Raw genomic sequence first — 57157 nt, forward strand, 5'->3', positions numbered from 1 at the left:
ACATGAATTATTGCTTGGAGTCCAATAGAAAATTTCCAGCAGACTCGACAACCACAAACATTTGATAGTCTGATGTCCGAGCCTTTCATCTTTTGCCTTCCACCTTCTCTTGTCGTTGGGAAGGTCGAGATCTGATCCAGGTTTTTTTATCGTTTTCTTGACTGATTGCTCTTCTGTCATCACCATCATCAATCCCTGATGAAATCAGTCCTCCTTTTTTCCAGAGCCTTTTCCACAAGCATTTGTCCCTTTTTGTGATCTCTTCTTCCACTCATGCTTCTCAGTTCTCATGCGTTTTCCTTTTCACGAACTCTTGTATAGAGAGGACTGCAGTGGTGGGTACTGTCTCCCGCTTCATAAACCTACATAAGATATGGAGATAGGAGAACTTTTCCATCCTTTATGTGGGACGGGAACATGCATCTCCCTGTGAATCCTGCAAAGTTAGTGGGCTTCTGAAGACGCTCCTTAGGACATCAACAAGAAAGCAACTTTTAGTAATTTTTTTGGGCTCCCAATCATAAACCACCACAAGGCTAGAATCCCAGATAGGAGCAGATGAGATTTTTGGTCCCTGTCATGTTCGATCCAATATCAATCTCATGTATGTTCTTTATTGTTGGAGCTTCCACGCAAATAAAAAATATAAAATGAAAGTGTCACAATCTAGGGTTTCACCAAAAAAGGCTAGCCGTAAAGTATTATTTGAATTTTTTTGGTCCTACCCAAGATCTACCCAGCGAATAAATGATATGTGACTAAATATATGCTCATACGGATCCTCACATACTTCCTCTGTTTAAACCCTGACGTCTTCGCTAGACTAAGGATCTAAATCCATTCAAATCCAATCACAGATACCATGATTAGCTTATGATCAGCTCAGTATTTTTCTAGTCCACATAAGTTATGGGTCGTATCTATTCTGATACCATTTATTCTATCACAATTCAGAACCTCATCCAAAGAGGCTAGCGAGAAGGTATTATGTGAGTTACTTGGTAGATCTATCCAGCAAATAACCGATATAAAACTAAACACACGCTCGCATGAATCTTTGCAGAAATGCAGCACACACACGCTCGTATGAATCCATACAGTGACACCCAACAGGAAGAGGACAAGGGGCCCAAGGTTCATTTTCAAGGTGGAAGCAACATCAATGTTTTCCTCCTCTCTGCTTGGGTTCTTTTGTTCTCTTCCCCTGCGTGAGATAAATACCCCGCGGCAACTGGCTTCTCTATTGATGATTCCGCCACCCTATTTCTCCAAGTTGATTGCTCGGTCGTCTCGAGGTGGACCAGCCAAGACCAATCTTTTTTGGAATCACGGCTTGGTTTCTGGACAAAGGAGACCCACATGGAGCATTTGCCAGGACTGGCTGAGGTTTGGTGTAGGCTTAAATGATTGGTGATGCAGGTATTTGCTCCTTTTGCTTCTATGGATAAACGGGAATCAAGTGGATCTGAACTGTGGGTAGGTATCCAAACCATGGTTGAACTAACTTCCTCCTATAGTTTGGCATAACTTTGTTTATACTTGTCTACTATATATCCTCTAATGTACATTTAGTTTATATTTTGTTGATGCCATTCCTACTCCCAAAAGATGACATAAAGATTATATATGCCGGCTAAGGGAATAAAAAAATACAAACACAATGATACTAAGACACTTAGAACAGTCTCCAGCTAGTTGAAAACTAGAAACTATAAACAATTCATGGTCCGTACCAGTAATGGTAGGTATATAGAGCTGATAAGATAACACTTAACCCCTCCCTTCCCTTAACAATTCAGACACCTGAAAATGCTTTTGGTTGAGTTTGTCTAAGTTCTGGTTTATTTGCAGTCTTTTTAATGGAAAGACATCTTTGGTTTGACTCCAGTCGACTTCTTTGAGAAAAAAATTGGTAGGTTCCTAGTTGATAGTTTTTGCATGCCAGCTGCTGATTCTTTGTGGAAATATAAAGTTGCAGTAATTTATAGTTATTATCTGTTAGTTTTTAATATGCATCAATCTTCTAGACCCTTTTTTAATATATAGCATGCACTGCCCAAAATTAGCACTTGGGTGTGTGTCCATCTTCTAGTTATCGTTCTGAAAAGTCATGATTCATATTTGTTGCCGTCAATCCTGAAACACTGATATGGATCGCCTCCATGAACCTATGAGACAACAAATGAATGATGAAAGCTTGCCGGATTGGCTCTGGCTAGAAGCTTAAGTTAGTGAAAGTTTCTTTAGTGGAAAACAAAAGGAGAAAAAAAAGAGATGGAAAGAAAAACGGAGGAATTCAGATTCTTACCCATCCACCCCCCTTCCTTTTTTTTTTTTTTTTTTTTGAGGGGGTTTAGATCTATTTATAGGTGGAGCCCGAAAACAAATTAACTCGTGGTTGTGTCGCAACAAACTATCGACACCAACTTTAAGAACATGCTCTAACAACCTAGCATGTGACGGAGTTGTGCGCGCCTTTAAGGCAGTGGAGGCCTAGCTGCTTTCCCTTCAGAGGAGCTCTATTCGCCATAGATCAATGGCCGAGGTCGCAGAGTTGAGCTAGGAAGTGCCGATCTCGAAGGTCAGATGCTTCTATTTAGCTCAACCTACTTTCCATGCCTATATACCCGAGAAGGCCAAGCTATGATGCTTCGGAAGAAATCCAAATACGCCATTTGGGTTGTGAGCTAAAAATATCCTCATACACCACATCATAACAATTATTAAATATCCACCAAGAATAGCTTGTCACAAAACCAACTTGTAGAGATATTTCTGGGCACAGTTATTTTGTAACCTCTCTTTCCTTTTCTTCCCAGGGGTTCGATCTTATTAATCTTCTTCCTCTCCTCTCTACTATAGCATGGAATTCTTATGGATCCTTCACAAGGATGAGGTCTTCATCAACGTGCCAAGGTACTCCAGCTGGCACTTAATTCAATGGGCTATGGAAAAGGTGGCTCAAATGGAAACTGAGCTAGGGTCCCTTCGAGCAAAGGAATTGTTGATGGTCTGATAGCAAGTCGTTGAGGCCGAGAGAAAGGCCCTCTGAGTGATTGAGGAACAGAAGTTCTTACCGACTCCTTCCAGCAGGGCTTCTAGGAATTTCAGAAAGGAACATGTAAACTTAATTTAGCCAAACCTCATTGCTTTGCTCCTAGCGGGAGTTGTTCCAATTAGAAAAGGTAAGATTCATCGGACGAGCACCTTTCATCAAGGCACAATGAGTAGGCTCTTGGACGGATCTCCCCTTTGGGCTTGGGACAAGGTGCCAAGGCTTGATCAACTTGTCTCTCATTCTTCTTCTTTTCTCCTCTCTTTTTTTATAGCAGCCTGGCTTGGTCTTAGACCTATCATGTAGTCAAATATTACACATGAAGTGAAGGAAGGGTTCTTATATATACCTCCGTTGTCTGGATTAATTGCTCATATCAAGTTGTCTATAGGATGTCAGGATGGTCAAATTGGGCCAGATAGTTGGGATAGAGTCATAGTAACAGAATATAATCATCTAGGATCATTTAAGTGCCTTGCAATAAGGTCTCAATGCCATAATGCTCTTAAAGATTAGCCGAGAAAGAAAGATAAACTCAAAGACCATAATAGGACAAGACCATGATAAGATGAGTTGAGTCAATGAGGAGGCTGGTCAAAAAAAAAAAAAAAGATAGCTATAAATGTTTTAGAAATAATATTTCCCAAAGATATGCTAAGTCATGAAGAAAATTCCATGGCGGCCGAGGTCAGTAGTTGCACCACTGACCAAAAGATGTATCAAAGTTGTCGTCTTGTTGGAGCATAATGCAGCCTCTTTCGGGCTTTCGATTTGGCATTCGGTTGGGTCCTTCTGGTCAGTGATCTTTGGGTGATCGAGTTGAGCGTGCTTCTTCCTATCTGAACCTTGTCATTACTAGGACTTAAGATCGGTCGGATTTTTCCGGTCAGTGATGCTCCGGCGATCCAGCCAAGTACGCTTCCTCCCATCCAATTCTATTTGCTACTAGGACTTTTTGAAAGTCCCAATCAATTTCGGAATGTCTCCACGGGAGTACTTGAAGTTCAATTTTCTGGATTTAGCTCCCTAGCTATATAGTTTCATAGAACGGAAGTTCCAATTAATCACAAGGTATCTCTATGGTAGAACTGGAGTTTGTTTGATACTTCGAGTTTAGCTCCCTAGCTGTGTAGGCTAATAGAATAGCGGTTTCAGTTAATTCTGGAATGTCTCCAAAGGGTCGGTTATGCTGATGTCAGACATTGCATCGTAGAAAACTGAAGCACAATTTCATTAATAGTAGAAGTACAAAAGTTGATTCTACAAAAGTTTAAATAGATACAAGGTCATATTTTACCAACTGTTCGGATACCTCTCATTTTCATGTAGATATTCTTGCTTGACATCCATTATTATTACTATATTTAAGTTGTCAAATCCTTTCTTGTATTATTCAAATTCTTTGCGCGAGTACACGCTCTCGTCAGCGACGCACCAGGAAAATAGCACTCGCATTATATTTTCAGTCACCATATCTGATCTGGTCGAGAAGAAAAAAAGACTTATGTCTACCTCTTAATAACTTCGAATTTCACATCACCAGTTCTGCGATCAGATTTTACATTAAGACAGCTAAACCAAATACATCAATGCATCTATTTTTCACCAATGCTTTGCAGCCACCAGACCAATTTAATAATCACTTGTATTGATTTATGTGATTCAATTTGTTGCAAAAATTCTTCTCTAGTAATCTTAAAATAAGTTAATTGAGTGTCATTTTATTTTGATGGAAACACTCCTCTTAGTTTTTTCATCAAGATTGTCTTGGAGAAATAAAAGGACAAGCTCCATAGCTACTAACTCCATAGCTACTAACGTAAAGGAGAAGTGTATTTATCAATTTTCGAAGAGAAAGATCATTTGACAATGAGGGACGCAAGCCACCGAGCCAGTGGGCGAGATGGTGGGCTCATGCTATGACGCAAGGGAAACAAAAGAAAAATCTATCAACATTAGCCGAAGTCCAAAGGCTGGCGTTGGCCGAATGCCTAAGCAATGCCCTTCTTTGAATAGGGGTTTCTTTGTGTGATCACAACATCATCTTATCAATAACACTTACATCAATTAGAGTGGTTGAAGATATTAGATATTCCTAAGTCATGGATTTGTATTATTAGACTCAGCTTTATCCTTTTCGTTGTTTGGGTCCATGTCCATGTCCCACCCACAAGTCTCTAAACAAATGACTTGTTTACTTTTGCTCATGGTTTTGGTCTCGGGGCAAAGCAAATATAGGTCTGCTTCTCATTTGTTTATTTCTAAGCATCGATATTATGAATGAGATGGAGAGAGGGAAAGATTCCAATCTTTCTTTATATTTACAAAGCAAGCTTAGATCAGTAGGACTTTCTTAAAGGTTCCAACCTATCCCAACCTACCGCTCGAAGATTTATAAGAAGATTTATAAAGTGGAATCTGTTAAGTATGACTTAGTACAACATCCCTAGATGAAGAATGAGGCTTAATTTGGGATGGAGTGCATTGAAATTTGCAAATGAGTGCAAGATATGCCTACTGCGTTTCCCTATAAAGTATTATACAAATAATAGATCATAGATTAGCTTACCTCGTAAATTTTTTACACGGCATTTTAGAAACCAAATTTTTTTTTTTTTTTTTTGTAACATGCTACTAATTAGATCGTTGGTCAAAAAAAAAAAGAGAGAGAAAATCTCTCTCTATTTCTTACTTATTGAATTGGTTTATTGTTTTCAAGAAGCTTTATTTTATTTCTTAATTATGGTGCTTTTCTTAAAAAATAGTATTTATTCATAAATATTTAATAAATATTTTCATAAATTAGTAGTGTAAATGTCTGTGTTCAGAAACTTAGGAAACTGCTTGGCTCATATCATTCCTTCTTATAACCATTGTAGATATAATTCATGTCTCTAATGTAACCAATTCGTTACAATCTTATATCCTGTGCTATTGTAATAGTTGATTCTATTGGCTAACAAACCCAAAGGTTAGTGATAGTTTATATCTATATATCTATGTGTATTTACACATTTTTGTTTATTTATCTGTGTGCATTCATGCATGCATCTGAAATTTGCTCCAATGACAACCAAGTTTAGAAGACTAAAGAGAACCAAGTTTTGATCCCTGCCAACATAAAAGACTGTTTTGCCATTAGCATCATTTAGACAATTTTGGACCAGTTGACCACCTTAAGAAGGTTTAGACTGATTTGAAAGTAAAATTTGGCTCACTCAACACTCAACGAGAATTCCATTTTTAAGTGTTTCAGGTGTTAAAATAATTAAGTTGACTAACCTCCAATGGATCAACTAGGCAAAGCTCTGTATATGTTAGTTTCTTTGTGATGTGAGCCCATTTGTTTTCCTAATGCCAAATAAAACTCAACTTAAGAATATTTAGAAAAAAATAGACATAAATGTAATTATTATCTGAGAAAGAATGTGAGGAATCTCTGATCGGAAAAGAAAATGATAAAAATCTCATCATGGTAATTAGCTAAATTAGCCCACATTATACTTTTCACTGTATATCTTAGCTAATCATCTTATTATTTTTTAATAAGATAGGAGAGTCAAACCTTATCTCTTGATGGAAGAGGGTCAAACCTTATCAATATAAAGAAAGAGATGCTGCAATCTTTAAAAGGCAAGCGAGCATTTTAGTTGTGGTTTCCCACCTAAAAGTTTGTTGACCTTGTAGTTAATTGTTGAAAGTGATAATATAAGAAAGACTCTTCCACTAAATAGAATAGTTGGAATGGTAGGTTGGAAAAGAATTTTGCATGATATTATTGTCACCCAAAAAAGTAATGGAACAGTGATTAATTATCTTGATTTATCAAAGTTACATTTGGCTGCAAGAAAATCTAGAGAAAAAAAAAATTCCGTACTAATGAAAAAAAGTTTTCTATAAAACTAATTATATTTCTTTCAAATTTATTAATTTTCTAATACAACAAACAAACTGAAAACCAGTTCTTTCAAATTTATACTCATTAGCATTACTTTGGAAAACTTGCATTATTATATCACACAAAATGCTGAAGTAACAAACGAAAAATAGTATCACAACACAAAGTATGCATGGTTGATGTGTACCTATCTCAGTGGTCTTTCTTAGTAGCAGCTTATACCATGTCAAGTACTGTTTATTAGTTAAAGGTCCTCCCAAGAGAGTTAATTACCCAACGATCATGTTAACTTTTTTATGCGAGATTTATATGTAACCATAATGTACTACCCTAAATCATTAAATGTTACTTCTCATACAAGAGAAGATAAGAATGTTACATCGACGTGCTCATCTAGGAGAACGCCATCCACCTGTTGTGCGAGCCAACTCGCATTATCAAAACAATTCTAATGTGATTAACGTATGTATGGAGCATCGTTTAAATGAAATTAAAAATCTCTTTCTATAATAATTTTGTAGCATGATTGCATTTGTCGGAAACCATATTATGACCATCTTCATCCAAACCGCATACAGAACCAGCCTTGAGCTTGCTTCCTTTTTACAATTAATGCCTCTAGTAAGCTCATTCATCGGAGGTTTTATAAGAACGAGCGATTGTAATTTACAATCTGTTGGGGGGGAATAAGATTTTTTCCCAAATGACATAAATGCCCCTAAGAAGCCGTACAACTTCCGACCCCGGACGGCCGAAGTCGGCGTCCGACTTCGGAACGACCGACCTCGAGACCTCCGACCTAAGAAAAACCCCGATGTTCGAGGTCTACTCTTGTCAGCCACCTACTACGGCCGTGCGCCTCAGAGGTCTGGCCGAGGACCATACCCTGACGCCCCTCTGGCATTTTTTGCGCATGGTCGCTGTAACCCTCCAGCTTACTCCACAATAAATGCGGATCTCCGGCTTACTCCACAATAAATGCGGATCTCCGGCTTACTCCACCATAAATGCGCATGGCTCCTGTCATCTACGGACTCTCAGCTCTCCACGGCAAATCAGCCCAGCAGAGTCTAGTCAACTATGATAAGTCTCCGATCTCGGCCATACCTCCGACACCAATGCAATAATTCGTCTGACAGCGTGCTAGTTCGGGTTATACGACGCCCTCACCGCCGACATCAGAGCAATGATTCGCCTGACCATGCGCCGACCTGAACAACATGCCGAGCCGTACTACGGCCTCGCCCTGTTACATCGCAGGTAAACCGACCCCCGCCTATAAAAGGGAGCCTTAGCCTCTCAGGAGGGGGTTGGAAGATTGATACACTCTACAGACATTATTTATCTCCCTTTCTACACTATTTGCCCCCTCCCTGACTTGAGCGTCGGAGGGCCGGCGCCGGAAAACCCGGCCACCGGTTCGTGTGCAGGCACCCGGACGGAGGACGCCGCCAACTGACGGATCGCCGCTTCGCCACGAGGACCTGCCGCCCCTTCTCTCCGACCGCCCCAGACGGAGGACGCCGCTCGCCGACGGACCGCCGCCCCGCCGTGAGAACTCATCGCCGCTCCCTCTCCTCGACCGAAGACTGCCCCCGGGTCCAATTTCCAGCAACAGTTGGCGCTAGAGGAAGGGCCCGAGTAGCAGTCATGAAGTTGAGAAGTAAGGGAGCCTCTAACGTCTCCCGACGTCCCCCGCAAAGCCCTGGACACTCTGTCCAGAATTCTCCAACTCCGGCTGACCCAGTTCCTCTGGTCCAGCCGGAACAGTTCGACGCCTTGGTGCAGCAAGTCCAGGCCCTGGCCGCCGCCGTTCAGAGTTTGCGGCGCGAGGAAGCCTTACCTACGCTCCCCCCACGGGCTCAGGCCCCGCCGGAGTGTCTCCCCAACGGCCCGGTTTTCCCAAGCCAAAACTTGCATGGCTCTTCTAGAGCCAACAACGGAGAACGAGCTTCTCCCCGGAGGGAGTTACCGGGAGAGGGTTTCGATCGGAGACCCCAACTTTCTGAGGCAGAGTCAGCCCCAGATCACCGTGAGCCGGCGCAAACCACAGCGACAATCCCACGGGCGGGGGAGCTCGACCGGAAAGTTGAGCATCTGGAGCGTCAGATTGCGGCGCTCCACAGCAAGAAGGCAAGACAAGAGGGAGACTTTGAGTTCACCACCAAGTCCCCCTTCTCCCGCCAGATCGAGGATGGGCCGGTTCCCGCGAGGTTCAAAATGCCTCAGGTGGAACCCTACAACAGGACGACCGACCCTCTCGACCACCTGGAGAGCTATCGGGCCCTCATGGTCCTACAAGGGTCCTTGGAGGCCATACTCTGCAAGGTCTTCCCAGCGACCCTCCGAGGGACCGCTCGGCTTTGGTTTTCTGGACTGAAGCCGAATACAGTGTCCTTTTTTGAGCAGCTCGGCAGGCAGCCCCGACTTTCACCTTGGTGAAAGGAGGCAAAGGAAGGCTTCGCCGTTTGAGAACCCCGACTTTCACCTTGGTGAAAGGAGGCACTAGTTTTATAGTCAATTCGAGATAGGAAAGGGAAGAGATAGGAACTGGTTTGGCAAAAGATGCAAAATACAATACGGTTTTTTCGCCACCAACTTCGCTGCCAGCCGGCGCCAGCGACAGACGTCAGACTCCCTCCTCGACATCAAACAGAAAGAGGGGGAGCCCCTCAAGGAGTACCTGGACCGCTTCACCGCCGCCACATGGGAGGTTCGCGAGCTAGACCAGTCGATGGCTATGTCGGCTCTGAAGGCTGGGGTTCGCTCCTACCGATTCCTCTTCTCCATCGAGAAGAGCTTCCCGGCCGACTTCACTGAAATGTTGGCCCGAGCCCGGAAGTATGCCAAGGCCGAGGAGGCAGTTGCATCCAGGCGGGGGGCAATTGAGCCCGCCTCCAAGAAGCAGAAGAAATGCCGCGAGGAGCGCGGCCGACAAAGGAACCGATCCCCCCGCCGAGAGAAGAACCTCCCCAGACTGAGAAGTCCGCCCCGACAGCAGAGGCGATCTCAGCAAAGGACCCCTCCTCGGCCGAGGTCCCCACCACGGCCTCGGACGTACCCGGAAAAGTACGAGAACTACACACCCGTCAACGCTCCCCGGGCCGAAATCCTGATGGAAATCGAGGGTCGGGACTTCTTCCGACCCCCGCCTCCTATGCGAGACACGGAATTCCCCCGGAATCCCAGGAAGTATTGCCGCTTCCACCGAGATCGTGGGCACGACACGGAGGACTGCTACCAACTCCGGGATGAAATAGAAGCGCTCATCCGACGGGGAGTACTCAACCGGTTCGTGAGGAACCGACCTGAGGGAAGGAGGCCGGCGGAGAATGTCGCACCAACCGAAAATCCGAACGAGGACTTAGAAGGGGTCGAAACCCCCCATGATGACGCTGTGGTCATCTCTATGATTGTAAATAGGTTTGATGTAAAGCGTGTCCTAGTTGACAATGGAAGCTCAGCCAACATTTTGTATTATCATGCCTACCAAAAAATGGGATTGACAGAAGGGCACCTCCGGAGAGTCAATGCCCCGTTGGTTGGGTTTACCGGAGATGCAGTCCCGGTTGAAGGTGAGGCTAGCTTCCTTGTCACAGTCGGCCTCACCCCCCGGGAGAGCACAGTGAGGATGGACCTCCTGGTGGTCCGTCTGCCCTCGGTCTACAACGCCATCCTTGGGCGCCCAGGGCTAAATGCCCTTCGAGCCGTGGTTTCAACTCGCCATTTGCTCATGCGGTTCCCCACCGACCAAGGAGTAGGCGAGGTCCGCGGAGACCAGCTGGTCGCCAAGCAATGCTACATGGCGGCCCACACAGTAAAGCAACCAGCCGAGGCGCCGGACCACCCGATAGGCCCTTCGCTGCCCATAGAAACCCTCGATGCGAGGGACACCCTCTGGAAGAAGCAAGTAGAGCCCGGTGAGCTCCTTATTCAAATCCCACTACAAGAAAATTTTCCCGAGCTAACTGTGCAGGTCGGCTCCGGCCTCGGCGCCCGCGAGAGGGATTGCCTCGTCAGCTTCCTGTGGGACAACGCTGACGTCTTCGCCTGGTCGCCCGCGGACGTGCCAGGAATTGACCCTGAGGTCATGGTCCACCGACTCCAGGTGAGACCGACCAGCAGGCCTGTAAAGCAGAAGAAAAGAGGCTCCGCCCCGGAACGACAACGAGCTGCGGCTGAGGAGGTGGACAAACTCCTCAGGGCCGGCTTCATCCGGGAGGTCTCCTACCCGGACTGGCTCGCCAACGTAGTCCTCGTAAAGAAGGCCAACGGAAAGTGGCGTATGTGCGTGGACTATACCGACCTGAACAAGGCCTGCCCGAAAGACAGTTTCCCCCTCCCGAGCATCGACCAACTCGTCGACTCCACTTCAGGACACCAGCTGCTAACCTTTATGGATGCCTTTTCAGGGTACAATCAAATCCGAATGGCGCCAGAAGACGAGGAGAAGACGGCCTTCATCACCGACAAGGGCACCTACTGCTACAAGGTGATGCCCTTTGGCCTGAAAAACGCTGGGGCCACATATCAGAGACTGGTCAGCCAAATTTTTAAAGACCAGATCGGCCGGAACATGGAAGTCTATGTGGACGACATGCTGGTAAAGAGCCGAGCGGCGGAGCACCACATAGCCGATCTCAACGAGACATTCGCCAAACTCAGAAGGTACCAAATGAAACTCAATCCGGCGAAGTGCGCGTTCGGGGTCACCTCGGGCAAGTTCCTGGGTTTCATAGTGACCCAGCGCGGAATTGAAGCCAACCCGGAGAAAATTCGGGCACTGCAAGAGATGTCGCCTCCAAAGACAGTTAAGGAGGTGCAACGGCTCGCGGGGCGGGTTGCCGCCCTGGGAAGGTTCGTCTCTCGGTCAGCCGAGCGATGCCTCCCCTTCTTCAAGAGCCTTAAACGGCCGAAAGACTTCCGGTGGACAGAAGAATGCCAGCAGGCCTTTGAAGAGCTTCGGAGCCTTCTGGCCTCTCCCCCGCTGCTCACCAAGCCCCAGAAAGGCGAGGTCCTTTACTTATATCTGGCTGTCTCCCCAGCTGCAGTAAGCTCAGTCCTCGTCCGGGAAGAGGACAAGCTCCAAAAGCCGGTCTATTACACCAGCCGGGTTCTCAGGGATCCTGAGACCCGATATTCTAAACTTGAGAAGACCATCTTCGCTCTCATCATCTCGGCTCGGAGACTCAGGCCTTACTTCCAAGCCCACACGATAGCTGTATTGACCGACCAGCCTATGAAGCAAATACGGCAGATGTCGGATCGTGCGGGGAGGATCGCCAAATGGGCGGTCGAGCTCGGGGAATTCGACCTCGAATATCGGCCCAGGCCGGCTATCAAAGCTCAGATAATCGCCGACTTCATCGTGGAGTGCACCCTTCCGGACGACCCCGAGAGGCCACCCGAATCCTTAGAGGAGGCCCCGAGGCAGCCATGGGTCCTGCACTCGGACGGGTCTTCGACCTTGGGGGGTAGCGGGGCCGGACTCATCCTCACCAGTCCAGACGGAGTGGTGGCAGAGCAAGCTTTGCGCCTCGAATTCCCGGCCTCGAACAATGAGGCCGAGTATGAGGCTCTCATCGCCGGGCTCAAGCTGGCGAAAGAACTAAGAGTGGAAGACCTGACGGCCTTCAGCGACTCCCAGCTGGTAGTGAACCAGATCCAAGGAGACTTCGAAGCTAAAGAGCCATCCATGCAAAAGTATCTCCAAAAGGTGCGGGAACTCATATCTGCCCTGAATTCTTTCAATATTCAATACATCCCCAGAGCGGAAAACCTCAGGGCAGACCAGCTATCCAAATTGGCAACCTCCCGCATGAGCGAGCTTCCCAAGGGAACAGCGCTCGAGTATCTTCGGATCCCCAGCACGGAGGAACCCGAGCCCACCATGTGCATCGACTCCGAGCCAAGCTGGATCGATGGGCTCGTCTGCTACCTTCAGGACAGAACCCTACCTCACGACGAGATGGAAGCTCGCCGAATCAAGCGCCAGGCCCCCCGGTATGTCTTATACGAGAATAGACTCTACCGGCGATCATTTACTTCTCCCCTTCTCAGATGCCTCCGCCCCTCCGAGGCGGACTATGCTCTCCGAGAGGTCCATGAAGGGATCTGCGGAAATCACCTGGAGGGTCGGGCATTAGCCCATAAGGTCCTGCGACAAGAATATTATTGGCCCACACTCCAGAAGGATGCAACGGATTTCGTCCGGAAGTGCGATCGGTGCCAGCAAAACGCCAATGTCCAGCGCCGACCTTCAGCTCTGCTGACCTCCATCATCGCCCCCTGGTCGTTTGCCCAATGGGGGATCGACATCCTGGGGCCCTTTTCCCTGGCCACCGGACAGAGAAAGTTCCTGGTCGTCTCCATCGACTACTTCACCAAATGGGTGGAGGCCGAACCCGTCGCCCGGATCACCGAGCAAAAGATGCGAGACTTCGTGTGGAAGTCCATAATCTGCAGATTCGGACTACCCCGTATCCTTATATCTGACAATGGTCGACAATTTGACAATGTTCGTTTCAGGAAATTTTGCTCTGAGCTCCGCATTGATCACCGTTTCACCTCAGTCGCTCACCCCTAGACAAACGGAGAAACTGAGGTAACTAACCGCACTATTTTGCAGGGGCTCAAGGCTAGGCTTGATCGGTCCAAAGGACAGTGGGTCGAGGACTTGTACAATGTCCTTTGGGCGTACCGGACCACGTTTCGACTGCCCACGGGAGAGACCCCCTTCAACCTAGCATACGGCACTGAGGCCGTCATCCCGTTGGAGATCGGCCTGCCTTCTCCAAGGGTGGAGCATTACGACCCCGACACCAATTCTTCCCAGCTCATGAGCAACTTGGACCTCGTCGAAGAGACAAGAGAGGTTGCCCGGGTCCGCAAGGCGAGATACCAACAACGAACGGCCCAATACTACAACTCTAGAGTCAAGCCCAAGCTCTTCAAAGTGGGGAACCTCGTCCTCAGGAGAGCCGAGGCTTCTCAACCGACTGAGCAAGGAAAGCTCGCCCCAAATTGGGAGGGGCCGTATCAGATCGCCCGGGTACAACGACCAGGGGTGTATAAATTAAAGTCCCTAGAGGGGACCCTGATCCCGCGAAGCTGGAACTCCGAGAATCTACGAATGTACTACCAGTAAAACCCCTAGGGGTTCAAGACAATCAGGACAATGGACTCAGCTTCCTTTTCGCAAACAATTCTCTTATCTTGATGGCTGTAATTCTCTTCTAATATTGGGTCGACTGTGATCCTCAGATTCTCCGGCCAAAATCGGGATGCCTCGAGGCTCGACCGTAGAGTCCCAAACTCCCTCGACCTCGGGCAGAATCGCAGGACGACGAAATATCGACTTGGTGCGAAATTCCCTCGACTAAGGTCAGAATGCCCCGGTTCGTCGGGATGCCCCGGCTATAGGGATGCTCGAGACGTCAAGATATGAGTACGGTCCTCTCTGACCAGACGAGCTCGGCTCGTTCTCCATCAACTTCCATCTATGAGCACGGTCCTCTCTGACCAGACGAGCTCGGCTCGTTCTCCATCAACTTCCCCCTATGAGCACGGTCCTCTCTGACCAGACGAGCTCGGCTCGTTCTCCTACCTCGACTAAGGTCGGGATACCCCGAGGGTCGACCGTAGAGAACCAGACTCCCTCGACCTCGGGAAGGCGCCGTGAGGGGTGGAAAGGGTGGCTCCACCCGGGGCGCCACGAAGTGGACCCCCGGGAGCGGTCGACGATCCCCGATCCCCGAAGCGAGCGATCCCTCGACTAAGGTCGAGATGCCCCGAGGGTCGACCGTAGAGAACCAGACTCCCTCGACCTCGGAAAGCGTCGCAGGTTGGTAGAGCGTGCCCAGACCCGCCGACTTGACGAACGATCCCTCGACTAAGGTCGAGATGCCCGAGGGTCGACCGTAGAGAACCAGACTCCCTCGACCTCGGGAAGAAGCCGTGAGGGGTGGAAAGGGTGGCTCCACCCGGGGCGCCACGAAGTGGACCCCCGGGAGCGGTCGACGATCCCCGATCCCCGAAGCGAGCGATCCCTCGACTAAGGTCGAGATGCCCCGAGGGTCGACCGTAGAGAACCAGACTCCCTCGACCTTGGGAAGCGTCGCAGGTCGGTAGAGCGTGCCCAGACCCGCCGACTTGACGAACGATCCCTCGACTAAGGTCGGGATGCCCCGAGGGTCGACCGTAGAGAACCAGACTCCCTCGACCTCGGGAAGAAGCCGTAAGGGGTGGAAAGGGTGGCTCCACCCGGGGCGCCACGAAGTGGACCCCCGGGAGCGGTCGACGATCCCCGATCCCCGAAGCGAGCGATCCCTCGACTAAGGTCGAGATGCCTCGAGGGTCGACCGTAGAGAACCAGACTCCCTCGACCTCGGAAAGCGTCGCAGGTCGGTAGAGCGTGCCCAGACCCGCCGACTTGACGAACGATCCCTCGACTAAGGTCGGGATGCCCCGAGGGTCGACCGTAGAGAACCAGACTCCCTCGACCTCGGGAAGAAGCCGTGAGGGGTGGAAAGGGTGGCTCCACCCGGGGCGCCACGAAGTGGACCCCCGGGAGCGGTCGACGATCCCCGATCCCCGAAGCGAGCGATCCCTCGACTAAGGTCGAGATGCCCCGAGGGTCGACCGTAGAGAACCAGACTCCCTCGACCTCGGGAAGCGTCGCAGGTCGGTAGAGCGTGCCCAGACCCGCCGACTTGACGAACGATCCCTCGACTAAGGTCGGGATGCCCCGAGGGTCGACCGTAGAGAACCAGACTCCCTCGACCTCGGGAAGAAGCCGTAAGGGGTGGAAAGGGTGGCTCCACCCGGGGCGCCACGAAATGGACCCCCGGGAGCGGTCGACGATCCCCGATCCCCGAAGCGAGCTATTCTCCTACTAAGGTCGGGATGCCCCGAGGGTCGACCGTAGAGAACCAGACTCCCTCGACCTCGGGAAGCGTCGCAGGTCGGTAGAGCGTGCCCAGACCCGCCGACCTGACGAACGATCCCCGACTAAGGTCGGGATGCCCCGAGGGTCGACCGTAGAGAACCAGACTCCCTCGACCTCGGGAAGCGTCGCAGGTCAGTAGAGGGTGCCTAGACCCGCCGACCTGACGAACGATCCCCGACTAAGGTCGGGATGCCCCGAGGGTCGACCGTAGAGAACCAGACTCCCTTGACCTCGGGAAGCGTCGCAGGTCGGTAGAGCGTGCCCAGACCCGCCGACCTGACGAACGATCCCTCGACTAAGGTCGGGATGCCCCGAGGGTCGACCGTAGAGTTCCAAACTCCCTCGGCCACGGGAGGCACCACAGGTCAGCAAAGCGTCCACGGACTCGCCGACCTGACGCAAGATCCCTCGACCAAGGTTGAGGCGCCCGAGGTCCTACCATGGGGTCTGAAACTCCCTCGACCTCGCAGAGAGCTACAATTCAATAAAGCCTCGCCAAATCCTCTCAACCTCGGTGGGCGCTGTTGGGTCCGTGAGAAACCCGAGCCCCCCTTTAAGTCAAAATGACTCCGGAGGTCAACGAGGAAAGGAGGCAACCTACTCCACCATGCGAAGCGTGACTCGGAGAATGCAAGAGGTACATCCAGCTAGACGCCCTCCTTGTTAAATTTTATCTACATATTGCTGAGCGGAATCCCAACGTTGGAGTCTTATCTCGCCCCAAAGTCGGGCCTCTCCAATGGGTCGGCTTAAGATCGACCCCCTAACTACATTATGCAGGCTCCGTTCGTCAAGTCTCCGCAATCTGTACGAAGGCTTCATAAATTAGGGCCCAACTCGGCTCTTCTACGTAAACTCCGACATCTAGCTGAGAAAGTGGTCCCGACCACGAGTGTATCAGCCAAACATGGATACCAAGGCAATTTTTGGAAATCCCAGCCTTGCTCACCGAGATCTCGGCAGAGTCCGAGAACGATAACTACGAAAACCTTCGACGATGACTTACTTATTAGCCCGCGCTCCCTACGAGGGGTTCGGAGTTAAGTTCGAAAACCCGACTAAAATCTCCGAATAGCAGCAGGCATAGACCTAGTCCGGTCTTACTGGAAGGGCTAAGGCCCGACCTCGATGCCTTGGGATTTCCCTAAAGGCTAAACGTGATGACTTCCACGATTCTTAGATCCGAGCTATGGGACTTAGAGAAATTTTCTAAAAAACCTAAGACTCGGAGCTCCTTTTGGTCGGAATGGCTGGAACCCGAGAAGGGTAAGACATAGCCCGGGAAAAGGGGACAACTTCGTTAAGCAAACCGAAAACTAAGATGTGAAGTTAGAGGTCGTCGAGGCAGTTAGCTAAGGCTCTAGCCTCGTTCGCAACAAAAAAGAAAGGCAAACACATAATGATGAAAGTGTTTTTCATTAACAGAAGGCCGAAGGCCGATTACAAAATTGGAGGTCGACCATTTAAGAGCCGACCTCGGATACAATGAAAAAGAAAGGAAAAATACGCTAAGTCCTAAGCGGCGGGAGCAACGTCCGGGGGGTCGTCCGGCACATTGATGATCTCGAGGTTTTCAGCCGGCACGGGCTCGGGGTCGGGGGCAGGGGCCTCGGGTACCGCCTCCGGGACGGCGTCCGTCTCGGCCGCCGGAGCCGCCTCTATGGTGCCAACCGCCTCGGCCGCCCCCGTCGAAGGCTCGGCGGGGTCTTCTTCGTATATCCCCGCCTCGGATGTCAAAATGGCGGGGAGGGCTTCCACGTCGGACCCCAGGCCCAGGTCCTCCCTCGGACGGACCGTCGAGAGGTCGTACTGAGGGCAGTACCGGCGCATCTGAGCCCGGAAGTTCTCGAAACCTCGGAGGAACCCGTCCACTGTCTCCTCCGCCAACATGTCGCGGAACTCTTGCGACTCCTTGAAGAGCTCCACGGCATGTTCGGCTCGCTCGAGTGCCCTCCTCTCCCGGGCCTCAAGTTGCTCGATTCGGAGGCGGGAGACCCCGTCCTCATGCCTGAGGGCCGCGACCTCGGCCTGGACCTCCCCTAAGCGCGCCTCCGTGCCGCGCAAGGCCGACCTGGTTAGAGCGTGGGCGGCCTTCTCCTCCCCGAGCCCCTCCGCCATAGCGAGGCGCTCAGCCTCGGTGGCCGCCCACCGAGCCTCGGCCGCGGCCAACGCCGCCTCCAGCTCGGCGACTCTTTTCTTGGCCGGCTCTAGCTGTCGGCCGAGCTGTCGGACTTCTTCCCGACACCCGTGGGCGATGAACGCCAAGGTGTCGAGCTCGAGAATATGCTGAAAAGAAAGAAACGAGGGTATTGTGAGTTGAAAAGCACACAAGTACGCTAGTAACTCAAGGAAATTAAGAAGGAAGCTTACCCGGGCGGTGTTGCAGTAAGCGCTGCCAACGACCTCCTCCAGCGAAACATTCCGGAATACGGCCCGGTCCGCTGGAAGTACCGCACGCCGCAACATGGAGCGCGCGACCTCGGCATCCTGAAAGGTCGAGCTCCCCTCGGGAATAGGGGAGTCCGGCTCGACCGACTCTTCTCGGAAAGCCCGGGAAGAGCTCGGCACGACCGGGCCCGAGGTCCCGGAGCCGCTCGCTTCGGGGCCTCGAGCAAGCCCGGGTTCTGGCTGCTGCGGGGCCATGGACGACTCCCCCCGCTGGGCAAGGGGGGCAGGGCAAGGAGGGGCCGACGGGCCCGCATCACTAACGACCCGCTCCCGCCTCGGGTCGGCTGCAGGGGCCCCCGCCTCGGGGCCACTCGTGCCGGCTGAACTGGAGGCGCCGTCCGACCTCGCCCTCTTCCGGGACTGGGGCCTAGCTCCCCCGGCCTCGGCCTCTCGCCTCCTCAGGCGAGAGAAAAGTGATGTGTTGCTGGTCGGCAGGCGGGGAATATCTGAAATCAAAATTTCGTTAAGTGTCAGACCAGTGACAGTAAAAGCAAAGAACGAAGAAAAAATAAAATAATGTAACCACCCTTACCCTCGGGGCGCGCCGAGCTCAGACCTACGCTCGCCAGGGCGTCCTCCCGCAGGAGCTCGGTCAGGTCGTTGCCCCTCCCGAGGGCTCGCACGGAGTCCAGGGTCCTCAGCTCCCTCCTCGAGGGCTCAGAGAGCTTATTGAGGGTCTTCAACCGAGGGTTCCCCCACCTCGGGTCGAACCCCCAAGGCGCCTCGGACGCCAGGAAGAAAAACTTCCCCTTCCACTCATGAATCGAGGAAGGGGCACCCTGGAAGAGTGACATATCGCCCCGAAAGGCGAAGTATAGCCACCCTGCATCCGCCGGGTTCTTCTTTAACAGAAAACACCGGCGGAAGAGGCCTACCGAGATCGGGATCCCGTGCCCGAGGCACAGGGACAAGAACCCGATTATGGTCCTCCACGAGTTCGGAGCCAACTGCGCCGGGACGAGCTGGTACTCGGCCAGCAGCTGGCTCACGAACTCGTGGGCGGGAAAATGCAGGCCAGCCCAAAGTGTCTCGCGGTAGACCGCGATCCGACCTGGGGGCGGCTGCGTCACCCTGTCCTCCGGCCCCGCAGTTTCAAGACGAAACCCGGGCTGGAAGAAGAACCGGGAGCGGATCAGCTCCAACTCCTCCCCCGACAGGCTCGATCCCACTTCCTCAGGACCCAAACCCATTCCCACAGAAGAACGAAATAAAAGTTAAAAAAAGCGGAAAATGGAAGCTGGGGAGGAGAAGAAAAGAGGAAACCCTAGTGAAAACAGGGTGAAACCTACTGGACATCGCCGGAAATCGCTCCGGGCACCGACGGCAAGGTTCGGTTGAGAAAGGAAGCAAGGGAGAAAGGAAGCAAGGGAGAAAGGCAATGAAAATAAGAAGCAGCCAAACAAGATCTTTAGGGCAACCTCGAGGGGTTTATATAGACCCCCCTGACGGCCCAGATCGATGGGGTCGGTTCCCATCCCCCGATCGGGTTGCGCCACGTGTTGACCTCGGAAGCCGAGGCACCGTATTCACTCTGGATTAATAAATCGGGTACGAAATCGAAGCGTTGTCCCGTCGGATCTCGAGGCCTCATCATGGGTCTGCAAAATCAAATCGTCTTGAGGAACGAGCGGACGCCGCCCCGCTCCCCTCATTTAATAAGATCTGGGACACGTGGAGCCTCGATGTGGCCTCCACCTCTCCGGAATTGTGATCCAGTAACACGAAATCGGAAGCGTCCGACCTTGGGTCACGCCGCGTGTCCGTTTTAAACCCCGTAACGACACACTCATTAATGAGCGAGAAGCCTCGATTACGGGATTGAGGCACCGCCTCGACGAGCTCGAGGACCCCCATCATTAATCCGCCGTAAGGCGATCCTGGCGATTCAAGAGACGCCACCTCCGCTTCAAGAAGCGTAATGATACGAGCTTCATCATAAGCTCACTGAATAAAGCAGCCTCGAGACGCCAAAGGGCGCAGGTTTCACCATGAAAGCTCCGAGAAGTACAAGGGGGCGGACGAGACTCGCCCCCCAACCTCAGTGACAGACTTTACTTCCCACGTCCGAGCCCACAAGTCGCTCGAACTCGGAAGTCGGGGGGTAGTGTTGGGGGGAATAAGATTTTTTTCCCAAATGACATAAATGCCCCTAAAAAGCCGTACAACTTCCGACCCCGGACGGCCGAAGTCGGCGTCCGACTTCGGAATGACCGACCTCGAGACCTCCGACCTAAGAAAAACCCCGATGTTCGAGGTCTACTCTTGTCAGCCACCTACTACGGCCGTGCGCCTCAGAGGTCTGGCCGAGGACCATACCCTGACGCCCCTCTGGCATTTTTTGCGCATGGTCGCTGTAACCCTCCAGCTTACTCCACAATAAATGCGGATCTCCGGCTTACTCCACAATAAATGCGGATCTCCGGCTTACTCCACAATAAATGCGGATCTCCGGCTTACTCCACCATAAATGCGCATGGCTCCTGTCATCTACGGACTCTCAGCTCTCCACGGCAAAGCAGCCCAGCAGAGTCTAGTCAACTATGATAAGTCTCCGATCTCGGCCATACCTCCGACACCAATGCAATAATTCGTCTGACAGCGTGCTAGTTCGGGTTATACGACGCCCTCACCGCCGACATCAGAGCAATGATTCGCCTGACCATGCGCCGACCTGAACAACATGCCGAGCCGTACTACGGCCTCGCCCTGTTACATTGCAGGTAAACCGACCCCCGCCTATAAAAGGGAGCCTTAGCCTCTCAGGAGAGGGTTGGAAGATTGATACACTCTACAGACATTATTTATCTCCCTTTCTACACTATTTGCCCCCTCCCTGACTTGAGCGTCGGAGGGCCGGCGCCGGAAAACCCGGCCACCGGTTCGTGTGCAGGCACCCGGACGGAGGACGTCGCCAACTGACGGATCGCCGCTTCGCCACGAGGACCTGCCGCCCCTTCTCTCCGACCGCCCCAGACGGAGGACGCCGCTCGCCGACGGACCGCCGCCCCGCCGTGAGAACTCATCGCCGCTCCCTCTCCTCGACCGAAGACTGCCCCCGGGTCCAATTTCCAGCAACACAATCCAATGCTCAAAATTTTGATTCACATGCGGTCCTATGTATCGGTGAGAGGGTTGGTCTTCGAGTGTTTAGAACATGTATACTAACTACGTGCATCATATGGTAATATATATTGCTAATCACAACTGCTCGTTTCTTTAAGATGGATCCATCGAACGGACAACTATGATTTAGGGTATATACAAGGTATAGGGTATAATTTCTGGGCCGAAGAATTTGACTCGCTTATGGTCCCCCACGCAACGGTGAGAGGGTTCCGGGTGTTTAGAATAAGGCGTACCACCTACTGCTTTTCGTTGTAATAGTCTCAGGTACAAAATTAGTTAGGTCAGATTGGCTGACGTGGACCATCATTAGCCGTACACCTCGTGCGACCTCGGAGCTCCGTCGGAGGAGTGGCATCATCCATCGCCGCCCATGTCGGATTGGCTCGAATCATGAGGCAGCCCCGAATCCCACTCCCTTCTTTTCGATCGTTGGAATACGACGGGGAGGCGTCGTCTACACAAAGCGTCACGGTGCGCGAGCCAAACACCCAGATCGAGTCAAAACCTCGCGCAAAAGGATACAGCTGCCCTGGAGGTTTTCTTTTCTTTTTATTGTTTTTTGAGTGACTTTTGCCACGTTTACTTTGACGCGTCGTGTGATGGTGGCAGTGCGATTTGTGAGTAATTAGCTGCTACAGTAGTTATGCACAACAGACCACGATGTGGTGGATGCTCACTGAAGGGAATACAAGCTCTGCTACAGGCTAGAGCAGTTTTGCTTAAGGATGATTTGACTACGGTTATCGGCGGGATCCAGAGAGGCACCGATAACGTGAAAGGGTGCCACTCATCGCTTTGAAACATCCGGATAATAGTTAGTGATGGCGTGATATTTTAGGCCAAGTATGTTTAGAAAGAGGCCAATGCAGCCACGGACTAGATAGCTTCGTATGTGGTCAATCACTCCAGAAGTGTCCTATGAGTTGGAGAAAGGGAGCTGCTTAGAGCGCTCCAGATGTTGCTTTTTTTTTATTTATTTATAGATATGTATGTATTAGAACGATATAAATCATCCGTTTTAGCGCGAAAAAAAAAAAAACTCAAAAGCATGTTATTCGGATGCAGACACCTGCAGCGAGCTCAGCTCCCAGCTTAGTGCAGCTAGCCTGTGTGGAATTAGGCCATAAGCAAATTCGGAAGTCCAGACTTTTAGTAACAAAAAATATAGATTCTTTATAATATAATAGTTTTATGAAGAGGCATTGGTTCAAAAAATATGAAGTTCCAATTCTCTTTTAAACACAACCTTCTTGTGATAACTAAAATATAAAAATTTCAAAAATAAATAATATTTACTTCAATAAATATGACTGATGAAAAATATAGTTATTGATCAAATACATGATGACCATGATTTTTTTTTTTTGGTACAAACCATTGTGACCCTTTAAGCCCATATATTCGGTTGCATACGGAAGCAGCAGGAAGCGGTGAAAGACCGCCTAAGCTTAAGGACGGTGAACACACTCCTACTGACCCCCCCATTTGTTTTTAGTTCGAGGACCATCTCGTCTACCTTTCCTCCCGGATTCGACCACATCGACGCTTCTCTCTCGCCATCTCGGATTTCCTCTTCTCTCTCTCTCTCTCTCTCTCTCTCTCTCTCTCTCTCTCTCTATCTCTATCTTTATCTCTATATATCCGGCTCGGAAGAAGGCTTCCAGATTTCCAAGGTACGCCCAACAAAGATTTATCGGTACCTTTTGATCTTTTCTCGAAATGGATTCTCGTTATTTTCGAAGATTGTCAAGAATTTCGCATCAAAATCCGTTCTTTATTGCTCCCTCTTCTCTTTTCTCCTTCTTTGTTTCTTTGTTTCCTTTTCTTTAGGGATTGTTATTGATGGAAATACCGATACTTTAGATACGTCCTTTCAGAGTTTCTCCAAGTGGGTTTTCGTGTTTCTCGAAGATTATGAAGAATCTTGTATCAAAATTGGATCTTTATCGCTCCATCATTTTTTTGTTCTCTTTCTTCCTGGATTGATGTTGCCAAATACAAATATTTTTAGATCCTTCCCTTCCAATTTTTCCCCCCAAATGGATTGTCGTTTTTCTTCAACGTTATGAAGAATTTTCTATCGAAATTTGATCTTTGTTTCTCTCTCCTCTGTTTTCAGTTGTTGGTAGAATAGTATTCTTTTTGTCTTCCGTTTTTTTTTTTTGTGTGTGTGTGTGTGTGCTTGGGGGGTTGTTTATGTTCTTATTTCAGAAATTCGTCTGCAAGATTTCTTTGTACGGATGAGCATTTGGGCAACCAATTCTGTCCTCTTGTTTCTGCTCCTCACCGGAATGAAAAGGTCCCTTTGCTGTCTTCTATTTTTTTTTCTCTAAAATTAGACATTTTTTTTATCCTTTTGCTCATCCTCTGTGAAATATTTTCGCTGCCATCTCATTTTCAGTACATTGGCTGTATTCTTTCTTTTTTGTTTTTAAATCTTTTCTCTTTATTTTGTGCTGTAGTTCTCACTTCTCAGTTGAATGTGAGGTTTCTGAAATGGCTTCTTTTTGAAAGAAAAGAAAAAAAGGCTCTGGAAAGCTATCCTTCTTATGAAATTGGATCAGCTTTTCTATACTATGATATAGAAAGCCCTGTTTGCCAACTGATCCCTTTGGGAAAAGTAGACTCTGGGGCCATGATTTCTCTTCAGTAAGGTGTCTCTCAAGCCTGCTAAGGCCTGATACCACTTCACTAGATTCCTCTCCCTCTACCCCCACCCACCTCTTTGTTTCCTCATGAGCTTCTCTACTGGATTTTTTCCTTTGGTTTCATCAAACTTGTCTCTCCCTGTGGTTCCCTCACTAGTTTTTCTTGCTTTTTAATATGCTATATCTGTTTTGGTGCCATTAAAAGATCCAACTTTTCTTTTTCTTTTGACCCTCTGAGACTCCTCTCTCTTTTCCCTTCAAAATCTTGCTTTGATTTCTAACTGCAGGAGTGGTTTTGAGCCCACCCGAGGAGAAGAGTAGGAGTGGGAATGATGGAGGGGGACACCTTCTCAGGCCTCGGCAACGGAACCCAAGTGGACAACAAAACTCTCCAAACCTTCCAGAAGAGCTTTGTCCAGGTCCAGAGCATCCTGGATCACAACAGGCTATTGATCAATGAGATCAACCAGAACCATGAGTCGAAGATCCCCGACAACCTCACCCGGAATGTTGGCCTAATCCGAGAGCTCAACAACAACATCCGGCGAGTCGTCGACCTCTACGCCGACCTCTCCTTCTCCTTTACCAAATCCATGGAGGCGTCCTCCGAGGGGGACTCGGATGGCAAGCCCGGTCACAAGCGAAATAGGCCCGGCTAGAGCGGTACAACAAGGCAAAAAGTTTCAGCTTTTGAATTCTTTCGCAGCAGCAAGGAACTCCATAGATTCATAGAGAGAAAGAGAGAAGCCTGCTCTTCATAATAACAGCTGATCGCTTGCCATGTTGCAAGCCAATGTACCTCTCCTTTTCTTCTATCCCATTGATGTGAAGCTCTCTGCCTACCTTCCAGCTTCTGTTGTTGTTTAGCGTACTCTTGATTCTGTTCTTATGGGCATACTTTTTGTCATGGAATCGAAGTCCTTTTAGCTTAACTAAGAAAACCTTTTCGTTATTTGTATGAGATGAACGCCTGCCAGGCTTAGTGCGCTGTAATGCTTCAAGTCATCAGCAAGAAAGCAACTCTGTGATACCCCCTTTTTCTTTTTCTTTTTGTTGGTGGCTTCTAATGATATGCCACATGGGCAAAATGCCATTTTATCTCAAATGGGAGGGGATGAGCTTTCTGACTGCTGTTTTGTTCAGGGCCTTGAATGCTTCTGGTTGGAGGTATACAAACGTAAAGAATATGGGATAAGGGAGAGGGAGCATGGGAAGCTAGAACAAAGCACTGGAATGTTACAGCCAGACAAAGTATCCACAAACAGTGATGTCCAAGAACAGGACAAGGGGCTCAGAGGATTCTCTGGAGGGTGGACGCCACACCAATGCTTATCTCCTCAAGTTCTTTGTTCTTTTTTTGCTAAAACTCAAGTTCTTTGTTCTCTCTCATATGTGCAGTAAATGCAACAAGCGAACCGGCTTGTCTCTGGGGGGCCCTGGCTTGACCCAGACCTAGCTTTTGATGCACAGTTTGGTGCAGTGGGCAAGTGAAGGGAGACTTGCATGGATTCGGTCAGGGTGGGCCAAGGGCCTCACGTTGATCGGGTAGCATCCGGTGCCTTGACAAGAGAGTGTCTACGTTGAGAGTTGATAGCCTTTTGTTATGTTATGAGATCTACACTTGAAGAACTTTCATATCATAGCCGTCCATTAGCTGTATCTCCTTATGGCGATTAAGGACCATTATATAAATCGAATAACAACTGTAATCTTACAGGAATACATGTCTCCCATCAACTTCGCCGGTGCCCTGATTATATAAATGAGAAATTATTTTCTAGATCCTATCTACCAGCTCGACCAGTAGCAAGCTGGGAACTCATCCATTTTCTTGTAGGGGCATGGAAACAGAGAGGATGGGAAAGCTCGGCCTAGTGTTCCTGCCGATCTAGGTGGAGACTGCCTTCGGCTCTAACAAGAGAAGAAGCACTTCTCTCTCACCACCCTCCTCGTCATCCTCCTACATCGATCATGAACACTAGATCAGTTAACTAGATATGGGAGATCGAGCATGCGGCTGTAGTTTAAATTATTTTTATTATTTATGTAATACATAAATTTAGTTTCACTTTTTAACTAATGCTTTTCTTATTTTTTGCCTCTTAGATAAATAGCAACAGAATTACTGAGGACTATATATATATATACACCCACGTACGTTTGTATATATGTGTATATATGTGCAATAGGGTTTTGTATGTGTGAGTACTTATATGAACTTTAATGTAATCCCGCTATGCCGTGTGCCGGGACTGGTTCTACCAAGCAACCTGTTGAAAGTAGTTAAAAGTAGGATTAGATTACTTGTTTAATAAATATATCGGATTCAAATTTAAAATTTTGATGGTCGGATTGGGGTTGATAAATTATTGACCCAACCCATATTGACCAATTTGACATATAAGCTCGTACCGAAATATATTTTACATATAAGCTCATACCGAAATATATTTTACATTGAAGTCCGTAGGATAAACTTTTTCACATATTCTCGTTAGCTGCTATGCACGTGATCATCGAGCCCGTCTCGTTATAATAGTGTAGAAAAAAATTCTAGGGTTACAAACAAGGGTTTTAGGAGTTAGAGCCGAAGAAAGAGACGGTGGCCGGTCTGCTCCGCGCCCCTTTCGCTCCCTCGATCGAAAATCATGGCGACTCAGATGAGCAAGAAGCGAAAGGTTTGTCCTTTCTCAGATCGAATCCTTCCGGCTCGTTCTGGCAATATCGAATTTCTCATTTTTTTGCGATTTTTTTGAAATTTTTTTCTCGTTATAGTTCGTGGCGGATGGAGTTTTCTTCGCGGAGTTGAATGAGGTGCTTACCAGAGAGCTCGCGGAGGATGGGTACTCCGGCGTCGAGGTTAGGGTGACCCCTATGAGAACCGAGATCATCATCAGGGCCACTCGGACCCAGAACGTACTCGGTAATCTCTTTTCTCGACATTTTTTGGGGATTTGTATTCGTTTGAGCACGAGTCTAGGTTTTCCAGTTGGTAAATAGGGTTTTGCTTTGGGGTTTAGGTGAGAAGGGGAGAAGGATTAGGGAATTGACTTCAGTGGTCCAGAAAAGATTCAATTTTCCGGAGAACAGCGTCGAGCTGTATGCCGAGAAGGTTAACAATCGGGGGCTCTGTGCTATTGCGCAGGCTGAGTCCCTTCGGTACAAGCTCCTTGGAGGCCTTGCTGTTCGGAGGTTTGTGGGTCTATTAACTTTAATGCCCATTTTGTTACATTTTTTCCCCAAATTATTTAGAAAAGAGATGGGTTTTCTTCATATTTTGTAGCTCTACATTCTTTGTATTGCACGGCTCGTGGATTTGTCCGAGTTTGCTTGAAGTTGAAAATTTGTTAATATTTCTCATCTTTACAGCGGATTGGTTCCTCATACCAAAACTATGTTTGAGGATGACTACATTATTTGTTGCCTTTCCAACCGCTTTTGTGCAATGGATGCATTCTTGTTATTCTATTGCTTTGTGCTTTGAAGGGAAATTTATCCAAAGGTTCAATGATATGCTGTTATGAGGATATTTAATGAAAACCTACATTATTTGTTTAAAGATAGATCTAATGGAATGGCGTGAAGTATCTACAATAGAAAAAGTACTACCATGTTGGTGCTTGGATTGTTTTATTATCGTAAATAGACATCGGTTCTTTGTCTTGGTTATATATATATATTTCAAACCCGACTTTAATTTTTGAATGGTAACATTAGGACTAGGAGTCTGAAACTTAACCATAATAATGAAGTGGGGACTTGCAATCTTGATTTCATTGAAAAATAAAAGTTTAAATGCATACAAAAAGAAAAGAAGTATGCCTTTTCATTTTTGCTGCCTCCAGTGAAGTTAAAACTCCTATTCCGTCTCTAGTGTGACAACCTATCTTGCTTTTACAGCACACCCGAGCTAACATGGTGATGTCAGATATCTGTTTCATTACTAGAATTCAAAGTTTTTTAAAATAATAGTAATAATAATATCGTTATGTTTTTAAATTACAAATGCAACTTTTAGGTGCGGGTCTGGATCCTAATGACACCACCCATTGTATTTATTTTTAGAAATAGCTGAAACTATGGTGTGTAGAATTCAATTTTGATTATATGCTACTGTGGCTTCCAACCTGTGTTATAAGAGCTGATTTGCGTGTAAAATTTTAAGTACAATTTTCTTGCATGTTCATAAGTATGTCTATGAGGCTAACATATTAGAATTCATTAAAAATTCTAGTTTCCTTTTTAACATTGTTTTTATACTTATATATTGGTTAGCTTGTGCAATATATTTTCAATTTTCCAATGGAATTACTATTTTTTATTATTTATTTTGTCTGATGTCCCATATTCTCTGATTTTTGAAAATCCTTGTTTCCCATTTTACAATTACTGTTTTGGGCATTTTTGCCTCAACCATGAATTTAATTTATTCATCTTTATGTATTCCTCCACTACATATTTCATTTGATATTTATTAGTTAACTTCATGCTATCAGTTCCTTCAGGTTTTCTCATCCTTTTGGTTGCTTGGGGGTTTGTCATCTATAAAGCAGGTAGATTATCAGCACTATCTTTGTGTTGGAAGATGACCATATCAAAGTTGCCATGCATGCTAGGAATGCTAGCTTCATGGAATAAAACTTGCTAGCCTTCACTTAATAAGTCTGTTTTGGCAACAGTTACTGGTATCTCCAATTCTTCCCATTTCTTATAACTTCTCCTATTCATCATTATTTTTTCCCTTTGCATTTTCCCTCCTTCTTCATATTCCTGAGAATCACACATGGATTATTCTTCCCTGTTGGAGAATGCTAGTGTGAGTGACAACCTACAATGTAAAGTGGTTGACAGATAAATACATGTTTGGGAAATCTCTTATTGATGCATCAAGTGGTTACAAAATGATATGCTTATAATTTGAAGTGTAATAATGTGATGAATTTATAATTTGATGTAATTGACTGCACATCTTGATCCATAAAACTTGTGTTTGTCTTGATCGTGCTATCTATATTGACTTTCTTGCTTCAAATGGTCTTAAGAATTTAATAATAGGGTTAGACTATTTTGTCTCTGATCTCCTTTTTGGTATCAGGGCATGCTATGGTGTTCTGAGATTTATCATGGAGAGTGGTGCCAAGGGATGTGAGGTATGTGATGATTCTTGCAAGTGATTTCACTTCTATCTTGAAGTCCTGGGTATTAATGCCTATGATTTTCTAGGTGATTGTAAGTGGAAAGCTTCGGGCACAACGTGCTAAATCCATGAAGTTCAAGGAGGGGTATATGATTTCTTCTGGTCAGCCTGTTAATGAATATATTGACTCGGCAGTGAGACATGTTCTTCTGAGACAGGTTAGCTTCTCATATAAAAACTGTTTTTCAGCACTACAATTATTGGTTTAAGATTTTTTTGTACTGGCCACCCTTTACCCAATATCCTGAGACAGGTTAGCCTTTCTGTACAAACTGTTTTTCAGCCTATAATTACTGGTTTAAGATTTTTTATGTATTAGTAGCACTTTATCCCAACATCAGAGCTGGCATTACTGGAGATTAATATTTACCCCTTGCTTGTGTCATGTCCAGTTGAAAAATATTAAACCTAATTGTGATATTCCACCTGACAAAAGAACAAAGGTGGCCGTATACCTATTTGAGGTTTGGTTGATGTTTATTTTGACTCCTGACTTAAGCTTTCCTAAACCTTTTTTTCATTCTCTTAAATCTTGAAGGTGTAGGTTGTTTCATTGTGGGAGGTGGCTATGGGCTCTGGACTTTTGGGTCTTCTTGCAAAGAAGTGGATTTCATGATATTGCCAGCATGATATGATCGCCATACACCATGTCTCTTTTCAATGATGACATTGGGGCTGTTACCTTTCATTTTTCTTTGATAATAATAATACCCCATGCCCTTACCCACCTGCAGCTATCTGCTATATCAAACACATTTTAGCACATAAAAAAAAAATCAAATAGAGTCAGTACAGAGTTGTTTGCACCCATGGACCAATTTGACTTTGAGACTCGGTAGGATTTGCCCCCTGGCCTATATTTTAGATCATAAAGTTTTGCTGATTCAAGTAAGGGTTCTTATTCAATGGATACATACCCTTTGAGAATTGAAGTATGCATGTTTGTTATGTATATGCATTCCTGTGTCTCGTTTTCGACTCTTAGCATCTGGTTGTTCTATTGCTGCCTCTTTTGCTTTATGGCTTATGGTCTCATTCAATTTGTGCACCCTTTATGTTAAAGAATAATTTGTAAAATCTATTTATATTAAGAAGAACATTTTTCAAGTCTAGTCTAGGTTGTTTACCTGGGTAACTAATGTATAAGATCCTCGGCTTTTTTTTTATTAGGGTGTTCTTGGGATCAAGGTCAAGATTATGCTGGATTGGGATCCAAAGGGCAAGCAGGGTCCTACAACACCACTGCCAGATCTGGTCACCATTCACACTCCGAAGGATGAGGATGAGTACTTGAGGCCACCTGCAATTATAGCCACAGAGATAGATGTCCCAGCGGCTTAAATTAGCTGGGTATTCATATGAGAGCATCGGGTGTGTAACTAGTCTAAATAGTAATTTTTTTTCCTTTTTGGTTTTGATGATGTTCTAAAGAGGAGTTTGCTTGTTCTGTCAAATAGTGAGGTATAATTTCTTTCATACGTAGTGATGTGCTTGTTTTATCCTGACTTGATCCAAGACACATCTTCCCTTTTTTTATCTGTGTGCGACTTAATATGTTTGTGGAACATTTTTAGTTAGGATTATCTGAAATTGGATGACATCTGCTTTGGATTCATGGTTTATTCCACTGTGATGCTTCTCAGTTGCCCGGCGCCCTTACCATTTCCATTACCTGAAATATTGGTGGATTAATTAAATGATCATTGTGCTGTCAAATGATGAATGATTTAGTCCGTGTGGGGAAAGTTAGTTCTACAGATCATAAGGCTCGACCTTGAGCAGGTTATCTAATTCCTGAAAAAAATTGATTGTTGTGTCTTATGCTTGGGCCCTGTCTGGTTTTTGCCACATTTAATGCTTCATGTTAAGGGCTTTTTTTTCCTTTTTTTTTTTGGGACAACGGCGCCCGCATACCACGGATGTGGGTGTAGCTAATAAAATTAGAAAAAAGAAGATGACACAAAGGAGAAAAAAAAGACATGTGGTTCTTTTAAAGAAAACCATCCGAGTAATGAGCCGCATAAGAGGTAATTCAGTCAGCTGCATAGACATGAGTAGCTCAAGGGTTGCACTTTCTTATGAGTTTGCATGTGTCGTGGAGTAGCGGCATTTCTCCGGCAACATAGCATCGACCTCAAGCCCACTGGATCACTATAGCCGAATTCTTTTCGAGGAGGATGCGGTTTGCACCCAAAACAAGTCTCATATGAGTAATGGGGTTCTAAGCTCGGCGCAGATGGCAGGGGTATTAAAGATCCGTCTGCTGAAATCCAGTTGGCAGCCTTAGAAATATTTGGTTGACCCACTCTATCTTCGCTTGTTTTCTGAGTGCCTGAATGAACAGGGATGATTGCTCGTCCCCGTCTTTGCTGAATCTTTCTGCCATGCGGTGATCGTAAATTCTTTTGCCAACCTTTGCTTTATGTATTGCTTTTTCGTTTTGCTTTCTGAATCATATCTTTTATCAACTTAAAGCTGCACAGGTGTGTTACCGCCTGCTTTATTAGTACCTCTAAATCTTGTGTTTGTTTGCACTCGTATCAAGCACCATGATCTTGCAATTACCACCTAGGATGGGGAGTCTCCATGCCATGCATACCTTAACAGGATCTTCTCATAATAGTAGGAGCACATAGTATCCCTTTTCCAACCATAATCTGAATGGATATATGGTCTTGTTAATTTTCACTAGTATTTAGCCTACGTGGCACATGCTGTAAGGCGACAATACTGTTTGTTTAAGTTTGTATAAGGGTTGCTAGTCCATTTTCTCTTTGAACTTGATGGAAGGGAAATGCTTGTACAATACAGAAATCTCATGCCAAAGAAGATAACCCAGCTGGTCTTAAATCTTCTGGGTGCGCAAAATATCAGTCAAACTGTAAGTTTTATTGGATTCGGTTTTTTCGATTTATATATTTTTTAAAAAATTTGATTTGGTTCCAATTTGGTAAAATTTTGAACGAAAATATTTAATTTAATTTTTATTTGAGTTTTTAGAAAATCGATTCAAGCGACCCAGTCCGATCCAATCCAATTTATTTATATATATACATATAATTTTTTATATTATATATAATATATTTTTTATGTTTAGATTTAGTTCAACTTATTTAGTACAATCCATTAAATATCAATTTGATATAAAATAATTTTTTTATTTTAGATTTAGCTCGATCTATTAAATATTAATCCAATAAATGAATTGAATTATATTGATCGGTTTCAAGTTGTTTTATGGATGGTAGATTCGGTTTTAAGAGGTTGATTTAAATTGGTTCGATTTTGGATTTAGCTGCAAACTGATTAGATCTTGCCTCAACTTATTGATGGAAAAGATTTGATGGTTGCTGCTCCTCTTACTCGGGCCGGCTCGGACCCTTAACAGCTTAGACCAAACTGATTTGAGCGATGGAGTCAGCACCATCTCTCAGCCGCGGTGATCTATCTTGTCCTCCAAATGACACCTAAAAAACTATGGGGGCGTTTGGTAACCCCAACAAGATCACCACGGTGATCTAAGATCCCGGTGATCCGAATGGTGGGATGATTTGATCCCAGTGATCTAAGATCAATGTGTTTGGTAGGCTATGGTCTAGTGATTAAAAATCTCTGGGTATCCATGAGTAACTTGTTTGGTATGGTACGGAGATCCAAGATCACCAACCATATAATACCATAAATATCCCCGATATATCTTAGATAGATTTTTTATGTGTTTTTAATTCTCATGAATCAAAAATATAAGTCAATATGCTAATTCCTATAATAGCTCTAAAATTTTTTCACATATTCTATTTTTAGTAATCCTTATCACAAAAAAATGAGCTCATATTTTCTTTCTATCAACAATACTCTTTATGACGTTAAGTTTGAACAAATTGAATTATAGTTAAATTGTTACAACATCCAATATTTTTTTATTATTCTATTAAGACTACCATGACTCGGTCCAATTGCCAATTTAAAGCCAAGTTTCTTCCCGCTTGCTCATTATTTTTCATTTTTATTTATTTATTTATTTCTTTTTTTTCTTTCTTTTCTTTCTTTTCTTTTCTTCCTTTTCTTTTTCTTTCCTTTTCTTTTTTTTCTCTTCTTCCTGTTTCCTTTTTTTTTTCTTCTCCTCCATTTCTTCTTCTCTTCCCCTTCTTCTTTCCGGAACTCGTCCCGACTTCTTCTCCTTCTCCCTTTCATCTCCTTTCTTCTCCCGCGAAGGGAGGAAGGCGAGCTCGGGAGGGGGGCTAGCGGGAGCCCACCCCACCGTGGGGAGCGCAGGAAGGGCCTCCGACCGAGGATCGGCGGCGCTACGGCCATGGATCCACCGGTAAGTGGCCGTTCCCTCCTCCTTCTTCTCTTCTTTTTCTTCTTTTTTTGTTCTTCTTTTCTTCTTCCTCTTCTTTCTTCTTCTTTCCTCTTCTCCTTTTTCTTTTTTTTTTTTTTCTTCTTTTCCTTTCCCGATTCATCAGATCTCCCCTCTTTTCCTGCGAAGCAAGGGGAAGATCTCCCTGTCGGATCACTCGGGTGGAGCCCGGCCGAGGCCGACGATGCCCGCGACGGGCCAGCAGCGCCCGCGGGACGGCTCCGGCGAAAAAAATCTTGTTTTTTTTTTTCGTGCCCACAGCTTTGAAGGATAGTTTGGTCAAGGACGGGTATCCGATCACTGGACTGGACGGTGATTTGAAGAGTGGGGTGATCCGATATCACCGCCATGTAGGATTACTAAGATGTAACCAAACACGGTGATTTTATCACCTTCATCCGGATCACCCTTGATCCTGGCGTTATCACCCCATACCCCCTATGGTTTTAGACTCCAACCTTCTTCCCAATCTGGTTGCCCGTCGATGGGGGCAGTGGATTTACGGTCGCCGTTTGAGCTGAGAGATCCTTCAAATGCATACATCTCCTGACCATGGTTCTTTAATTTTCGTTCCCAATCGAATCAGAAATCAGCTCCTATCTCATGAATCTTGAAAAGAAGTTTATTTTCTTTTCTCATTTTTTTTTGCACTTGCATTTGAATCAGAAATCAGAACCCATTGAGAGCCTTTGGTTATTGCTGGATATTGTGTATTTATGCTCTTCTTTCATTCATTTCTTGCCGAAAGTGTTTCCTGCGAAACTCTAATTCTACTTGGTGTCTCAACAATCATTTTCCTCATATTTTTCCTCAATGAAAAGAAAAACTTGAGGGAAGATTATATAATTTCTTGGGTAGATTATGCTTTTATGATTTGGAATCATCTTATATGCAGTTTGTTGAGTTAAATGTTGATATGGGATTGGGATTCGTAGCCTAGTGGCATTGCAAGGATTTTGGTTTTAAAAAAGAGATTTTATAGGATATTAATCTCTATATATTAGTAATTTTTTTTGGCTTGTTCTGTGCATAAAATTAGATTTTAAGGTGCAAGTTTGTATTGATCTGACAATGAAATGTGGGATCAAACATAGTTAAAATGCTAGAAATGAAGGTTATTATTGGTGACAAATCTTATTTTTCTCTTTATTTCTTTCTTTGGGGTTGGGACCTTAATTTTATAATGAGTCTGGATCGGTACTATGCTGTTATGCAGTGCATTTCTTGCTGAACGGTGTTTTCTGCTACACTAACTTTGGGGGAAGTGGACAGTTGGGTTATACCCTTATCTTTTATTGGGTATCTCAACAGTCATTTTTCCCATGTTCTTTCTGAGACATGGAAATCAAAAAGCCATATGACCAACTACTTTGGCCGTTTTGTTTGTCTGATTTTGATATAAATAATTCTGTTATATATCTACTATAGCTACCATTTATCTCTTAGACTACCTTAGGAATAAGTTTTCATCATCAGGAGTTTGATGAAATAAACATTGTAGATATGGATTGGATCGCTTTCATGAAGTGTGTTATCTTCATCCTCTATCTGATTGCTCTTGATCTAAAAATCACTATAATGTTGATCATCTTTACTTTTAAGGAAGATGAGTTAGAAAATGGTTTTGATGATGAGTGACATTAAAATATTATTTGTAACAACCCAGAACCTTACAAAAAATACTAGCCGGAAGATATTATTTGGGTTTCTTGATCCTATATGAGTATCCAAAATCTACCCAGCAAATAACCGATGTGGGACTAAACATACGGCCGCATGGGTCCTCATATACTCCTCATGTTTAAGCTCTGACGTTCTCGTCAGACTAAGAGTTCAAATCCATTCAAATATAATCACAAGCACCACGATCGGCTCATGGTCAGCCCCAATGGATCTGTGCTGCAGTATTCCCTAGTCCACATTAGTTATAGGTCGGGTCCTCTCTTTGTAACAATCTAAGACCTCATCCAAAATGACTAGCCGGAAGGTATTATTTGGGTTCTTTGATCCTATACAACTACCCAAGATTTATTTAGCGAATAACCGATATGGGACTAAACACACGCCCGCACGGGTCCTCACATTATTAATGCAGTGCAAAAGAAATTTTGATGTTCTACGCTTTAAAAACGGAGCTTCACGGCGATCCTCGAGGCTATATTTAACATTTAGGTTCCGTTTGGTAGTTGGTTTTATGTTTTTTTTAAGAACGTATTTTGCTAAAACATGTTTTACTAGATTTGTTGTTTGACTAGAGAATGTGGTATTAGGTAAGATTTGCAAACATTTGGGAGAACTCGTGTAAATCCTGGATCTTTCGAGAAAAAATGTAGAAGCCTAGGTCTTTCTTAAAACCTATATTTCTTGTTCTGGGGATACTCAGATTTGCTAAACCGTCAAAAATCTTTCCTGAACAGGTGGTTTCATAAAATTCTAAAGATAATGATTTTAAAATAACAATTTACCTAAAATTGTCCAGCCAAACAACACGTTAGAGTTCCATGCTCATCTATTCCTGACAATTTAAGTTTTTGTTGATATGTTGCAGTGTCAAGATTGTGTATAATAATACCTTCCTCTATAATAAGTTGGCCAAAGTGTTTCTTGCTACATGTGAGGAAGATGGGCATCATGTTTTATTTGGAATAATTAATAGTTATTTTTCTCTTTTTCATTTTCGGAAACCTTGCTTGCATGTACCCATTTATATATAGTATGAACCAGGTATCATTTATAGTTTAATCTTTATTGGTGTAACAGGTTTTCTGGGTATGTGGCTTAAGGTGGTTCCTAGATGGGTTTTGTTGATTAAATGTTGGTGACAACTGATAGTATACATGGTGAATTTGTTGCCTTCATGCAACCCTAGCTTTTCTACTTCTGTGCTCTTGACCATAGACATTTGACACTGTCATGGGTTTTAGAGCTGTATTTGCATGCAGTGCTTGCAATTTCAGATAGAAACTGAAAATATTTTCTTGTTCTTGCTGTCTTTCTTCTTTGTAGTTCCTTATGCTGATAAGGAACTTTATTGTTGTATTGCAGGATCTGTATCGGCACCTTGCTCTCATAGCATGCATTTGTTGCCGAGCATTCCTGCTACAGTGATTCTAGAGGAAGATGGGCAGTTGATTTCTGCTGTTATTTTGGTGGGAATCTTGACAACTATTTTCCTCATATTTTTAGTATGAATTCAAGAAACCAAGTTAACCCCAATAAAAAATTACCTATTTTTGCAAGTCTACTTTCCTGTATGTGGTTCTCTACGATGGGGTTGTTGGGCTACCTTGACAGGTACAATGTTTCTATGGAACTAGAAGGGCGCCTTTGAATAACTTGTTCAATATTTTACCTCCCCCTCCAGAAATAGGTAAAATCACCTTTTGACCCCTTCAACTTCGCTTGAACTGCACTTACACCCCCTATTCTTTAAAAACTTTTAATTAGATCCTTGAAGTTACTCAAGTGATCCAATGTGATCCTTCTATCTTTGTTTACCGGATCAATAGAAACTGTAGCACGTGATCATCACGTGACGTTTGAAAATATATTTTAGGACTAAAATACCCTTGTTATTATTTAACTAAAACATCTCTCCTACATAACCTTGTCTAGCTAGTAGATTGTGTCCACCAAGTCTGTCACCTTGTTGCAGCATCTGCCTTGACAGCACATTCACTGGCTCAAATGCATCATCCACATCCCAGGCCCAGCCCTCCTCTTCCTAGCACATTCTTGTTCATCAAAATCAACTGCAACTGTTTCTCTGCTCCTCTCTACCATCTCCTCAACCTCCTCGAAAGCTCTTCTGCAACTCCACCTATGTATTAAACAACCCACCATCTCAGCCACCTGCTTAGTGTGTTTAGATGCAATGCAGCTGATCATAAATGGCTATACGTATCATACAAACTGAGGTGTCAATTACAAAGTAGGACATAGTGCACGCATTCTGATATGTTTTCTTTTCTTTAGCTATGGCTGAAACCGGATCGGATACAGATCGGATGCCAATGTATCCATATTCAATTTTGTTTTGTTTGACGAATACAGATATGGGTATGGATGTTAGTCGGATGCAGAGATTCATATCCATATTTATTTTAAATGGATACAAATACAAATCGGATACCGAAAGAATGGATAAAAATAAAGATATAAGTTTGATGATTAAACTGTATAACCATAGAATTAAGGATATTAATAAGTGCAAGGTAAATCAATTTAATAGCATGTTAATGTGGTCATTATTTTCCTTAAAAGATCATGAGCCCTATATAAAATTAAATAGGGTTACAAATAGAATTAGATATTCGGATATGGATCATATAGTTGTCTATCCATATCCATGTCCATATCCGTTTTTCTTACAGATACAGATATAGATATAGATATTAGTTGGATGGTCTAATATCTATCCATATCCGGATAGTAGATTCGGATACGAAAATAGATCTGGACGGATATCATCCAGTCCACTTTCACCCCTGCTTTTGGTAGTACTGGCAGGTTGTTTGTTGTGGCACTGACATATCTATCAAATTGCCATACAAGTCTGTACTCTGCATTAAAAGAAAGTTTCCGTCGCCATAGCTGGCTACTGCATCAAGTTTCTGCTACTCTGTAAGTTGCTAAACTTTCTTCTAAAATTCAGCCAAATCTGATTGTGGAAATGACTATTTTATTTCTATAAAAGTGTATCCCCCTCAAGCAAGTAAATGGTGCTGTAATTATGCTGTAAGGATGTGAAGGCTGAGGCTGTGGGGTAGAGGGAGAGGAAGGACTCACTGAGGCCACAAAGTGTTTGATGAAAATGGTGCTGTGATGGAATGTTGTTTTGTTTTAATGATATTTCTAGTCTTTTCTGAAGTTCTATCAATATAAAGGGTATTTTTGTTATTTGAGAAGTACTGTAATGGTGCTAGATGTTAGATAGGGCAAAAGGTCCCTTGGGATCCATTACGTAGTTCGAAGGATCTGCTTAAAAAGTTTTAAGGACAGGAGTTGTAAGTGGTCAAGGATATTGTCATTGTTCCTAGTGGTCAAGGATATCGGTGAAATCTAACATTTTTAAAGTATACAAATGTGTCCAGCTTTGTAACCAATGTGAATTGATTTCCTTGTGCTGATTGCTATTATATATTTTATGGATGTATCAACAATCTGGTGTAAATTTGCTCGTTATGTTATTTTGCCGTATCTGTGAGATGACTGCTTGGTTTGGACCCCAGTGACAGCATAGTAGTGTGTATTGGTGCCATGCTTTCTGATTATGTCTCTTGCCAAAAGCGCTTGCTGGGTTCAATTGTAGTTGCAGTCATTTTACTCAGGTTCAATTTGAACTTCAGAGATTAAAAATATCAGGCTTTTGACTTCCTTTTTCATCTCCTGCACCATTTCATTTTACTCAGTTTAGTCATTTTCCCTAAACTGGTATCAGGTGATTTTTGCCAACTTGATGTTGCAGCCAAGCATAGTACCCACTATTTTGGAAATATACTGAATATGGCCTAGTACTTCAATTCTTCAAGTTGGAAGCATAGGGTATGAAATGCTGGATGAGTGTGAATGAGGTTTTAAGACCATGATTATGTGACTTGAGTTAATTGTGCTACTTTCAGAAAATAATTGTCTTTTGTTCTTGTAGTAACATTTCTTCGGTTAATTTGAGCATATGATTTTGAAATCCATGTGATTATTGCTTACTGTAAACTGCAAATGATATAGGTGGTTAACAATGTGAAGTCGCAAGAAACTGCTGCTACTATGACATCCATGGAGGTGGAAGATTAGGCTGCATCTGCTATGATGGATTCATATGATAACAGGGCCCGTTTGATGTTGATGGAATAGGAAATTGTGTTAAGCCAAAAGGGGAAAAAATGGTCAAGAAGGATAATTTTAACCTGCCAATTGTGTAGTCATATAATCCACATGCCGTAGAAACAGAGATGTATATGAAAGAGACAAATAATTTTCATGGAGACCCACAGCTGCATTGATGTTGTGCAGTCACAGTGAGAATTCTTGCTTTCTTCTCCCCCTTGCTGATGGACCATAGCTTGTGATTCTATATTTTAACAATGAATTATTTAATTATTTTTGCAGGGATGGCTGTTTTATAGGATATCTTCTGCTACTGGTATCAAGATAGCTTGAAGATTTATAAGACAAAAGGAAGAGAGCTGATAAGTTTTGAAGACGGGTGCAATGGCAGGTTAATGGTTGCAGCGAGGGCACTGGAGAGTGCTGCAGTATGGATGCTGTGTGTTTGCTTTGTTCAACAAGATAGTGTATTTTATTTGCACAACTCTAAATTTTAGTCATGCAAGCACAATCTTTATTTTCTCAAAGTGGAGTCTTTCAAAACTTGAGCATTTCACGAAACCTGTTTTTGCTTAAATTAAGAAGACAATTGTCTTCTGAAGCTCGCTAATCAGTTCTTGGTGGGAGGAATTTATATGGATAGGAAAAGGGAAAAAAAATAAAAATGATACTTCATATCTCCAAGTTCCTATGTTTTTAATGGTGGTAGGCAAGAGCTCTGGCGCATCTAGATCCCTGCCTGAATTCAACTAGCTTAATGGATCAAGCACATATCTGATATTGACATACTCATCTATCTAATCCAAGCTTATTATAGTCGTATCACCAATATTTGGCATGGATTAGAGGCATAAGTATTTCTACTGTACTTTTTCTAATTCGCAAACTAAATGCAGTCTTGGTTAACCAGTAAAATCCTGCAACCTTTTAATGTTCCATTTATGGGTCATACGGTATGCTACTTGGTCGAGCAAGTTGAAAGTCAACCTTCACAATTAACAGCTTGGGACGAAAATTTGATGTGCATCAAGAGCAAGACCTGAGAATTTCAAGCAGCAGCAAGAGCCTAGAAACAACGGCATTGAAATGTTATAAAAGGATGCCAAATTACAAAGGTAAAGCTCATGATACAACGACTTGCCTGACAAAGTTGGCATGGAAGAGCAAGCAAAGAAACTTTGGAACATACGTACGTTAATATAATTCGTACCATAGCACTGTTTTCAGCTCCGCTTGACGGGATCAAAGTTGGCGACGCCGATGACAGCCCCGACGATGACGCCGAGCACAACTCCACCGGCCACAATGCTAAGGAGGAAGTTCTTGAGTGATGGTGAGATCCCCGGCTGGGCTGCCTCTGCCAAGTCCGGTATCAACATGGCTGCCGCCACCGCCGCTCCTGTCAGACCAGCCACCGCCTTCTCCCTCACCGATGACGCCCGGATGCTCGCTCTCATCTTAGAAGACGCTGCAACCCTGGCTGGGAACCTCAGTGGGTGGAAGAAGGCGTCGGAGCTGAACTGCGGCTTCCGGTGGCCCGCCCGAGGGAGCGGCATCGCCATCGCGGCGGCGGAAACTGATGCCATTACCAAGACAATACAATTAATGTCTGTGTTATGGAAGGAATCGATCCTTCGGTGCTGTCGATGGAGAGAGAAAAGAAAGGAAATTGAAAGGGGAAGATAGATAGGTGGGCGAGGGGGTCAGAGATGGGATGCTCCAGAAGCCAGGTCAGCACTGGATCCTACGTGGAGCCTTATGATTGTGCCTATGGAGGATAACGTTATCCTTATCTTTGGGAAGATATTGCAGGGACACATGATTTATGATTAATATTAGACCTACTCCTTTGTATTCTTTCGCTGCTTGATGCGTGGCAATTACAGGAGAACCACACAGCCTTCACTTTGTCCCCAGGATTCGAGGTTTGTTTTGCTGGAATGTCTGAAAAAAGAAAAAATCAAACGTGATATAGCCTCACTGAATTGTGTAACAGGAAAGATGCTATCTTTATTTGCTGGCAGCAACAGAAGCAAGGACTCGCATAGGAGGATAAGTAATTTAATACAATGCCTGATGCTCTTAAGAGCCAAAACATCTAATAGATGGTTGGTGCTTGGGCATCACATATGCACACCGAAATAACTTCATCACTCTTATCATTTCCCATATTCTCATGATTACACAAATTTGGTTCTTGTACAAATTACAGTCTCTTCTCAAAGACTGCCTTATTTGCATTTATGTCAACATAGCATGCTTCATTTATCTGTTGTGGTGCGAGGGCCTGGCTTGTCTGCAAAAGTTCAAAGAGGATATATATATATATATATATATATATATATATATATATATATATATATATATATATATATATATATATATATATATATATATATATATATATATATATATATATATATATATATATATATATATATATATTAGCACTTGAGAGAGAAAGATGGGGGGAGAAAGAGAGTGTGTGTGTGAGAGAGAACTAAGAGTTGATACAATAACTGTTTTAACTACAACAGCCCCTAACATAAAACGATGATATCAATTTCACTGTTGTTTCATGGTTCCAGCTACTGCTACACAGAGAAGCAAGAAATACTCCAAGTGAGCTCAACTGAAGCTTTGAAGCAGAATCAGGCAGCCCATTTCATTTTTCATAAAAGAAATATAATTTGTTAGTGTTTTTTTTTCTTTTTTTAACTTTACAACATTTATATGATGTAGATTCACAGAAACCACACTTGGCAATGCTTTAACTCCCATGCAAGCAACATGAGTAATCTATTCCAGCATTGTTGTAGCAGGCACCTGAGTAATTAGGTAAGAAATAATAACTTCTCCAATTTGAAATGGAGAAGTGATTATAAGAAATCAAAAAACATATTCCTGAAGATTGGAAAGAAAAATCAGAGTAACTAACTAAACACATCAAACAATTTTTTTGAGAATTAATGAGAACTAAAAGAAATCAAACAATATAATTTTTTGGGAAATAAAACAATCCTTAAAAAAATAAAAGGACCAAAAAAGTTTAAAATAAAAATCCGACCTGCCGGATTCGAACCAGCGACCTAAGGATGACAGCCAGGTTGCACCCACTACAGTCCTCCGCTCTACCAACTGAGCTAAGGTCGGTTAACGATGAGAGGACAATCTCGTACGAAATTAATGATTGTATAGCAATGACTGAGCCTTTCTAGGCCCATGGCCCAGATAAAACGTTCTTTGGACTCACTCCTTGGGCTTAGCCGGTGCAGTTTGGGCTATCTCACGAGCCAATATGATTTGAGCACGGTGTCAAGGCTCTTTTTTCTCAAGGATTTGCTTTTTTTTTTTTTTGGCAATTCCGTGAATTTGTTAAAAATATCGAGACAAGGATGAGATATATCATTATTGAAGGTAAAAAGGTAAGAAAGCTTGAAATATATAAGATATCTTGAGAATTTACATGGCCTTTAAAAACTTTTGTGCAACGTTTATTACGATGTATAAATACCTGATGTAGGAGAAAGAGTCAAATCAATGTGTCGGAAAAAGATTAATACATGATCAATATCATAGGGAATCATCTTCTCATACTGGATAAAATAAAGCAGGGAAGTGTGTGGGCTGCTGGTTCCACTAATGATCCAACCTGCGCTCCCTAGTGGAACGAGGGTCATCTCCATGGTTGATTCCATTGGGACAGAAAGCACTAATATTATATGCTTTTTAGTTTTTGAGCTGTTTATATAGTAGAGGTGCTACTTGAATTATAGAACGGAAGGCTATTTGGAGTAGATCGATTATAGAATAAACACTAAATAAATTAAATAAAAATAATATAACAAAAAAAAGAATAGCAGAAAAATAATTAAAAAAATAAATTTATTTTTTAAAAAATATAAGCCGAAATTTAAAGTTTGGTTGCCCCATTAAAGAAGCTCCCCACTTAAAAAATTTTCTATCTCCCTCTCTCTCTTCCCACGCTGCACGTCTCTTCTCTCTTTCCAGTACATCACACCCTTGCCTCTCTTCTCTTTTTAAAGCCATAGTACATACGTTGTCTTCCTCTAAAATTTTCAGTGACATTAAGACTTCTGTCCCTTTTCCAAACCAACTCAAAAACTAATAAAAAACCACAGCTTACCTAAAGAAAAACTTTGTATATTGCGCCTACGGCTCAACCTAAGCTAACTTGTTAGAGTTTGTGATGAGTCCCATAAGGTGGAGCACATTTCCATGATCGAAAGGGGGTTGATATCACTATCTCCATCAGTGCCTGGTCTATCCAAAGAGTTTGATTCGAGATTACTTCGACAATAATGAAATTTCATAGTAGAAATGACCACAAGAATTGAGTGATTCGATACCAAACTGCCATTTAAACTATCATCTAGAGAATGGGCAATTTATATCCTGACCTTTGTGGTGTATCATACAGGCCAATTTATTGTCATCCCGACCATTGTCCAAAATCAGACATAACCTTTTAGTAAACTTTTGCCGCTCCCTTAGTGAATTACATAAAATATTAGTAATCCGATCAGAGAGAAGAAAGATTTTTTTTAACCTGCTCAACTCAAATCTCTTAAAAAAAAAACTAGAAAAAGATGGAGGAATATAAAAAGTATGGCTTTATGTCTCTTTTTTTTTATTGATCCTTTACAAAAAATGAGGTACATGCCTCTTTCGGTTTGACCAACCTATTTTAAAGCGAGTTTCAGCCTGATTCAACCTTCTTGGAGGTGGCCCAAAGTTGTACATCTCGAAAAAGTGCGCAATTTCAAAAAAAAAAAAAAAAAGATTATCTCAGTCAGGCATTGTATGACTAAATTATAACCTCCTGAAGTTTGATTTGCGACTCAGCTTTCCAATGTGGCGGATCTCGCTCATAAATCTTGTCCAACCATACTCATAGTGGTCAAAATATTCCACATTGAGTCTGGTGATCTTTCTGAATATCCATTGTGACCAAGTATTCTACATCAAGTTTGGTAATCCTTGGGATACTCGTAGTGGCCAAAGTAATCCACATCGAGTTTAATGATCCTTCTGAATACTTGTAGTGATCAAAGAGGTCCACATCGAGTCTGGTGATCCTCTTGGATCAAAGCTTCCTTTATTTAGGAAATTTAACTCTTGCTAAATCAGAACAGAAGATGGAAAAATGCTTGTTTCCTGTCTCACAGCTGAACTACTTGGTTTTGCTCGAAGATAGAGTTGTTGGTGCTTGTATTTAAGGCATGGCCAATTGAGACACAGTCTCAGTGAGTTAAGCTATCTTCTCCTCTACTTGTGTGGGACGTTCCATCATCTCATCATCCGTCGAGGTGGAAATAGCGGTCATATTTGTCTTTGTCCTTCAATGTACTACAAGTATGGATAGCCCTTCTTCTGATTGCTTGTGCTGCTCATGCATCTAGACCATACACTAAAGCTCCTATAGATGTAGAGGACCAAAGCTTATGATACCAACTTGATCTGATCAGATCAAGTTAGTATTAGAGCCAAGTTCCTCTACATTTATGAGAGTAAGTTGGTATTAGAGCCATGCTCTTATCTAGTATAATTCCAATTAGCGAAAAAGAAACATATTAGCTCTGGTTATGCTTTGAGATATACAGGATAAATGTGGCATAGTGATTGGATGGTTATAATGATCCATCCATCCAGTGCTGGTATTCAGTTGGACGGCCATTCTCCTTTTTTGTGCAACGTTTATTGCGATGTATAAATACCTGATGTAGGAGAAAGAATCAAATCAATGTGTCGGCAAAAGATTATGCATGATCAATATCATAGGGAATCATCTTCTCATACTGGATAAAATAAAGCAGGGAAGTGCGTGGGCTACTGGATCCACTAAAGATCCAACCTCCGGCCTCCGGAAAAATCACCTCCATGGTTGATTCCATTGGGACATAAAGCGCTAAGATTATATGCTTTTTGATTTTTGAGCTGCTCATGTGGTGGAGGTACTACTTGGAATAAAGAACGGTATGCTATTTGAAGTAAATCGATTGTACTAGCCTAAGATTCAGAATAAATACTAAATAAATCAAAAAAAATAATATAGCAAAGAAAATAATAGTAGAAAAACAATTAAGAAAATAAATTTATTTTTTTAAAAATATAAGCCGAAATTAAAAGTTTGGTGCCTCACTAAAGAAGGTCCCCACTTAAATCTCTCTCTCTCTCTCTCTCTCTCTCTCTCTCTCTTTCTCTCTCTCTCTTCCCACGCTGCAAGTCTCTTCTCTCTTTCCAGGACATCACGCTCTTGCCTCTCTTCTCTTTTTAAAGCCATGGTACATACCTTGTCCTCCTCTAAAATTTTGACTGACATTAAGACTTCGGTCCCTTTTCCAAACCAACTCAAAAACTAATAAAAAACCAAAGCTCACCAAAAGAAAAACTTTGTATATTGCGCCTAAGGCCCAACCTAAGCTCACCTGTTAGAGTTTGTGATGAGTCCAATAAGGTGGAGCACATTTCCATGATCGAAGGGGGGTTGATATCACCATCTCCATCAGTGCCTGGTCTATCCAAAGAATTTGATTCGAGATTACTTCGACAATAATGAAATTTCATAAAAGAAATGACCACAAGAATTGAGTGATCGGATACCAAACTGTCATTTAAATTATCATCTAGAGAATGGGCAATTTATATCCTGACCTTTATGGTGTATTATATAGGCCAATTTATTGTCATCCTGGCCATTGTCCAAAATCAGACATAACCTTTTAGTAAACTTTTGTCGCTTCCTTAGTGAATTACATAAAATATTAGTAATCCGATCAGAGAGAAGGAAGATTTTCTTTAACCTACTCAACTCGAATCTTTTAAAAAAAAACTAGAAAAAAATGGAGGAATCTAAAAAGTATGGCTTTATGTCCCATTTTCTTTTATTGATCCTCTACAAAAAATGAGGCACATGTCTCTTTCGGTTTTACCAGCCCATTTCAAAGCGAGTTTCGGCCTGATTCAACCTTCTTAGAGGTGGCCTAAAGTTGTAGATCTAGAAAAAATACCCAATTTCAAACAAAAAAAAAAGATCATCTCAATCGGGCATCGTATAACTAAATTATGGCCTCTTGAAGTTTGACTTGTGACTCAGCTTTTCAATGTGGCGGATCTCGCTCATAAACCCTATCCAATCCTATTTGTAGCGGTCAAAGTATTCCACATCAAGTCTGGTGATCCTCTTGAATATTCATTATGACCAAAGTATTTCACATCAAGTTTGGTAATCCTTTGAATACTCGTAGTGGCCAAAGTGATCTACATCGAGTTTAGTGATCCTTCTGAATACTCGTAGTGGTCAAAGAGGTTCACATCGAGTCTGGTGATCCTCTCGGATCAAAGCTCCCCTTGTTTAAGGAATTTAGCTCTTGCTAGATCAGAACTAAAGAGAGAAAAATATTTGCTTCCCTATTTCGCAGCTGAACCACTTGGTTTTGCTCAAAGATAGAGTTGTTGGTGTTTGTATTTAAAGCATCACCAATTGAGACACAATCTCAGTGAGTTAAGCTATCTTCTCCTCTAGTTGTGTGAGATATTCCATCATCTCATCATCCGTCAACGTGGAAGTAGCAGTCATATTTGCCTTTGTCCATCAATGTACTTGAAGTATGGATAGCCTTTCTTCTGATTGCTTGTACTGCTCATGCATCTAGACCATGCACTAAGGCTCCCATAGATGTAGAGAACCGAAGCTTATAATACCAACTTGCTCTGATCAGATTAAGTTGGTATTAGGGCCAGTTCCTCCACATTTATGGGAGTAAGTTGGTATTAGAACCGTGCTCTTATCTAGTAGAATTCCAATTAGTGAAAAAGGAACATATTAGCTCTGGTTATACTTTGAGATATACAGGATAAAGGTGGCATAGTGATTGGATAGTTATAATGATCCATCCATCCAGTGCTGGTATTCAGTTGGACGGCCATTCTCCTTTTTTATGTGTATGGAATCCATCAAATTTAGTTGAAACATCAGATCCATCCATAAGAAAGACTATCCTGACAGATTCTCTTGTAAGATTGGATGATGTGGATACACAACCTGATTATATAACATAAAAGTTCTCTTTAACAATTACTCGGTTTCTTCATACTATTGAATAGCTATTAATTCTGATTCCTTGAGAAGGATATATAGAAAACAAGCTCTGGAGGACTCAGCATAGAACCCCGTAGTTTAGAAAAACTTGATCATGGGAATTATATATATATGAACAGGGTGGAGAGTAGAAAGATTGTGGTCCATATTCTTTGTTGTTGGTTCGAGGTGCATGCATGGCCCAATGAATCACAGCCAGAGAACTAAACAGTGAAACACTTACAAAGTGTCCACTCCATAGTCCCCCATTCATGAGTCATGACACACCTTAATTTCTCTTCCGTAATGGCCAATGCCAATTGGTAAAATGGCACAATGAATGTTTTTCATTAATGAGTCTCGGAGCTCATTGTCACTTTTTATCTCATGAGTATTCCCATCATACTTCTGTGCAAGTTCACAGATGACAAAAGATGGGGGTGGAAGAAGAAAGATTCCAGCTTTTGGAGGCTCTCCACCGCCACCCTTGATCTGTATAAAGCCATCCGACATCCACCAACCAGCCCATGACATGGTTGCCATAAGAATGAGGTTTGATGTATTCCCACCAACCTCTTGTCTTACCATTGTTGTTGAAATGATAGTAGGAGGACTCTCAAGTTTCAAAGTGGTTCCGAGGACAAGCCAGAGGGCCATGCAAGGAGGTGGATTATGTGTCTCCTAATAAAAGAGAAATTTTGGACCCTTGCTGAAGGAAATGTTGTAACCCTGAGTCACCCTTGGTTAGTGAGGTAGATATCAACATCAGTGCCACTATCAGTGAAACTCATATGGGAATAACATGACCAAGACTTGTCAATATCAATGCATGGAACCTATGTGAGAGGGGAAAGGACCAGTTGGGTTTTGAGGATTTTTGTTCTATTAATTTTTTTTTTTCCCCTTACCCTCTTTAAGTGGTATGTGGCTTGAAGTGGGGATTAGAAAGAGGAATACTGCTTTCTATTTGTGAGAGACTTATTAAATTCCATAATTCTCTGTTTGTTGCTGATGAAGATGCTCTGACGAGGAAGCCAGTGCCAGTTTCTGGTGATGGACATTGACATTAGATTTCTTTTAGCACCAATATTATTAGCGGAGTTTATCTTTTTTTTTTTTTTTTTTTTTTGCCCTCACTCTCTCTCTCTCTCCTCTCTTGTGTGATGAGATTGGCATTAGATGTCTTTTGGCACCAATATTACTAGCCGAGTTTATCTATTTTTTCTTTCTTCATTTTCTCTCTCCTCTCTTGTGTGATGACCCCCAAATTCGGCAGACCCGTCCTTTCTTTTTCATCTCTCTCTCTCTCTTCTTTTTTGGTGTGATCACCCCTCCTCCTATATGTTTTATAATCATTATTGGTAAATTGCTCAACTGGCATCAATATTCCAACTATGGTTTCTTTTGGCATTTCTCAATGGCATAATTTTAATATGCTTATCGATGATGAGTTCTCCGGTGGCGGGCTTGTTGTAATTTAAAATTTAAAGTTTAAATTTCAAAATTTGAATGATGCTTAATAACTATATAGATGGAATTTTGAATTTTAAATTTGGAGCTTTGTTGGATAATTGTATGGGGATTTGGATTTTTTTCTATTCTTTTCTCTTCCCTGTTGTACTCCCTTCAATATTGTACTCTTCTTTTTACCTTTAAATCTGGACCTCTATTATGTTCTTAAATAAAAGCATTAGAGTTCAAAGTTGCTATATAGAGTATAATTCTCAAAATACTTCCCTTATATCCTTCTTGTGGAAAACCATGCGGTTCTTACTACTAAAGCTAAAACATATGATCGGGAAAAACCATAACTAGTAAAAATAAACCACAAACGAGCATCATGGAGGAAACATGGCGTATTTTTGTTGTCAAGTGCAACAGACAAGCTAGAGGAAAATGAAGCAAGAAGAAAAAGGGAGAAAGTGGGGGAAAATATTGAAAAAATAAAACATGGTATCGAACTTTGTAACTCTCTCTCTCATGCTAAGCAAGCACTCTACTATCTAAACTATATGTCCGCATGCTCTGTGTGGATTCTTTGTGATGTCTTATTTGTAACGTAGAATGCTGCACTCAATGGCCGCCATCAAAAAATAGACAGCCATCAAATAAAGCAGCCTTTTATGTTATATACAGCGTGTCTTGTTTGATAGCTATCCATCTTCTAATAGAAGCCATATAGCTCTCTACAGTGCACTGGGTGTTTCCAATTTGAAGTGGGAGAGGATCCCGATACCTATTTTAGATCCTTGATGGTTCCACAGATTAATAAGGATAAGATTTCTTCCCTTCTGAAGTCTAGATCCTACACATATGATGAATGGTCCAAGTGGGTAAAATAGTCTTGTAATTTTGTAGATCTAGCGACAACATCAAGTCAGTGCTGCCACCATTGAAGGGCCTTTTTTTTGGGTCACATAAGCGTTGCTTGTTGGAAGTAATTTGGTTCCCATCGTTCTCGAGGACAGGACCCATGCACTACGTTTCGTGGCCAGCCCAGCTGATTAGAACAGCATAGCTTCTCCTTGGAGACAGGTTAACTCAATGTCAAGGCTTGCCTCAAGAGTGCTAAAGCCACATCAGATGTGTCCTATCAAATAGAACCGTATATGGTGCATAGCCCACTTCATATATGGTCTTATGCTTTAAATGCAATTATATCCATTATGGTTTCAAGTCTTCTCTACGTTAAAATCTTTTTTGGATATATAATTCGGTGCAGATGCAGAAATCTTAAAAAAAAAAAATAAAAAAAAATTCAATGCTTCATTTTTGGATATCACCTGGTAGAATCAGCATCAAAATCCATTCAAACGTAAGCTTTTGGGTCCTCATATAAAATAATGTAGTTCTCTTACTTTTAAAGATCCTGAATTTTATTTTCATTAGGCATTTCTCCTGTTAGGCTAAGGCGGAAGGCATGTCGCATTATGTACACCATAAATTCAAATACGTAATATTGATACTCAAAAAAAATGATACCATTTATATATACTATATTTTAAATAAAAGGTTTTGAATTTCTTAAGCTGAAATTATAGTCCACTGAAATGTTATATAGTGAATGCGAATGATGGTTTTAGGCCATAGCAAATATATATATATATATATATATATATATATATATATATATATATATATATATATATATATATATAAAACATGTAACATGCCACTGTTGAATTTTCGATCGATCAGCTTGTGAAGTTGTGAAGAAGATGTTCGAACAGCATCAAGCCATTGCTATTATATTAGACTAAGACTATATCCGATACTTAGCAGGCGGTGATATTTGTGTTTGATTGGAGTTTAATTTCTACATATAAACTGAGTTTGCAGGAGCATTCAAGTGCGAGCACAATCCAAACTACTGCAGATTTAAGAAGGCCTTTTAGTTCATGCGTGAACAGCTATAGATGAGATTGAGTAGGTAAACCTGCTACAAAGCAACATAAAGAAATAAGAAAGTCATTGAAGAATGTATGGTGCACCCTAGTGTTCTAATTTCTAACCCTAGAAACCCAGATTGACTTAAAGGCTAAACTAAAGCATGCATGGACACGAGTGAAACAAAGAAAGAGAGGAGAGATGATGAAGGGTAGAGAGATGCACGGGGCTAAGTTGGCACGTGGCAGGCAATGTCAGGCATCGCAAAGTCATGTGCAAATAATAACATGACTCATTATCTATATATAGATCTTTTTTCGGTTATACTTTTATATAGATAGATAGATAGATAGATAGAAGACAGAGTTGTATCTTTCGTACGAAAGAATAATTCATCTTCCTTCGGACAAATCTACTACCAGATCACATGATGGTTGCTTCGAGATCTGCTTGGATGGATGAATGGATATGTTCGGAGTGCTTTGAGATATGTATAGATATACAGATCAATATATATGAAAGGGATGACCAAGACAACCTGGTTGGCCTGGTGTCTCGGATCCGTTTCCTGTCTATTTCTTTGCCTGCTACTTCCTTGCTTTTGGACCTCTTGAGAACAAAACAAAATTGAAGGATAAAAGAAGAGAGAGCAGGAAGGGAGCTCTTTTACCAGCTTTGCCTCTCACTACTCCTCGGGATCGCCCATCTCTCTGTCTTTCTGCCTCTCCGGCTTCTTTGTCACCCCACCTCTTTTCTCTTTCCCTTTCTCTGCTCCCAAAACAGCACGCTTTAGTTTAAGGAAAGAAAGCCAGAGGGAGCCCCGAGAGAGACAGAGAGAGACGTGTCCTTTCCTAATAAGACTTCTTTAACCAGGTCTCCATGTCTGCCAATAAAGCTGGAAGTGATGGGTCCGGTTGGATTGGGAGCACCCAAAGACCAGAACCACTGTCCCAAGAGCAATGGTTTGGGCCTAGTGGAAGCACTCGCGTGTCCATTGGCTCCACAAAGGCACGTAAAATCATAATTACCTACTGCATGAGTTCACAAATTATGAAATTATAAAAGAAAATGATTCAGTCTCAGATTAAAGATTTGCTTATGCTTCTCTAGCATCTTTTAATTATCCCAACTTTAGTTTTATGGCTATCCTAGATGCCAGCATGGACGTATATGCACTCGTCTGCCCGAAAAGCCTATATATTCTTGGTAAAAAGTACATCAAATTTGACACCACATATTTTCGCTGCGAATTTGTGAATAATAAACCAATCGATCAAAACCATATCAAACTATGAATCGTTCCAACGCCTTACTTAACCTTTCTAGGTGTAGGTGTACAAAGATTTCATCTTAGAAGGTGGTTTTATCCTCATGGCTTAAAGTTAGCTTCAAAATCTACTTGACGTGGATGGCCGCCCCACTACATGGGACCAAAAGCATTAAGCATGGAGGTTTGATGTATTCCCACCCACCACTTGCTCCACTAAATGATAGAGATCTTCCAAAGATTCCAAGTTGGCCTTTGGAATAGGTTAGAGGGCCATGCATGGTGATGAGTTCAAAGGACTAATGAAATCACCATCAGGCTTCATCCATCCAAGTAAAAAGCACCCTATGCTTTGAGCCTTTCCATCCTCCATTAATAAATTCTATGCCTTCTTTAAGCAATCATCTCAAAATTCTCCAATTAGTTTTTTAAGAAATCCTTAATACCGTACCAAACTAGAATGACTCTTATTTTCACTCTCAAAAAAATAATGATTTATTTGTTCTCAAATCTCATAGTGGCCAGGCCAGAGCAAATGTCCATGACATTATCTTTACTATCAATTAAGACGCCTAATCCTCAAGAGTTTCCTTCTCCATGACAAGAAGCCACATATCTACAAGCTGAAGTAACTGGAGAAGGAGAGACTCTATGCATGCAATTATAAACTCATCAAATTGCTGTACTAAAGAACCTTTTCTTATAAATCACATTTATCCTTCTGGGCACTAAAGATCACATTTATCAGAAGTCCTGCTCCTGGATAGAAACCATTCTCCTTTTCTTCTTCAAAAAAAAAAAAAAAAGGGTTCGAGGAAGAATTGGCTCAGCCGGTACCATTCTTTTATGGACAAGAATATGAAGCAACGTGGAGGTGAGAGCAGAAGGGGAACAATGCCCATTGTCTCTGCTTTTCTTTTCTATAGCTTTCTTTTGTTTTCTTCTCTTCTTTTTTCCCAGTTGCTTTAATCTCACACATTCCTCTCCCATGGTCTTATTATTTCTTAAGTCTAGTGAGGATAGAGAATGCTTCCTAGGCTTTAGAAACTTCCCCGGATCCAATTTAAAATCTCAGAGGACCACCCTACTCTCCAAAAGCCTAGAAAGAAGAGCTGCGAGGGCAAATGATCAGTGCTTCACCTGCTACATTCTCTGACCCCTCTCAGGCCGTGTCACCTTTTTGCCTCCATTTGTGCTCCCTTAAACTAGCCACACGCAGGCAAAAGCTCCCCACTAAATTCGCAACCCAACAAGACATGCTTATTTAACAGTTGCCAGCAACTAGATGTGACATGTCCGAATCTAGATAAGAGTAAATATAAAAATAAGCAATACTTTTAAGGTACATATTTTAACTAGTCCTCTCGCATGTACTGAAACTTCTCGCCCATACCAAGGTCTTGATGTCGCCAGGAGCAGGATAACATTAATCCTACTTCCGACGTTGGTGCAGACGGGGTATGAGACATGCATTCTATTTTTCCGAATTATGAGATATGATATCCAGAGAATGATATCCTTTCTAATAGAAGAAGAAGAATATAGGATGAATACATTGCATCATGTTTGCCTTAAAGAGTCATTCATGAGCTTTTATGTTAGTGTCTTGTGCTATAGTCTTTGAGCAATGTAACTGGTTCAAGAATACATCCAAAATGAGCTGATTCAGGGGCAGCAAGGTTCTAATATACTGCTTTTTGCCGCCCAAGAGCGTGCTTTTTTCCTTGGTGATGTAAAAAAAATCAATCAAACTTATTATATTAAATCAAAATTTTGAATTTTTAATTGTGCATCCAGCATCCAGTAGTTTGTATAGATTATAAGATTATAAGTAACTTAATTTCTAGTGAGGTATCAAAATCATGGATAGAATTTTGTATTCACCAAGATTTGGAAGGTTAAGCATGTTAAGAAAATGTGTACCTTATTTGTCATCAAACAAAAACAATATGTAAAAAGATGGTGATATTCACAAATGCTACATATGAAAATCATTAAAATTTCCAATTTATGATATGACATCTCATGCTAAGAATAGAAAGTAACTACGTCAACCAGCACAATATATTTTATATATATATATATATATATATATATATATATATATATATATATATATATATATATATCAGTATTCTGAGAGAATTTCAAACTACTAGTTCTACTTACATTTATTGTCCGTTCCAATTTATGCCAAACTTGAGAGCGATTTCCACAAAAATGAGCTAAATTGGAAGGCACAAGCATTCCTTGCTTGAAAAGGACAGCTGGGTATCGCTGCACACAGAGTCCTCATAACCATGATAAAAGCAAAGATTGGAATCCCCTGTGCGCCTGCTCTCCCCCCCTCCACCAAACTCACTTGTCCTCCCTCTCTCTCACCGTGTAAAATGGTCCCCAGTAGTAAATTACTTAAAATACTCCCCCTCCTTGCCCCTTCCCTTCGGTACGCTGAATCGCCTTGCAAAATATTCACAGAAATAGCAAAGAATCTCTTCCTCCCCCCTCCTTTCCATTTGGGTACGTTTCTTTCTTCCTATAGCTCCCATTATTTTATTGGGATACGTAGAAAAATAGCAAGTAGGGTCATCATAGGAATGAACTTTTGAGTTCCCCCCGTGTCACGAGCCCTTGCCAACCCAAGTTCCTTCCATCGCCAAATTGCCTTCTATGCTCACTCCCGGTCACCGGAACCAGAGCCATATGACACCTCAGAGTCTAAAGTGACGGCCGTCACGTGTACCGTAGTTATAATAACTGAGCTCGCGTGAATCAATTTTTTTTTAAAAAATATAATTTCTAAAAAGTAGATTTCTAAAAATATAATATTAAAAAAATATTTTTGATATGTTTGGTTGACAATGAGAAAGCTACAGATTTTTAGAGTGCTTATGTTTGGTTTATCATACACTTTTCTGAAAAATTTATGTGTAATTTTTATTGTATTCTTAATAAAAATTAGATCTTCAATGTTCCTTTAATGCTGAAGAGTTTTTTTTAAAAAAATAAAAATGGAGTGATTTTCGACTTATGTGAAAGTAATTTTTCATATTTTTTATGAATTTTTTAATATAAAATATAAAAATTATATTTTTATAGAAATATAATTTTTTTTTTTGAAAACTTCGAATTTTATTACTTTCTGTTGACCTTTTTTTTTTTTTTTTTTTTTAGAAACCAAATGAGCCCGAGAGCCTGATGAGAAGAATAACCACCGTCCGTCAAGAAGCATGATAACGGTAATGGGGTAAGCGTAAGTGCGGTGAGGGGATGGAATCGGGGAAGAAATCCGATACCAGCACCCTGTGCTCACGGCCATCGGAACGTCCCCGCCGCCGTCAGCCGCACGAAATCACCAGGGTCCCACCACCTAAACAACAGAGAGACATGCCACGTCAGCTTCAGCCTTGCGCGTGAGAGCTAAATAGGGGCCGCGACGCCCCCTCGATCTGACCACTCCTATCGCCGCCCCAAGGCCGCTACCGTTTTCTTCTATTCCTTCTCTTGGAGGTGGCAGAGAAATAGTAAAAAAAAACTATTTTCTGTTGTTTCTCTAATTGTCTTTGTCTTTGTTTATCGTTTAGTTGTTGGAATGGAGAGGGGGCCGAAGCCGGCACTGCGGTGCGGTAACGCTCACCCGTCGTTCTCCTCGACCCTCCTCGACGTCATCTACCGGTCCATCGACGAGACCGACGGCGGAGCAGTAAGGGAGCACCGCACCGGCGGAGCGCCAGACCGCCTCTACGACCGTGGCCCGGCCGCCGCTAAGAAGCAGCAGAGCTCCGTAGCCGACCGGTGGCCAGCGGAGAGGAGAAGCACCGCAGCGGTGACCCGACTTCGCAAGCCCAACAACCGCCGCGATTTCTTGGTGAACTCGACTTCCAGCTCCTCCGACTGCTCCAGTTACGGCGGGTTCTCGTCCTCCGATGCCGAGTCGGTGTCCCGCCCGCCCGGGCTTCGGCCGATCCGGACCGGCAGTTTTCTTTACCGGTCCGAGGAGGCCAGGTCGAGACCCCCGGCTCCGCCGCCGCCGGTGGCCGCGTCGCCACCGGCGCACCCCCACCAGGACAAGAAGAAGTCGGGCTCGATCCGGAGCAAGTTCCGGGATCTGAGGAAGTCCAAGTCTCCGGCGTCGCCGGGGGCCCGCCTCGCCAGCTTCCTCAACTCCCTCTTCACCGCGGCTGGGAGCCCAAGGAAGTCCAAATCCGCCACCGCCGCCGCCGCCGCCGCCGCCGCCAGGCCCGCCTCTGGCGGTGGCGGCGGAACGGGAGTGGAGGAGTCGGCGTGCTCGACGGCGTCCTCGTACTCACGGTCGTGCCTGAGCAAGACGCCATCGTCGAAGGGGCTGCCGGCGTCGGTGGCCGGGGAGGCGGTGAAAAGGTCGGTGAGGTTCTACCCGGTGAGCGTGATCGTGGACGAGGACTGCCGACCGTGCGGCCAGAAGTGCCTCTACGACGGGGATCCGGCGGCGGGGGCGACCCGGCGGCCGCCGCCGCCGGCAGCGGTGGCGAAGAAGAGGGTGGCGGAGCTTCTCCGAGGATTTGAGGACGAGGAGGACGACGAAGAGGGGAGCGATTCGAGCTCGGATCTGTTTGAGTTGGAGAATCTGACGGCGATCGGTGGGCGAGGATACAGGGATGAGGTTCCGGTGTACGAGACCACTCACTTTGGCACCAATCGCGCCCTTTCCCACGGTCTCATCCTGTAATTAAAACAAAAAAAAAGGAAGAAGAAGGATATGAGAAAACAGGGCGAAATTGGAAGGAGAAAAGAAAAGCCTGCGTAATTTTCTTGGGAAAACTCAGTGTTTTCATTTTGGTGTTAATTACTGGTTTTGAGGTTATATGGGAAATAAGAATGAGCTTGTTTATGTTTGGGATTCTTTTTTTTTTGTTTT

General features: G+C 43.6%; 4 protein-coding genes, 2 long non-coding RNA genes, 2 other non-coding genes and 1 pseudogene across 13 annotated transcripts in view; 6 read left to right on the plus strand and 3 right to left on the minus strand.

The window, feature by feature from the left end:
• Nucleotides 1-18727: 18727 nt before the first annotated feature.
• LOC148699947 (uncharacterized) lies at nucleotides 18728-19000 on the minus strand. The gene is made up of 2 exons (XR_015973821.2): nucleotides 18881-19000; nucleotides 18728-18794 (listed from the first exon to the last, which is right to left on the minus strand). It is a non-coding gene; the product is annotated as an uncharacterized LOC148699947 (long non-coding RNA).
• Nucleotides 19001-22974: 3974 nt separating this feature from the next.
• On the plus strand, nucleotides 22975-25152 carry LOC103705773 (protein ELF4-LIKE 3-like). 3 transcript variants are annotated; one of them, XM_008789624.6, is made up of 2 exons: nucleotides 22975-23170; nucleotides 24410-25152. In XM_008789624.6, exon 2 carries the CDS (start codon nucleotides 24452-24454, stop codon nucleotides 24779-24781), a length of 330 nt encoding a protein of 109 aa, XP_008787846.1. In that variant the 5' UTR covers nucleotides 22975-23170; nucleotides 24410-24451; the 3' UTR covers nucleotides 24782-25152. The 3 variants fall into 3 exon arrangements, with proteins under 3 accessions (XP_008787846.1, XP_088567316.1, XP_088567317.1); XM_088711190.2 differs by having other exon boundaries at nucleotides 22976-23147; nucleotides 24410-25063; XM_088711191.2 differs by lacking the exon at nucleotides 22975-23170 and adding an exon at nucleotides 23181-23773 and having other exon boundaries at nucleotides 24410-25063.
• Nucleotides 25153-26639: 1487 nt separating this feature from the next.
• On the plus strand, nucleotides 26640-30934 carry LOC103705774 (small ribosomal subunit protein uS3x-like). The gene is made up of 6 exons (XM_008789625.6): nucleotides 26640-26800; nucleotides 26898-27045; nucleotides 27143-27314; nucleotides 29218-29272; nucleotides 29346-29477; nucleotides 30490-30934. Exons 1-6 carry the CDS (start codon nucleotides 26771-26773, stop codon nucleotides 30658-30660), a joined length of 708 nt encoding a protein of 235 aa, XP_008787847.4. The 5' UTR covers nucleotides 26640-26770; the 3' UTR covers nucleotides 30661-30934.
• A 2493-nt stretch (nucleotides 30935-33427) lies between these two features.
• LOC103705776 (uncharacterized) lies at nucleotides 33428-40032 on the plus strand. 4 transcript variants are annotated; one of them, XR_015973387.2, is made up of 6 exons: nucleotides 33428-33643; nucleotides 36725-36828; nucleotides 38189-38302; nucleotides 38376-38495; nucleotides 39407-39696; nucleotides 39788-40032. It is a non-coding gene; the product is annotated as an uncharacterized LOC103705776 (long non-coding RNA). The 4 variants fall into 4 exon arrangements; XR_015973389.2 differs by lacking the exon at nucleotides 38376-38495 and having other exon boundaries at nucleotides 33431-33643; XR_015973388.2 differs by lacking the exons at nucleotides 38189-38302; nucleotides 38376-38495 and having other exon boundaries at nucleotides 33435-33643.
• LOC113462641 (small nucleolar RNA snoR135) lies at nucleotides 34889-35007 on the plus strand (annotated as a pseudogene).
• Nucleotides 36718-36861, plus strand: LOC113462642 (small nucleolar RNA snoR135). Its single transcript, XR_003385432.3, has one exon. It is a non-coding gene; the product is annotated as a small nucleolar RNA snoR135 (small nucleolar RNA).
• Nucleotides 40033-40572: 540 nt separating the features above from the next.
• Nucleotides 40573-41179, minus strand: LOC103705775 (uncharacterized). Its single transcript, XM_008789626.6, has one exon. The coding sequence runs from the start codon at nucleotides 41089-41091 to the stop codon at nucleotides 40729-40731; it is 363 nt and encodes a 120-aa protein (XP_008787848.2). The 5' UTR covers nucleotides 41092-41179; the 3' UTR covers nucleotides 40573-40728.
• A 1387-nt stretch (nucleotides 41180-42566) lies between these two features.
• TRNAY-GUA (transfer RNA tyrosine (anticodon GUA)) lies at nucleotides 42567-42658 on the minus strand. Its single transcript is given in 2 exon segments — nucleotides 42567-42602; nucleotides 42622-42658. It is a non-coding gene; the product is annotated as a tRNA-Tyr (tRNA).
• Nucleotides 42659-55517: 12859 nt separating this feature from the next.
• The window catches only part of LOC103705778 (protein BIG GRAIN 1-like), a 2108-nt gene continuing 468 nt past the window's right edge, over nucleotides 55518-57157 (plus strand). Inside the window, exon 1 of the mRNA XM_008789627.5 lies at nucleotides 55518-57157. This exon is cut by the window's right edge and continues 468 nt beyond it. Within this exon, the coding sequence (XP_008787849.4) occupies nucleotides 55853-56968 (1116 nt within the window). The 5' untranslated portion in view covers nucleotides 55518-55852 and the 3' untranslated portion in view covers nucleotides 56969-57157.

The sequence above is a fragment of the Phoenix dactylifera genome, chromosome 15 (genome assembly GCF_051530095.1).
Source record: "Phoenix dactylifera cultivar Ajwa chromosome 15, Ajwa_hap1_PhDact_Kaust_v1.1, whole genome shotgun sequence".
Lineage (NCBI taxonomy): Eukaryota > Viridiplantae > Streptophyta > Magnoliopsida > Arecales > Arecaceae > Phoenix > Phoenix dactylifera.

Coding starts and splice junctions, on each gene's coding strand:
- LOC103705774 (XM_008789625.6), top strand. CDS start 26,771: ATGGCGACTCAGATGAGCAAGAAGCGAAAG. Junction 26,801..26,897: donor AGATGAGCAAGAAGCGAAAG/GTTTGTCCTTTC, acceptor TTCTCGTTATAG/TTCGTGGCGGATGGAGTTTT. Junction 29,478..30,489: donor GACATGTTCTTCTGAGACAG/GTTAGCTTCTCA, acceptor TTTTTTTATTAG/GGTGTTCTTGGGATCAAGGT.
- LOC103705775 (XM_008789626.6), bottom strand. CDS start 41,091: ATGGCATCAGTTTCCGCCGCCGCGATGGCGATGCCGCTCCCTCGGGCG.
- LOC103705773 (XM_008789624.6), top strand. CDS start 24,452: ATGATGGAGGGGGACACCTTCTCAGGCCTCGGCAACGGAACCCAAGTG.